General features: G+C 46.7%; 1 protein-coding gene across 2 annotated transcripts; it reads left to right on the forward strand.

Annotated features, from left to right (window-relative positions):
* The first annotated feature begins 27,824 nt into the window (after positions 1-27,824).
* IGF2 (insulin like growth factor 2) lies at positions 27,825-58,335 on the forward strand. 2 transcript variants are annotated; one of them, XM_086957709.1, is made up of 4 exons: positions 27,825-28,149; positions 48,478-48,643; positions 52,966-53,132; positions 53,977-58,335. In XM_086957709.1, exons 1-4 carry the CDS (start codon positions 28,051-28,053, stop codon positions 54,214-54,216), a joined length of 672 nt encoding a protein of 223 aa, XP_086813835.1. In that variant the 5' UTR covers positions 27,825-28,050; the 3' UTR covers positions 54,217-58,335. The 2 variants fall into 2 exon arrangements, with proteins under 2 accessions (XP_086813835.1, XP_086813836.1); XM_086957710.1 differs by lacking the exon at positions 27,825-28,149 and adding an exon at positions 30,602-30,721 and having other exon boundaries at positions 53,977-58,122.
* The last annotated feature ends 13,754 nt before the right edge of the window (positions 58,336-72,089 follow it).

The raw sequence follows: 72,089 nt of genomic DNA on the forward strand, positions 1-72,089 counted from the left end.
ACCTTAGTAACTGCATTTTGTGAACCGTGTATCAGGTGTATGTGGGTGTGTAGGTCGTGCAACCCAGAAAAATGGGACTACTCCCTGGCATCTGGATGTAGCCCCCTCTAGGCATTCCATATCTGCAAATTAATGGACCATTGCTGTAGGCACTTCACTAGCACCACCGATTGCGCAACGGGGAGTGAGGGAAGTGAGCAATCCTTGTCGAGGTCGTGAGCGCAGTTAAAATCTCCTCCCCAGTAAGCAGGGGCCAATGTATCTTGTAGTAATCTGGGTGTTAGAGAGTGTAAAAAGGAAGTCTGGTTAGTATTGGGAGCATAGAGTGATACCAACGATATCGGGAGACCATCTAGTCATCCCCCCACCACCACATGGCGGCATCTGTGTCAATACGTGTGTACTGAATCTCCAGTGGAGTCCCAGGGGTAAACCAAATCAATACTCCCCTAGTACAGCTAGAGTATGTGGTTCCTATAGGATTACCCCTCCTATGCATATGCATGGTTTCCAGTGTGTGTGCTGTGAGATGAGTTTCCTATAAGAGAGCTATATGTATTTTGCATTTCCAGAGGTATTGGTATACTCTGTAACATTTAGTGCAGCCTGCCAGCCCACGGACATTTCAAGTTAACAATAATATTTTGGGTTTCGAATGAAATGTCTGCAGTTGCATATCGTCATAGACAGGCATTTTCTCCCCAGTTGGGGCCCCTCTACTACTGACACATTGTACAGTCCCTGCCAAGCAAATGCCACATATTGTCTCCCCCTCAGTACATTTAAAGACATCCTCTGCAAATTTATAAAACAACTTGACAATAAGATCCAACTCCCACTCCTGAGCCAGAACATCAACAGGTGACCAGCCATTAGCACTGAAATGCAATAGTAACGAAAAAAATAATGTTACCTCAGTTATAAAGTGTCTGTGTAGATGCGAGCGGGCCCTGAGAAGTGGCTGTTATAGGCCCAAGTAACAGGCAGTGCTTCCCAAAGCTTAACCTAAAAGTATAGTGTTGAGGCAATGTCATGTCCCAGACAGATCCTGTCCGCCCAGCCACCCACCCCGTCTCCAAACCTGCTCAATGCTGGTTCAAATCAATTCGTCAGTTGTTTGAGGTGTCACCACTCCGCCATCACCCAATGCTGTGGCTAGCTGGGTGGCAGACTTTGTTTGAGTGTCATCATATTGTCCTACAATCCGAAAACCCACCTCTCTAGGCCCGCTGCTCCATGTGCTAGCCTTCGAAAACACCCACATCCCAAGCTTTGGTTAACAACGACCCCTTCGAACCTCGAGTATTTACTCCGCCCTGACCTCTCTGCCCTCTGCAACTCCTACCTTAACAAACCCCCATTCAAAGATCTTTCCTCCCCTCTCTCCAACATTTCTGTTATCTTGGGGGCTAGCAGAACCCACTGTTCTTCTAGCTTCCCCAGACCTCCCCTCAACTCACTGCCATTCAACTATGCCCCGCCTCTTACACCAACCCAAACCCCTTACCTGCATGCTCGTGAACTGTGCTCAGCTGTCCGGCATGCCGCCGAAATTTCAGAAACCATCCTTAACGAAGGTACTGACATCGCCTTCCTCACAGAAACCTGGCTCAAAGATCAGTCTACACCCATCCTCGACCTTCTTTCCACCCTGGTTACTCTGTACTCGGAAAAGACAGACCTGAAAAAATAAGGGGTGGACTAACAATCATTTTTAAAAAAGAACTACAACTCTCCCTAATCAGTAACACTGACTACACAACCTTTGAGTACTTAGAAGCGGAACTTAAAATACAGCTCTCCCCCAATACGACTTCATAACATCTACCACCCTCCTGGCGAACCCCTTCCCTTTGCCGAAGAACTATCGGACCTTCTATCTAAATCGTTACTCTCCAACTCCAAAAATCTCTTCCTAGAAGATCCTAACCGTCACTGGAATGAACCTGATGATCCTACAATTAACCTTCTCAATAATCTTCTTGAGATTAGCGACCTCAAACAACTTTGCCACTCCCCTACTCACTCTAAAGGAGCTATTCTTGACGCCAACATCTCTAACTCTGATCTGGGATCCCTATCCAACATCATCCCTATCAACTAGTCTGACCACCATCTCATACTGTTCAAGAACTTCCCTCCAGCCCCACCCGCCCCAGTGAAAAACAACAAAACCACAATTATGACCAGAAATCTTAAGCAAATCCCTCCAGGCGCACTGGAACACAAACTCCAAACCCAACTTCGTCTCACCCCCCTCTTCAAATGCTAATGAACTCACTGAGCACTTTAACAAAACTTTTTCTGAGGTTTTAGATCAATTGCCCCTCTGAAACTTAAAACGCTAAAAGATGTCCCCTCTAAATCAGGGTTTACCTTAGACCTTAACAAAGAAAGACGCTCACTTAGACTGGCTGAAAGAACATGGAGACAACATCCTTCCCCCTCCCATCTCGCTTTCTTTAGAACCGCAAGATCCTCCTACAAAAAACAGACCCAGAGAACTGTTCAACATTATTAGAAATCAAACCTCCCTTGTACCCCTCAACCCGGTGGCCTCCGCTAACAAATGTGAAGAAATTGCTAACTTTTTCACCGAAAAAAATCGCCAAAATTGATCGTGCTTTCCTTGGACCTCAACTCTCGTTCACCCCTCAATATCCCCTAGATACTACACAATTATCACACCTGACCCCCTCACCTCTCCTTCCATCACCCAATGCCTCATGGCAGAATTTCCACTCCTTTTCTGAAATGGAAGTCTTCAACATCCTATCCAAACTTAAACCATCCTCTCACACTAAAGACCCTCTCCTACCTGTACCTGTCCAAGACCTAAAGCACGTCATTGTCCCCTATTGGACCAATATCATTAACGCCTCCCTCTCAACAGGGAGTAAAACAGATCGAAGAAGGAACAAGAACAGGTGTGGAGGAAGATGGAGACAGTGGGGAGATTGGAAAGGGTGTAAAAGGGGAGGTATCGGGAAACACGAGCTACAGGCATCAAAGGGACGTGCCTAATGAGATGCACGGCTGAGACAATAAACCGGCACGGCAAGATGAGCCTCGAGCGGGGCCATCTGCCTTACAGTATCATCCCCCTCGTCATAAAGACACTTTCAAAGGACATGTGTCTTCCGCAGATATCTTGGGAATCCCAGGGTCGCGAAGCGGACAACGTCCGTTCGCTGGCTACTTGAGGGCAAGAAACAAAATAGATGCCGTATCTAAGATGGAACCCGTGGGTACAGATAAAAAACCACGTAACAAACGAACGGTTTAAGTTAGCACAGCGAAACTGCGCACACTTACTAAACTCGTCATTTGCGGTTCGTAGATACCAGACTCGACCATATTCGTGCGAGTCGAAAACACCACTTACAATTGTCACGGAACCTCAGACGCTCCTTTTGCCCTCATGTAGGCAAGCACTAGTCGGAATCATACTCGATATTCATCAGACCATCTAGATGTTGCTGTAACATAGCTCTGTCCAACTGAGCTCCTCTGGTAACAGGTGGCTGTCTTATACACGTTGTAGCACAGAGGCCACATAAGGCAGGACCACACTGCACACAAAGGCAACACGTGAACAGAAACGCCACAACAACTCCGATGATCATCAGAATCTTCCAACCCCAAGTCGACATCAGGCCCCAAAACCACCCAAGTAGCGTCCAATCCCCTACATCCACGTGTATGGATTCAGAGATTTTATGCAACTTTGAGATGGCTTGATAGACAGTCGGAGCGTTATCCGGGATAAAAATACAGCAGCTCGAATGGATCACCTTACATACCCCACCTCGATCTGCTAAGATCACGTCTAAAACCATACGGTTTTGTAACGTCATAAGTCTATCCGCCTGAAGTTCTGTGGTGATATTACCAAGGGCACTGGCGGTAATGTTAGCTGTCGATTCTACCACTCGAGTCAACTGTCTCAGGTTCCTACTATTAACCATAGGCCCCCAAAACGGGAGGAAACTCTTGAAAAAGTCTCCTGCCTCTTGACCGGCAGTATCCTCATCGCTAATTACGCCTCTCACAACTCTAGTTTTGTGATAGTCTGCGTCTACAGTGAACGTCGGAGGCAACAGATTTGCGATAAAACATGAGCCCACAAAGTCGGAGGGCAACCATGCATACGCACGATCATGGCAGACAAAGTACGTACCCTTGGCAGCCAGAAACACAGGGGACGAGACCATCGGCAGAATGTAATTTTCAGTGCAAGCACTCTCTCCAAGTCGGGCTTTCGATCTTCGGCCACGACCCATTAAACAAAAATTACCAATGTGGGGTACGACCCATATCGGAGGCGAGCTTTTAAGCTGTTTATCACTCGTGAGCGCACTATACTCGACCTTACTCAAGACCCTATAGGCTTGTACCTCTTCCTCTGGGATGAGCGACGGCTCATAGATATCTTTATCTAAGTCTTCTATTGCTATGGACAAAGGCTTATAATACGAGCCAAGGCCAAAGTAGGGAGAACGTGGCTCTCGACTGGGGTGAGAATCTAGTGCGCTTCGAAACATTGTTTGGAATGCTCGAGCTGAACCCTGGGAACTATACGGTAAGACCAAATATGGAATTCCCTTATCCGTGGTATGTGGCATTAATCCACACACCCAACAATTAGTAGTATTAACCACTAACTGGTGCTGGTGAAGGAGCTGAATAAAGGAATTATTGCGGAATTCTGCACGTCTAGCCTGCTCGTGTTCGGGTAAGATATGAAAAGAATGAGGAGATGCAGTGGAGGTAAGGGTAGGGTCAGAAGTAGGAGTAGGTATGGCAGAAGGTAAGAAGTACGACATCATGTAATACACCCCACCCGCCAATAGTGCGGAAACAATCAGAAGCAGTACGAATATTTGAAACATAAAACATTTGGTACGAGTAAGTTGTTGTAACTTGAACCTTTGCGCCCGAGCTTCTTCCAAGTCCATCAGCTTTGAAAACGCCATCCCCTATGACCGTCCGCAACGTTTCTTGACGCAATTCGTTCTGTGTAGCAGTAGTCAATCCCCAGGAGTTCCCAGGAACCGACGGTCTTTAACCTAGCGTCAAGACCTGCTAACCAGAAGGAAGTACACGCGCGGCCCTACGGCCTTTATTCACAATGTATACGTAAAATGTCTCTCAGCTGTGGAAGCAAAAATACATGTGGAACGAAACTCAATATATATATATACAACAATAATTACAATGATACGGGTGTTTAGACTGATCGTGGAAAACGGGATAATGCAATTGTCAAGGGGCAGAACAGGATCTTTTATTTGTCCTTAGTGCTGGAACGCAAAAAGTATCGAGTTTTCCCAGGACGTGTATGTTCATCAAACAAGGGATCCGATGAGAGAACAAAGTCCTGTTGATCAGCCGAATGTTCTGGTCTCGAGTCTTTTGATGACAAATGTTCAACAGTGTCTTTCTGCTGCACTGAGGATTCTCCGACAGGTTGTGCGTCGCTAAAAGGTACAAACGCCGGCAATCCTTCTGATTCAGATGAAGCAATGCCCCTCCTCACCCACGAGTCTGCCGGTAAAGGAATAGGAACTTTCTTCGTATGGGTGGCATGCACCCAATTTTTCCGGCCCTCTAGACGAACGGCAGTTCTCATGGCAAGGAGGACCTGGTAGGGTCCAGTAAACCGGGGTTCCAAGTTCTTCTTGCGGGCAAAATTTCTTGTTACCACCCAGTCTCCAGGCTGGAGCTGGTGGCCTGGACCCTCCGTCTGCGTCGGCAATGCTTCGTAAACCTGTTGGTGAATTAACCTCAGTTTAGCAGTCAGATCATGAAGATAGTCAATCAACATTGGGTATTCAAGACTGGAGAACACACCCGGTCTAGGGACCCCCCACACATTCGCAGGACGACCGAACACTATTTCATAGGGGCTAAGCCCTACTCGGGAGTGTACGGTTGCCCTAGTTGATAACAAAGCTAAGGGTAAAGCATCAGGCCACGAAAGACCAGTCGTAGCCTGAATCTTCGCTAGCTTCAGTTTAAGGGTGCCATTATACCCTTCAACCAAACCAGCTGACTGGGGATGATTGGCGCTATGGAATTTTTGATTAATTCCAAGGCCCTTACACACACTCTTCATCACACTCCCCACAAACTCACTTCCGTTATCCGACCATACAATCCGAGGCATTCCATACCGAGGAAAATATTCCTTCAGTAGGATTTTCGCAGTAGACAAAGCAGTGTTGTCTTTGAGGGGATAGGCTTCAATCCATCGGGAGAACGTGCAAACCACAACAAAAACATATTTCAGGTTATTGCATCGCTCCATATGGATGAAGTCTAATTGGATCACCTCAAAGGGACATGAAGGGGGAGCAAAACTACCAGGAGGAGTTGGGGTTCCCTTACCAGGATTGTACAACATACATACCATACAGTTCTTAACCAATCGTTCAGCACATTTCGTGATACCATCATTCTTCCACACAGGGGACAGCAACTTACAAATACCTTTCACGCTAATATGTGCTAACCCATGTGCCATTGTCACAACAGCTAGCACATACGCATCCGGTAACATCCATCTCTTTTGTTCCGACAAATCAACCCAACAACCATTCGCATCCAACTTTCCCGTACTTTCTTTCCACTTCGTCTTTTCAGTCTCGGTGGCCTCATTCTGAATTGCTTTCACACTCTCGATAGTGTCCTCACACATACTCGATTCTGTAGGCCACCTAACCGAACCCATCACATACATTCTAGTGCTAAGATTCCGTGCAGTCTCCTTAGCAATCTCATCAGCAAAGGCATTACCATGACCAACATCATCCGTCACCTTACGATGCGCACTACATTTAACAATCGCTACCTGTTTAGGCAACGTAAGTGCATCTAACAGATCATTCACAAGCTGTCCATGCTGAATCTTCGTACCATGCGATGTCATAAAACCTCTCTCTCTCCACAACCGTCCAAAGCTATGGGCGACGCCAAAAGCGTATTGGCTGTCGGTAAACACATTCACACGTTTCCCTTTCGCTAACACACACGCTCTAGTTAGAGCGATCAGCTCTGCAGCCTGGGCAGAGTTCTGATTCAATCTCGCAGTTTCCACTACAGTATTCAATGTTACAACAGCATATGCAGTAGTCACATCACCATTCGGCAATTTAAAACATGAACCATCCACATACAAAGTTCCGTCTGGATTTTCCAAAAGAGTGTTTTTAAGGTCCACTCGACCTTTTGTTTCCTCTTCAGTTCTCAGATAGCAGTCATGGGCTGCTATTTCATCTGACTCTGTGCTAATGGGTAACAAAGTTGCCGGGTTCAGAACATTACAACGTTTTATCTGAATATGACTTGCCAACAGCGTCAATTCGTACCCAGACAACCTCGCACTCGTCAAGTGCTGAGTTTTCGTACGATTCAAAAGAGTATCGACTGCATGCGGAACCATCACCGTAAGCATATTATCCATGACCAATCCTGCTGATTGTCGGATGGACACCGCAGCTGCCGCTGTTGCTCTCAAACAACTCGGCAATGCTCTAGCTACCGGGTCCAAGGTCGAGGAAAAATATGCACATGGACGTTGTTTACCACCAAAAGGTTGCGTTAAGACACTCAAAGCACAACCTTCCCTCTCGTGAACATATAGTGTAAACGGCTTGCTGTAGTCAGGGGTACCTAACACAGGAGCCGAACACAATGAGTCACGCAATTCAGAAAAACTTTTCTGACATTCTTCCGTCCATGGTAAAGGAGTTGAAACATCCTTGCACGTAAGAGCTACCAATGGTTTCGCTAGCAATGAAAAATTTGGAATCCATTGCCTGCAATACGACGTGATACCTAGAAAGGCACGCACATCTCGTTGGGTTGTTGGCACAGTCATTCGCGCAATCGCTGCAATTCTCTCTGGGGTCAACCGTCTTCCCTCCTTTGACAATAAGTGACCTAGATAGGTTACTTCTTGACAACAATATTGGAGTTTAGAAGGTGACACCTTGTGATGTAAGTCACAGAGATGTTGCAGCAACGACACCGTAGCAATTTTGCAAATGTCCTGAGTATCTGCGGCTACCAACAAGTCATCGACATATTGGATTAAGGCCGCACCAGCCGGCAACGAAAACGCATCCAGTTGACCCTTCAAGGCTTGACTGTAAATCGATGGACTCTCACAGTAGCCCTGAGGAGCGCGTTTAAACCGGAAGCTGCGTCCACCAAGAGAGAAACCGAAAAGGTCTCTGCTCTCTTCTGCAATTGGAATGCTGAAAAACGCATTCTTCAAATCGATCACCGAAAACCACGATGCAGAAGCTGGAATCAGAGTCAGTAGCGCCGTGATGTCAGGCACAACAGGAAACTGAGGAATCACAATTTTATTTACCTCCCGTAAATCGATAACAAAACGATAAACAGGTGGTTTTGAGGGATCAGTACGTTTTAGAATGGGCAGTACAGGGCTGTTGCACACGTTTCCCCGTGTTTCTTCAATAACGTCTTTCTCGATCAAATCATAAATGATCGCTAACAATGCTCGTTCACCATCAAGAGAGATTCGATACTGGGGAATACGTGGCAACCGTACATTAGATTTCAACTGAACAACATAAGGGGAGATGTCAAGCAGGCCCACGTCGTTGGGACCTGTTGCCCACAAAGATGCAGAAAGAGAACTCAATTCCGGTGGAAGCTTATCGAGAGACAAGTACATAGGAGAGACAACCCTCTCTCCTAAAGTAAGCTTTACACCCGCAGGAGAACAATACAGAGTTGCATACAAACGTTTTAGCAAATCCAGGCCCAAAAGATTTTCACCACAACCCGTGGTCAAAATCAACGGAGCTTGAAGCTCACGAGGCCCAATTGTAAGGGGCAAAGGGCGCGAAACTGGATTACTAACAGGGGCGCCAGAGAATCCAACGGAAACATTTGTTAAGCCAGACAAAGGTGCGCCAAGGAGTTTCGAATGCATTATGGAACTTTTCGCTGCACCAGTGTCCAACAGAAAAGGCTCAACGACGCCCGATGTAGCAACTGCGACGTAAGACCCTCTCTGATCAACCGGAACTGATACCACTCCCTCTCCTTGTCTATGGCTGTCCTAGTAATTACTGTCGTCAGCATCCTGATCGACGTAATAATCGTCTACATTGTACTGCGCAGATCGTCCTTGCGATGATCCACGTTGATCAAAACAGTTATTGGAATTGGATGAGTTATCTGAACGATCATTTTGAGCACCACGACCTCTACCACGTGATGTCTGCTGAGAACCACCACGACCTCCTCTAGATGAGTTACCGCTGTTACGATTGTTTAGAACGGGACAATTGAATTTTAAATGACCCTCCTGTCTACAATAGGCACACTGATTGTACCCTAACGAAGATCTTTGGGAAGAGGAGTCATTTCGAGGTTGGGACCTATTTGATTGCGACTGCGGCCTATTTTGCTGAGAAGCATTCTGATTCGAGCGCGGGGGATACGCCTGCTGTAACAACACTTTAGTTTTGAGTTCTTTCGTCTTTTTATCGGCGCGGTCGTTCTCCTCTTTTTCTCTGTTCTCATAATACTGTGCCGTAGCCAATATTTGAGCCGAGGTAGAAACGGCCCACGCACTCTCAGAATTTTTTAATTTATTGCTCAAATCGGGCAATAAGTTGGAAACAAATTTGTCCACGAACAACCGTTGACCACCCTCAGTGCCCATATCCTGACCACTATGATCGATGAATGCCTCCTCAAATCTCGTGAAGAAATCAGAGACACTCTCGTCCTTTTTCTGTTTACAAGCTGACAATTTGTCCCAGTTCACCCTCATCGCTGGCATAAGTGTTTTCATTAAGGTAATTATTCTTTGAGGGAGTGCAGCAATCAACTGCTCGGGTTTAGCACCACCAGTTTGCAACCCATCCGCCGCTACAATGGCAGCCCAATCACCACCTAATTCATTTGCGTGATTTTCCTGACGAATCTTAGCCCATACCGGTTGAGGTACGACATTGCCGAACAGCATGTCGATATCGGCAAGATTCATTATCGTAGCATCTACAAGCTGCGACAATTCTTTATAATACCCTGCAGGATTTTTGCGAGGGTCAGGCAAAGATTGCTTCACCTGTAATACTTCAGAGCGTTTCCATGGGAGATGTATCCATACTCTCTGGAAATGTGGCGGAATAATAGGAACAGCGGCATTATCACCGGGCATCCACACTGGTGGAACTTCGCGCATAGGAAACTGACCGGACGCATCTAACTGCCTCTCAACGTCCTCAACAAACAAAGCTTGAGGTATAGGAGCGGGACGGAAAGATAACAACCGTTCAACAGCACGTCGAACGTTAGTATCCACTATCAGTCCATTCGAGAACTGAAGCTGTAGATCAGACAAAGCGGTCAACACCTCGTCAGGTGCGTCGGCTGATATCTGATCACGCAGTACCTTGCACATTTCTTCAAACACGTATCTTTGTGTCGGTACATTGAATTGGCAGAACGTATCAAGTACAACACGTGGAGGATTTCTAAGAGGGTGCGTCATCCAACCCATCGCCATATTGTATAGCGAAGCACGCTCCCTGTTACCGGGAAGCTGACTACTTCTCTGAGGACCGTCTGAACCAGCGGACCCAAAAACGGGTTCGAGAGAATGGAAAAAACTAGCCGCAACAGGAGAAGTACGACTACGAGTAGACGGAGAAGTATAGCACAAAGGACTAACAAGAGAAGGAGTAGAGACAGAAGAAGAAACAGGAGTAAGTAAAGCAGGAGCAGTAGCGGGAGCAGGAGTATGTGGAAGCGGAGGAGCAGTAGGAATAGCAATAGGCAAAGGAGCGGGAACAGTCGGAAGAACGGGTGCAGGTTGAGGAACAGGTACAGGGGGAGCCACAAGAGCTGCGGTACCCTGTACATACGGAGGTGGTGACTTCATAAGATAAGACATTAGGGGATCCTCAACTGACTCTTCCTTCTTATCCGACTCCGTAGGCAAAACAGGATAGCATTTATCTATGGACATACACTGTAGCCTATCAAACACTTCCTTTTCCTTAACCTCCTTATCACGCTGAAACTGCTCTGCTTTCTTTACAATGGTGGCAACACCATCTCTCTGATTACGTTTAGTCTGTCTGATCTCTTTCTGTCGGGCTTCTTTACGCCACAACCGAAAGGCATCAAACATGGCCGGCCTTGACTTTCTCTCAAACAATTTAGTCTCAAGATTATCTAAGATCGTTGTCTCAAAACTACCATGAGGTGGCCAACTAAGGGCACCATCTTTTTTGGTATAACGAATCCAGTAATCATTAAAAGTAATCGGGCCTAGCCCGTGTTTGCTGTAGAGCTCATAAGTGGGAGTTCCAACCGGAGGTATCGGACACGAGTCCTCCAGTCGGGAATCCGTACCACAACGTCTGAAACAACTAAACAAAGTACTACGACCAGGCATCTTGCACACTAGCCGAGTTTCACAAACGTCAAGGGTTACGGGATTTACCAAGTCCCTGCAAAGAGCAAAAACCCTCGGTTTTTGGCGGCTGCAGTCGTCAAATATCACAACAAAGTACCAAGAACCACAAATGCAATGGAACCATGCAACAACTAAGCAACCACAACCAAGAACTCTGGGAGCGACCCACAAATACTTAACTCAAAGATCGATGGCGTCACCAGGAAGGCCCGTCAGTCGTCTCGCTATACCAAGGTCTACGCCAGGTGCCAAAACAGGTCTACAGTCAGGGCAGCAGTCCGTCGCAGCCGTCAGGAGGCGGGAATCTTCGCGGGAAAAGTCTTCGGGCCACTTGTTTCGACAACAGGATCGATGAAGCGGAGTGCACCTTCCCTCGGAGATTTCACACGAAGTTCCTCACGATCGTCGGGCTTGGGCGCCAACTGAAGGACTGGGTTATTTAAGACCCAGCGGTGCCAGGGGACAACACCTGAAACCTTCGTGGGTAACCTGCTCCGGCGTACGAATGACAGAGACACGGGACACTTCCTTCGGCGTCAAAGATTCAAGGTTTATTTACTGCAGGGAAACACAGAAGTCACAGGAAGTACAACGAGTGTAGTTCGGGGAGACTGCTTCAAATTGGTTCTGTGGATCGCTCCTTTTATACATAATTCTCCCATAGGTTTACATGGTACACAAAGGTTTAAGACTTGGTTCCCACAATTATCCCCGAGAGGGGTCGCTTTGGTCACTTTGATACATTCAAGGTCCGGAACATAAGTGCGGAAACATTTGGCGGTTCCCAACTGTACAAACCCATCTTCCCACCATTAGTACATTCCAATCCGCAGTAAAACAGATCGAAGAAGGAACAAGAACAGGTGTGGAGGAAGATGGAGACAGTGGGGAGATTGGAAAGGGTGTAAAAGGGGAGGTATCGGGAAACACGAGCTACAGGCATCAAAGGGATGTGCCTAATGAGATGCACGGCTGAGACAATAAACCGGCACGGCAAGATGAGCCTCGAGCGGGGCCATCTGCCTTACAGTATCATCCCCCTCGTCATAAAGACACTTTCAAAGGACATGTGTCTTCCGCAGATATCTTGGGAATCCCAGGGTCGCGAAGCAGACAACGTCCGTTCGCTGGCTACTTGAGGGCAAGAAACAAAATGGATGCCGTATCTAAGATGGAACCCGTGGGTACAGATAAAAAACCACGTAACAAACGAACGGTTTAAGTTAGCACAGCGAAACTGCGCACACTTACTAAACTCGTCATTTGCGGTTCGTAGATACCAGACTCGACCATATTCGTGCGAGTCGAAAACACCACTTACAATTGTCACGGAACCTCAAGTGTTACTATCTCCCTTCAACTCGGACAACTCACTCCCATCCTGAAAAACCCTAAGGCTGACCCTAATGACCCTAACATTCTCCATCCTATCTCCAACCTCTCCCTCCTCTCCAAAGCCCTTGGAAAATGCGCCCTACTTCAATTGGACAAACACATTGATACGTACAACCTTCTACACCCCTTCAATCCAGCTTCCGCAAAGGTTGCAGCACTGAAACTGCACTGCTCAACATAGTCGATGACATCCACCTTGCCCTGGACAAGGGCGAGACCTGCCTACTCATCCTTCCCGACCTCACAGCTTTATTTGACACAGTTAACCACCCAACCTTACTCAATGCACTCAAGGATCGCTTCTGCCTTAATGGCACTGTCCTAAACTGCTTCACCTCCTACTTCCAACATAGAACCCACCAAATCAAACTTCAAAACTGCCTCTCTAGCCCAAGATCAGTCTCCCTAGATGTCCCACAAGGATCTATCCTCTCTCCTGCTCTTTTCAACCTTTTTATGGAACCCTTCACCCTCATACTCAAACAAGCCGGAATCAACTTTCACCTGTATGCTGACGACACCCAACTGTTCTATAAAATAAAATCCCATTCTGATATCCTACACCTTAACACTGCACTAACCAAGATCCAAACCTGGTTCCACAACAACCACCTCAAACTCAACCCTAACAAAACTGAGATCATCCTCTTCTCTCCCAAAAACAACAGTCTCCCCATTCAAACTTGGATCGCTGACCTTAATGCCCTAAACTCTTCTCTCTCCCTTGCCGAATCTGTCAAATCACTCGGCATCACCATTAACAATAAGCTCATGCTGAATTCCCATATACAGAACTCAGCAAAAGGTGCACTCTTCACACTCCGGCATCTCAAAAAAATCAAACCTTTTATCCCAGCTGAAGACTTCAAATTAGTTATCCAATCTCTTGTCCTAACAAAAATTGACTACGCAAATGCTCTTCTCTCTGGAACCCCCAAAATCCACCTTGCCCCCATCAAATGGGTCCTCAACCTTGCGGCCAGACTAACAACTTAACTGTACATGTTTTAACCATATCTCACCTGCCCTCAAGGACCTCCAATGGCTCCCCATTGAGGACAGATCCTCCTATAAAATTGCCTGCATTACACATAAACCCCTATATCAAAAGACTCCACTCTACCTCTCAAACAAACTCAATAAAGCCGGCTGCGGCCGAACGTTGAGAAGCACCAACTCTCTTGTCATACCCCCACTACTAAAAAAAACGCCTCCCAATCCCGCTCCTTCTCTGGCAAGAACCCCAACATCTAGAACGCCCTCCCCAAAGACCTTTGATGTAACCCCTCTTATGTCAGCTTCAAAAGAGACCTTAAATACACCTTCTCACTAAATACTGGGGGACTTAATTAATTCCTTGCTCTCCGGACCGACTACTTTCCTTCCTTTATGCAACTCCTCCCTCTCGCACCTTCACACCCCCATCCTGTCACCCTCCTTACCCCTCTCCCTTCCCCTACCAGCCCCTTTTCCCATCCCCCCTTCTTCTCCTACCCAATCCCACCCACCCTACTATGTCCGCCAAGCCCACTTTGGTATACTGTAATATTGTTATTATGTAAAGACATATTTGTTCTTTTAATTGGTTTTGTCTATCCTCTCCTTCCCTATCTCACTACGTACTCTAAATTATTATTTTTACTCTTTTAGATCACCTTGTATAATTTGTTTCTCTCATAACAATTGTTGCTTTTTCTTCTTTATAACCATGCAAATGAAAAGCGCTCTGATACTTTTGGGTGAAGCTAGCGCTGTATAAAACCTTCAAAATAAATAAATAAATCGATCCTCAGATTTTGAGTCAGAGGGGGCGGACACGTGTTGTTCCCCCTCTTTCACCGCCTTAGCCCTCTCCTCCGCTGACTGTTTCTTGGTGGGGCCCTGAAGTTTTTTCTTGGGGCGCACTCTGCGTCGTCGTCGTGTTTGCCATGGAGGAGTAGAACTGGTTTCACCCCTACTCCTGTTCGGGGTCCAGACCTACCCACTTGAGCCAAGACCATGCTGCATCCGGAGTCGTCCAGAAAGGTGTAGTGCCATCATATTGGACTCAAAGAGTGGCGGGGAATTGCATTGAGTATGTTATGCCATTTTCCTGTAGAGATTTCTTTACTACCAGGAAGGAGGACCTGCGTTTCTGGACCTCCAGGGTATAATAAGAGTAAATATGCACTGGTGTATTTTCTACAAACCATGGGGCTTTTGACCTCGTCACTTGAAGGATATGGTCCCTGTCCCTATAATTGAATAGGCGTGCCTCTACAGTACGTGGTGCGACACCAGGACGAGGTGGCCGTCCCCGGATTCTGTGTGCTCTCTCCACAGAAAAAAAAAGTTGATTGACTGCCCTGTAGTACTGTTACAACAAACCATTCCTCCAAGAACAGTTCCATATTAGGGCCCTCTGACCTCTCCACAGAAAAAAAAAGTTGATTGACTGCCCTGTAGTACTGTTACAACAAACCATTCCTCCAAGAGCAGTTCCATATTAGGGCCCTCTGACAGCTCCGGAAAGCCCACTATGCCCACATTATTGCGTCTGGCCGTGCTTCCTGATCCTCAAGTCTGTCCATCAAATGTTTCACTTCTGTCTGCAGGGCTAGTAGACGTTGGTCTGATTCCTTCATAGTGGGTCGTAGATTAGCTAGAGTTCACTCAGTTTCTATGACTCACTCTTTCAGTTTCTTATGTTCCTCTCTAAGAATGCCCATGTCCACACTGATTGCATCAAGTTTTTGTTTCAGGGTGGATTTGATCACCATAACTGCAGCCAGCAGCTCCTTGAATTTTCGAAAATGGTCGGTTAGTGTAGCTGCCAAAGTTTTATCTTCAGTATCGTCATCTTCAGGCCATATATTTTATTTGTTGTGCACCTCCCTGTGGCGCTGTAGTCTTATTTAATTTAGGCCTCATCATGGCGATGAGGGCATTTCAAACAAGGGCTGTAAGCATGCCCCTTTGACAATTTATGGTAGAAGGGGGGAGTGGCGGCAAAGATAGGGGAGTTATAGAATTAGATTTTTTGTTTACCACGTTCAGCGGCGTTTATGTCCTAGGTCTACATTATGGTGGGCCAGTCACAGGCAGGATCCTCCTCTAGGCCTTGGTATAAAGGCATCCACTTTCTTGTAGTCTGTATCTCTCATTGAGTACACGGGTTAGGTCCAGGCCTGAATGTCCCAGTTAAGAGAGGGAGGGAGAGATAGTGTTTGGCAATCTTGAAAAATGTGCTAGTCCCTGTCGGGCAAGGCATGCACCCAGCAGTTTGCTGGTATAAGTGCTATGAGGATTGTCTGATTTGTACACTCACCGCCTCTCCCACGGTCCTCAGATCAGTTTCTCCCTTGCGTGGGGTGATAGGTATACTGGGCGCGTCCGTACGTTGCCCACCTGTGGCCTCTGACCAGTACCCTGTACTGGGCCCTCCGAGATGGTGCAGTTGGCCATCTCACGGCACCTCTGTAGGGTCGCCCGATCACTGGGAGGGGAGGGACTTCCTTGGCTCCTCCATGCTGCATGCCCAGTCGGTAGGTCCAATACCTTAGCGCCCCCTAGGTCCAGTCCCCGGTTCAGGTGCCAACATCACTCCGGCTAGGATATTCAAGGAGCGAGGAGAGGAGGGAAGGAGAGAGGAGACCCCGACCAAACTCCATCTGGCCCACAGCCCGGATGGCAAGGCCCCACCAGCACCTTCAGGTCATCTCCCTCAATGTCTGCTCAATCTCCACTCCTCCGTGGCACTGCCAGGACACAGGATGTGAGGCGTGGGATATCAGTTCAGTCCTTCAGATTCAGCTGCCACTGTATCTTCGTCCCCCACTCCAACGGGTCTCACCTGCATTGTGGCCGCCAAACCTGTCTCACAGACCCAAGGGGTGGCCCCCAGAGATTCAGGCTCTTCTTTGTCACCCCAGATGTCAGAGGTCCTCCGGAGGGTGTCCACCCGGTAGTCGTGCAGCACAGTAACACCCATGGCTGAGTCTCCCCCCTCTCTCCAGCGTCACTCTGGCGTGGAGTGTGATCCAAGGTCCTGCCTTCTACAGTCGAGAAGCCTTAGTTCCCCGAGCTCCCAGTTCATCGATACTTCCTCACTGTCGCTGGATGCCTTCAGACGCTGAGGGATATTCTACGTAGTGCGAGGACCTCTCTGAATTAAAAGCTTGGGAAGCAGGATAAGTTTAGGATTTTTATGGGCCTGGTACAGAGCTCATCAAGTGTTATCCATCCTGGTCGCCATCTTGGCTACGCCCCCCAAACACTGATCAGACTTAACTCCAAGCTTGTAGTGGAAAGACAGTTTTTCTCATTTCTGTCAATACCACATTGTCTTCTGTTGGTGGTAGTGCTATCTTCTACCAGCTGCCAATGGTTATCAAAGCATAACACACTATAACGTATAACATGGCATACCATTGACATGAACCGTTCCCTGGAACAGTGACCATGGGGCATTAACCCTGTTAAACACTGATTATGTCCCTGGCAGTAGGTCATGGAAACTGTGACAATGATCCAGACACACTGACCCAGAACCATAGTCACTGATCCTAGGCCGCAAACACTAGGACAATGGCACCAAGACACAGACCTGTGAAACAACAGGACACCCTGATAGGTACCCTCGACTGTGAAACCAGAAAACTGGTACTGAAACACAGACGCGAGCACTACACACCCCAACAAAGACAATACACACAACGTTCAGTGATCAGCAGCATAAATTCATGCAAACGATAGCAGCTGCACTTTACACATACCGCCTACCAATAATATCCCATAAAATACATACAATGCTTCATGATACACCAGAGCATTTCGCAACATAGCCAAACATACCACACATGACATGTCGCATCACATCATTTTATAATATATCATAACATGCCACATCAAACAAACTCATGTTTACAGCTTAACAACATTTCATACATAACATACAATATCAAGTCTTAGCATACCATAGAACTTATCATGAAACTGTAATACCCTATCACATCATGACAAAGCACCTTATAACAAGCCATAGGACACAATATGGTAACAGAGCCCACCAAATTATAAAATATTGCGTCCCTTGATACCACACCGTACAAGATAAAATATCACATTCTACAAACCCTCATAACATAAATTTCATGCCACGTCATATCAAGTTATACAATGGAATACACTAAAACAGCATAGTATGTAATTTAAAATATCAAAATACACCACACCTTGTAATAATACCTCATAAACATAAAATATAGATTACCACCACATCATAACATAATTAATCAATCAATCATATTATTTGTAAAGCGCGCTACTTACCTGTGAGGGTTTCAAGGCGCTGAGGGGAGGGGGGAGCTGCTACTGTTCGAATAGCTAGGTTTTGAGGAGTCTCCTGATGGTCAGTAGGTCCTGTGTCTGCCGTAGGTGGAGGGAGAGGGTGTTCCATGTCTTGGGGGCGAGGTGGGAGAAGGATCTACCGCCGGTGGTTGCTCTTCGGATGCGGGGGACGGTGGCGAGGCCGTGGTCAGCGGAGCAGAGCTGGCGGGTGGAGGTGTAGAAGTTTATTTATTTATTTAAATTATAAAGCGCACTATCACCAGAAAGGCATTCTGGCGCTGTTGTCTCAAGATAAGAAAGGACAAGAAGATGCACCGTAGCCGACATCCGTCTAGGTTTTAGGAAACAACCAGGTTTAGGTTGAGGCGGCAGTTGAGGTACGCTTGTCCGGTGTTGTGGAGTGCTTTGTGTGCGTGGGTGAGGAGCTTGAAGGTTATCCTCTTGTTGACGGGGAGCCAGTGCAGGTCTTTCAAGCGTGGTGTGATGTGGCTGCGGCGCGGGATGTCGAGGATGAGACGTGCTGAAGCGTTCTGGATGCTTTGGAGCTGTTTGAGGAACTTCGTCGAGGCTCCGGCGTAGAGGGTGTTTCCGTAATCCAGTCTACTGCTGATGAGAGCTTGGGTGACCGTCCTTCTGGTTTCAGTGGGGATCCACTTGTAGATCCTGCAAAGCATACGGAGGGTGTTGAAGCAGGAGGAGGAGACGGCGTTGACCTGCTTTGTCATGGAGAGGGTGGAATCGAGGATGACCCCTAGGGTGCGTGCGTGGTCGGTGGATGTGGGGGCCGTTCTTAGCGAGGATGGCCACCATGAGTCGTCCCAAGCCGAGGGGGTGGACCCGAGGATGAGGAGCTCCGTTTTGTCTGAGTTCAGTTTCAGCCGGCTGTTTCTCATCCAGTCGGCGACGGCCGTCATTCCCTCATGGAGGTTGGTTTTGGCAGTGTGAGGGTCTTTGGTGAGGGAGAGGATCAGTTGGGTGTCGTCAGCGTAGGAGATGATGTTGAGGTTGTGCAGTCGGGTGATGCGAGCGAGCGGGCCATGTAGACGTTAAACAGCGTGGGGCTGAGGGAACAGCACTGGGGTACGCCCCAGATGATCTCCGTGGCCTCGGAGCGGAAGGCAGACGCTCTGTGTTCTACCAGAGAAGGAGGTGGTCCAGTCCAGGGCCTTCTCTTGAATCCCTGCGTCGTGGAGGCGTGCGCGTAGGGTGTGGTGGCAGACCGTGTCGAAGGCAGCCGACAGGTCCAGGAGGATGAGGGCCGCGGTTTCACCTTTGTCTAGCAGGGTTCTGATGTCGTCGGTGGCGGCTCGGAGGGCTGTCTCGGTGCTGTGGTTGCAGCGAAATCCGGACTGGGACGAGTCCAGGATGCTGTTTTCCTCGAGGAACCTGGTTAGTTGCATGTTGACGGCCTTCTCGATGACCTTCGCCGGGAAGGGGGGCAGGGAGATGGGTCGGAAGTTTTTGAGGTCCTTGGGGTCAGCCGTGGGTTTCTTCAGTAGGGCGTTGATCTTGGCGTGCTTCCAGTCCTCAGGGAAGATCGCTGTCGGATGTATAACGTTACAACGCATACTTTTACAACGCCTCCCTTTACAACACATTTTTTACACCGCAACATCCATTACAACGCATGCCATTACAACAAATTCTTTGAAACTACCTTTACAACGCATTCCACTACAACGCATACTACATTTACAACGCATACCATTACAACGCATAACATTACATTGCATGTAAGGTAAGTATTGGATGGTGTAGGGGTAAAAATTACTATTCTAACTCCAGGGGGTGCAACAGTAGGGTAAGTGTTGGATAGTGTAGGGTTTAAAATTACTATTCTAACTCCAGGGGGTGCAACAGTAGGGTAAGTGTTGGATAGTGTTGGGGTTAAAATTACTATTCTAACTCCAGGGGGTGCAACAGTAGGGTAAGTGTTGGATAGTGTAAGAGTACTATGTGTTGTAATGCTATGCGTTGTAATGGTATGCGTTGTAATGACTGCGTTGTAATGGCATGCGTTGTAGTGGTGTGCGTTGTAGTGTCATGCGTTGTAATGGTTGCGTTGTAAATGCATGCATTGTAATGGATGTTGCGTTGTAAAAGTTTCGTTGTAATGGTAGTGCGTTGTAAAAATTGCGTTGTAAAGGTTGTTTCCCGTCGCTGTCACAAGGGAGCTGTTGATGGCCTTCCAGAGGTGGGGTGCTGGTCCTGTTGAAGATGTGGTGAGGGCATGGATCTGTCGGGGATCCGGAGTGTACGGAGTTCTTGATCTTGATGGTCTCGTTGTTGTCTATGTTGGTCCAGGAGGTTAGGCGGTTGGCGCGAGTGGTGGTCGTGGGTGTCTCGGTGGTTGCCTGGGCGGTTGCGGTGTTGAAGCTGTTGAGGATGTCCATGATCTTGCGGTGGAAGAAGGTGGCCAGTGAGTCGCACAGTTCTTGCGAGGGTGGGATGTTGTTGGCGCTGGAGTTGGGGTTGGAGAGTTCTTTCACGATGTTGAAGAGCTCTTTTATGTTGTGTGCGTTGTTGTCTAGGCGGTCTTTGAAGGAGGCTTTCTTGGCGGATCTGATGAGGTGGTGGTGGTTGCGGGTGGCGCCCTTGTGAGCTGCGTAGCTTTCCGGGGTTCGTTCGCGGGTCCAGTTCTTCTCTAACTTACGACAGGTTTTCTTGGATGCCTAGAGGTCTTGGGAGAACCAGCTCGCTTTCTTCCTGGTGTGGCTGGTAGAGGGTTTCTTGATTGGGGCAAGGGCGTTGGCGAAGTCTTCGATCCATTGTCTGAGGTTGTGGGCTGCAGTGTCCGGGTCGGTCAGGTCTGCGGGTGGGCTTTGGGCGAGGGTGGTGGTTAGCTGGTCATCAGTGACTTTGCTCCAGGAGCGGCGTGGCATCTGTTGGGTGCGGTGGGGTGTGACGGGTTTCCGAAAGGTGAAGAGGATGCAGCGGTGGTCGGTCCAGTGGAATTCGGTGGTGTGGTTGAAGCAGACTTGGGTGCTTGCTGAGAAGATGGGGTCCAGCGTGTGGCCGGCGGAGTGGGTGGGCTTTGTGACGAGTTGTCTGAGTCCGAGGTTGGCGAGGTCATCGATCAGGGTGGAAGAGTTGGGGTCGTTGTTGTTCTCGAGGTGGAAGTTCAGGTCTCCAAGGATGATGTAGTCCGTGGAGGCGAGTGCGTGCCGACGAGGTCGGCGATGGAGTCCCAGAACTGTGCACGGGGTCCCGGGGGACTGTAGACGAGTGAATGAATGAATGAATATTTATTGTTGGTTACTAAAAACCATTACATAAAACCAGCAATACAAAAGTCATCACGTTACAAAAAGAAATTAAAATCAAGGACATTTCAAAAGTCAAGTTGTAAATGCGAAGAAGCCGGAAAAAAGGTTCATGGGCCGGCTGAGGGCTCTGTGGTCTGGCCAGTAGCAGTCATCAGCATTGCCCGTGCTTTAAAGATAAACTTCCCAAAGGCCGCCATATGCATTACTCTGGACAGGGTATAAAGATGAAAAATCTCATCCTTTGCAGAGCTTGACCCAGAATGTCTGAGTAGTGGCCTAAGATAAAGGCTGCGGGGCAACCGCAAGGCGGGGCAACAGAAAAGAAGATGTGCCCATGACTCCCGTTTATAGCTGCAGAGCCTGCATACGTGTGCATCTGGGCTCGCCTTGCCACATGGATAAAGTTCTTTTAGGGGCAATGGGTGTAGTCTGTAGGCCAGGATCTTGTGAAGGGCTGCACTTCCCACTGCCTGCGTGAGATGCTGTTTGGGGGAGTTCAGGATGTGCGGGAAACACAGGGTCTCATGCAGGTCTTTTCTTCGCCACAGGGACTCCAGATCCAGTTCCCGTGACCGCGCGTGCACTTGTTTTTTAATCGCGTTTTTGATTGTGGAGTATGTAACATATTCCGGATTCCAGGAATCCATGGCAAGGTTAAGATGGGCCTTAGCCACTTCAAGGGAGGCCGACCAAGGATTCCCTGGCTCTCTGAAAATGCATTTCAGGGCTGCCTTCAGAGTATTCTCTTGTGCCGCCGTCGTTAAAAAGTAGTATTTGCTTAAGGCGGCCAGCTCTTCCAGATTTTGCTGGTTGAGGGAGAACTCCAAGTGAACAAGGGTGTTTCTGGTGCATTTTGGAAGGTGGAAAAGTTTCTTGTATGCCCTGCAATGAATTTTTTCCAGTTCATGGCTCAATTTACCCGGGAATGCCTGGAGGGCATAGTTGAGTGCTGGCATGAGCTTGGCTTTAAGCACTCTGTTAATGGCCGTAGTAGACGGGCTGTGAAGGGAGGCTTGCAGCTTACAGATGGCATAGGTGATGGATTTACCTTTGGTCTTGATAGACTTGAGATGGGCACTTGGGAGCCCCGACTCCTAAAAACAAATGCCCAGGTAATTGTATCGCGGTGTGCTTTCCAGCGAAAGGTCCCCTAGCCTCCATTTCAAAGATTTTTTCCTTGAATGATGCCCAAATATAATTACCTTTGATTTAGATCGATTGGCTACAAGCCTATTTTTGTCATTGTATGCGGCCAGTGCCGTCAACGCCTTTTGCAGCCCCATTCTCGTATGATCCAAAAGGACCAGGTCATCGGCATATTGCATGAACTGTATTTTGTGTCTGTCGATCTTTGGAGTGGCCAGGGCTGCACCAGTCAAGGCCCTCTCCATGTCCGCCGTGTATAAGTTGAATAGTAAAGGGGCTAGCACACACCCTTGCTTTAGGCCTCTGTCAGTGTAGATCTTAGCAGAAGCACGGTCCCTTGAGAGTTTGATACGCACCCAAGTTTTTTGATAAAGGGACTGTATCGCTCTTAGCAGTCCCGGATTGATGTTCCATTGGACCAGCTTATGCCACAGGATTGAGCGGTCGACCCCATCAAATGCCGCCGAGTAATCGATAAAGCAGGCGAAGAGTGGAAGGCTTTTGCCTGTCCGAGCGCGATGCGCCAGATAGGAGAGAGCGATGATGTTATCTACTGTGGCTGACCCAGGTCTAAATCCGGTTTGGCAGAATGGAAGGATGCCAGCTGCACTTGACCAGTCTGCGAGGTCCCTCAAGATGGCGCTAGCGTAAGCTTTACCCTCAATATCCAACAAGGCAATCATGCGGTAATTGGCAGGTTCCGATTTTGGGCCTTTTTTGTGGATAGGCTGTAAAAGCGAGCCTCTCCACGAATCTGGAACTTCCCCCCGGAGCCAACATTCGGAGTACAGATCAGTCAGGTTTTTGGTCCAAAAGTCGATATTTGCCTTGAATAAATGCCGGGAAGCCCATTGGGACCTGGAGCAGCATTTTGTCTAATATTTTTTAAGATTTTAAAAACCAACGATTTTTCCGGTGGGACCGTCGTCTCAATGGTAGAATCAAGGTAGTCTTCCAGAATAGATGTTACATTTTGCATGTGTCCTGAACCATCATTGGTATATAATGCCTTAACATGGGCGACCCAGGTGGAGGCTTCAAGGGCATTTTCTCTATGATTTGGGCCTCGTCCCATGTTGCATATGTAGTTCCAAAACTCCTGTGATTTTCCCGGCCTCAGCAACTCAAATATAATTAGCCATTGTGAATCGCAGTGGGCTCTCCTTGCAGCCCACACCTTTTTTGCGTGACTTTTTGTGGTTTCTTGTAATTCCTTCTTATTTTGTTCAGACCTGTTTTTGTGGAACCGTTTGCGTTCCTTATTTAATGCTTTGGCACGTTTTTTAATTTCTATGTTATATCCGTATTTAGGGGGAGGACACCAGTGCAACACACTATTCTGATTCCCGCGAAGAAGCACCGCCACGGTATCTGATATGGCATTCCAGCTTTCTATTACGCCATTTTTCTGTACACTAGATGGCCAGCCTGACCATTGATTTGCCCAACTAGTAAATCTGGTTATGGTGGTTTGTTCCCATTTGATCCTTCTGCGCAGCTTAATCAGTTCTTCACCATCAGCCGCTCCGATGTATACAAGCTTGTGGCGTTGGTCCGCGGTGAGATTCAAGGTGACAGTTAAGGCAGCGTGATCGCTATCACTACGCGGCTGAACTGAAAAGCTTAACATCAATGATTGGAGTTTGCCACTTAATATTGTGGAGAAGTGTGGCTCCGGGGTTAGAGCCGGCAGACCCGGAGGCTGAGATCGGCCCTAGACCAGGGTTCAATTCCCCGCCCCGACGGGGGTTGGGTTCAATAATTCCACGGACTCGATAATTCTCACACCGGTGCCTACTTGACTCACGGGTTCACACTCGGCGACTCTGGGCAATAGCTTGCTTAATCTCCACAACGGCCCCTCGCGGCGGGATGCCTGGCTTTCACCTTGTGTATACCCTGCAGGGGTATCTCACAGGGGAATACCAGGACGGGTTCCCTAAGCAAGCGCATAGATTCCTGCGATGTGGGCGATTTGCGCTATATAAATACATGTACATTTACATTTACATGTACATTTACATTTACATAATCGACCGTGGTTTGGTTGTTAAATGTGGGGCCGACCATCTGCCCCGGGCTGTTCTTTAAGAGGACTGAGTGGGCAGTCGCCAGGTTGTAGGATTTTAATAGATCATTTAGGGCGTCAGTAGCCCCTGCCTGATGGCTGCATTTGGTCAGAACCCCTATATTATGGGTGTTAAAATCGCCAAGAATTATACATTCAAGTGCCGCGAATTGGAGCAGTAAACACTCTATGTGATGTACCAACAGGCCCGGGTTTGATGATGGCCCATGCGGATTGTGGTAAAGATTGATTAACAATATTGAAAGGTTACTGTTTGCCAAGCGACAGCCTTTCAAAATGCCTGCCTGGAGGAAATCCGGAAGATTAGAGATTTCTGCAAATTCCAAGTTTAGTGCGTGTTTAATATAGAAGCATATCCCACCTGAGGGTCTACGAAAGATGTTAGTCTTTTTTGCTGGTTTTCCGTACTCAGCGTAACCTCTCAAGGAGAGCGGATGGGTTTGCCAAGACTCTTGTATGCAGATTATATCTGCTTCCTCCATAAATGACAGCGCGTTTTGGTTGAGAAGCAACCGCCTAAGTCCTGCAACATTCCAAGACATGACTTTCAGTCTCACCGGGGACCATGCCTTCTCAGCGGGTTTTAAGTCTGTGTTTTTCATGCGTCGTGGAGAGTGGCCCCAGGCGTTAAGGCGCGAACCGTTAGGTCCTGGAGTTTAACGCAAGCGAGAGCCAGGACCAGTCTTTATTCGTGGGACCCAGTGTTGTGCATTTACGTGTCCCCTGGATTAAATCCCTAGTTATCTTGATTGGTGTTCTGATAGGGTGACCAGAGATTGTGCCACCTTTGTGCCCCTGGAGTGTAGTCGCCAGTTCTGGGGCGTCCTTGTAGAGCGCATACAGGCGTGGGGGCTCTTCAGCTGGTTGAACCATATTTCCCATCGAAATATATGCAGAGTGTGTTTTTAAGAACAGAGGATATTTTTGTGTTTTCTTGGGTTTTATCCTTATACCCCAGCTTTCCAGTAGCTTGTGCTGGCTTTTTAAGGCCTCAGCCATGGCCGAGCTCGTGAAAGTTACCTCCGTGGTTTCATTTAACTCATCTTCATCTGGCGGTAGGAAGGAAATGGTTTCGATGTCTGAAGTTTTTATTCCCTCCAACCCTCGAATGTTCGCACAAAGGAACAGGAGATTGCTACGATTAAGAATGTCCCATCTCCCCTGCAAGACATATTCTGGGTATAGCCTTATTTCCCCGATCATGCGATTGGGGGTGATTTAAATCAGCAACGGCGTCCGTGGCCTGAGTGCCAGCTTCTATTGGCTGTGAGAGGCCAGCTAGGGAGGCATCTGTATGCCTTATTGCCCCGGTAGCTCGTTCAGGGGTCGTCGTGAATGGAACGCTGGTAAGCCCATTGTTAGTCCAAGTGTTTTTAATGCCCTTTGTATCTAGGACTGCCCGTGACACTTGAGGCGTAACCTGCGTAGACGTTGATGAAACAGGGGCTAAAGAGTGATTTGATCGTGCTTCGTATTCGGTGCTGCGAGGTTGGATCGCTTCCACGGCGTTTGTATTTTGTGGGACGTTTGCAGGGTTTGTGGATAATACTAATGTGGCTGGTGGGGGCGCCACAAGGGGGACAGCCAGCCCTTGGTTTGTTATTTGGTTAGATACATGGAGGACATCATGCTTCGGGAGCGTGCAATCTGTTATTATGGGGAATGCTTCAAGCTCTGTTGTTTCCGGTGGCTCTGTTTGACCATGCGACTGTAGACGAGTGTTCCTCTGAGGGTGGGGTTGGGGTCGGTGTGGATATGGAAGTACAGGTGTTCGACGGTGCAGTGGGTGTCAGCGTCGTTAATCGAGATGTTGAGGGTGTTCTTGTGGATGACGGCGATTCCTCCTCCTACTCCGTTGGTGCGGTCCTTGCACATGACCTTGCAGCCTTCTGGGATAGCTATGGCGATGTTGGGTGCAGAGGAGGAGTTCAGCTAGGTCTCGGTCAGGAATGTGACGTCAGGGGTGTGGGTGTCGAGTAGGTCCCAGTGTTCAACGGCGTGTTTCCTGGCAGAGCGGGTGTTTAAGAGGATGCAGCGAAGGTGGTTGGATTGACTGGCGGTTGGGTTGGCGGGATGGATGCTGGTGTAGCTGCAGTTTCGGCAGGTGAAGGGTCCGTGGGTGCGTTTCGGGGCGGCAAGGTAGCAGGTGCTTGATCGTCCGGTGTTGAGTGCGTGGAGGGTTCTGGTGGCGTAGTGGAGATGGGTGTTGTGGCGGTCACGGGGGCCAGGGGCTCGGGCTCTGGCACTGGGCGCGGTCCAGGTGCGGACGGGCGCAGATGGGCTTCGCTGTCTGCATAAGAGCGTTGATGGGAGGGAGGAGCAGCGCGGCAGCAAATGGGCTGTCAGGGGGGCGGGTCGCAGGGAGGCAGCGGCGGGAAGAGTGCAGCGAAGGTGACCGGCTCAACAACGGTTGGGACCGGGGGCAGACAGAGGCAGCAAGTGGGCAGGCCAAGTCAGCAGGCAGCAGGAGACAGCAGCAAGAGACCAGGGTGAGCAGGCGGCAGCGGCGAGGCGGCGACCTAACGTGTAGGCAGGGTCAGAGGTCATAGGACATAGGACATTATACCATACTGTAAAAGCCTGCTATATCATACCACATTATGTCGTGCGCTACCATAACGTAACACAACAAAACATAGAAGTAGAACACAACATAAGGTTGCAATGCCTATGTTGTTATGTTCTAAATCCACAGCACGGTATGAATTGACTTGTCTTGAACTGAAAATGACATAACATAGCCTCTCCAATCACAGGCATGCCCACGGAGATCTAAATCCAGGTGAAACTAATCTTTTCTGCCAAGCATGGAGAATGGGCTACTTTTATGAGTCGCAGCACTCAGTTAAAAGACATTTTTGTTTGAAAAAGAGTCACTGCCGATGTAGATCCAATCCCTTTTTTTAAATCTTGATAAGGCGGTAAATACATGTAGGTCCCGAGAAGAAAAAACGAATCCTAGAAAAAAACATGCCCCAGCAACGTCAGGCACTGTACATCGTAGCGCAAGTCTTTTTTTTTATTATTGGAAAGTCATTCCTTTTTTGGAAAGGGGAGGTGCCGGGGAGGGTGAGACAGGCAGGACTCTCACTTGGTGAGTATAAAAGCGGAACCGAGCAGCCGCTCCAGTCTGTCTCCCTCACGCCTGGAGCAGCCCAATGAGAGAGCGCCGCTGCTGCCTGCTGGGACTCACTTTTCTTTCATAAAAACGAAAGTCATCACGGGAGCCAGCAAAGAACAGCAACAAACACCAACTGGGGAGGAATAAAAGCACTTTCAAAGAAAAAACTAAAACCGGCAGACAGCTCTCTCTCTTTCAAGAACCTCAAACTGCAATAAAAAAACAACCCGGTGAGATGCACGCTACGGGACCAGTGCGCTGTCGTGAAGTCAGCTGCAGCCGACCAAAGCACACCGCACAACCCTGCCGGCAGCCTGGGGTTACAGCTCTCAAGGTAAGGAGGAAGCAGCGACGCCGGGCAGCACTGTGGGCGGACAGGACCTGTGGGTTACGATCTGGGAAAGGGAAAGTGGTAAGAAAGGCTAAAGGCGCAATGGCTTACCCCTCTGGGGTATTGAGCGTGGCTTGCAGACAGCTCCGTGAGTTCAGCGCCTGCTGCAGAGATATGCCGACTGCACGAGGTTTCAGACGTGCAAGCTTGTGACTCGCGTGTGGATATTACTAGTTGGTGATATTGGAACAATTACGAGACAGGCTACTGTGGGGTATGTGCATCGGTGGTCAGAGTGACACTTAACACTTGTATACGGCGTCACCTTATTGCATAACTTACATACTTTTTTATATTTTTATACTCGGTGCCTTTTTTATGCTATTGCTTTTGTAAACGATGTTAGGTAATCATACAGTAAAAATGTACTTAGTGGTCGGCATATGTATGAGTGGGTGCCTTGCGGAGTCAGTAGTCCAAAGTTGTTGAGTGACTTCTTCGCTTGTGTGATGACAGAGGCCTTCAATCATGAGTCACCTGGGGACTTGCGCTGCCTGGCCTCTTCGGTGCTCAAATGGTGAATACATGGAGCGGTGTGTGCAGTGCAGCTCCTTGACTGGAGGTGCCAATGCGCTACATGGGATATGCTGGGTTTTTTTGCTCCTGAAGGCAGTATGCTACTTGTTTTAAAGAGAGATTCGGCACTCATCGAAGTCGTTTGTGGGTTGGGAACGGCAATTTAATGGAATAAAACACAGCAGGGAAATACTCAGCAGTGGGGAGGGGAAACGTTTTTAGGGAGATCGCAGGTGAACGTACAGGACGGCATGCGTGTAAGAACAACTTGAGTTTAAAACTTATATCCAGAATTTCAGATGTCGTTTCTTCAAAGTGCTACAAATGCGGGGAGATCAGCGACCCAATGGGTCTGCCATGGTTGACACAATTTGGTGAAGTGTGGAAGTTTTGCTTTAATTAATATTTCGCATCTGAACCTACTCACCCCATCCTTTCGTGAGCCTCCCCAAATCTATTTCCATGCCTGCCAAACCCATTTTTTTTAGGGTACATTAGGATGAGAACGCTACTTAACTGTATGCAAACGGAATTGGTTGCAAAAGCTATTCCCGTCCTCCGTGTCCTCAGAAGGCTGCTTGCCCGGGCAGTTCTTCCTCGGTACATTATATCGTAATAAGGGAAAACCGGTTGCAGTTATCTAATTTCACGGCTAGGGGGCCCCCACGCTACAAGCTAGTGCTAATACAGTAATCTGCCTGAGAGAGAATCATAGTAGGGGGGAAAGTGAAAAACAAAAAGACAAAAAAAAGGAAAATAACGGCAGAGAAACGCCTGCTCCAGAAACTGCTGACAAGTTAGTCTACTTTTTAAGTGAAACGAGAACTTCGTTTGATTGACCCTGTGTGCTTTTAGGTCACACTCTGGTATATAATATTTCGCTTTATTATGGAATTCCGACTTTGGAACTGGGGGGTCGCTTCAAATCCCAGCCTCGGCTCAACATCCTGCGAGTCTGAGCAAATCATTTAATCTCCCCGACCCTAAAAAAATCTGTAACAAGTCTGGCTCACTTGTAAAGCGCTCTAATGCCTTCGGGTCAAGGTCACGCTATATCACCATGAAAAAAACCTGCCACCATTCCCATATCCACATGAGCCCAATAAAGTGTACATAACTGATGCCTGGGGGGGAGGGGGCAGTCTAGTTGTGTGTGAGCAAGGAGAATAGTGCGACTAGCAGCGCTCCTCCAATGGTTTCGCTGAGGCCACCCATACTTCCTGTTGTTGAGAAGCGTTGGGGGAAGGGCTCTACTAGTTATGTTTCATGGACACCAGATGGGCATAGACCCTTAAACTTACTTTCAGACTACAGGGGTTGGTAAGCGCGCGGGAGGGGGGGGTGGGCGAGGGCAACTATGGGAATGTAGAGCTTGTTTATGTCCAGCTACTTATCTCACTGCTCCAATGAATTAGCTTTGCAGGGCCCGCGAAAGCTTATGAAATACGGGTTGTCAGTGTGTGTGTTTTCAAGGCTTCAACCTTGACTAATGTCCTAATCCCACTGTCCAATGTGACTAAAATGCGTGGCCTTAGGAAGTCCTCCTGCCTCCAGATCTGCAGGAGTGTGGATACATTAGAGGTAGGCCAAGCACCAACGGCACAGTCATGTGTGCAAAAACATAAGCAGCAAAACAAGACAGGGCGACAGTCGGCATATTGCCCAGCTCGGTGTAAAACTGTAGCGCACAGAAACACGGCACTGACCCCCCTTCGCTGCGCTGCCTCTACCTGCCCCCTGCTTCGTTCGCTGCAGAGCTCTTGTTTACTGTCCTCCGCTTCTTTCGTAAGGGGGATGCCGCTTGCACCCCTCGCATCTTGTAAACAATGCAGGGAGGAGCCTAGAAGGGGCAGTGGGGCTGATTTTCTGCTGACTCGGCAGATCTGGTGGGACAGCGGCGGTGATGTGATGTCCTGACGTTTGCGTAACTCTTCGCTTTCGTAACAGATGTCGTAGGATGAATTGAGGGGACTGAGACCAGCACGTCACCTCATAGCTGGTAAGACAAATTGTTAAAATACCCGGCGCTGGCTTCTTTTGCAAGTTGCCGAATTCAGTCGTTTGAGGGGAGACTCAATTTGTGTACACTCGAGGTCGGCAAAGCGAGCAAACGTCCCAGTCTCGACTCTCGGACAGAGCCAGCGTTTCACTTTGTCTTTCGGTGGCCCCCTCCTGCCGGCACGCGATTTTGGATGCCAAAAGTGCAGTCCAAACCCTGGGCCAGTCTCACTGCAGGACTGGGCAGACGGTCGAAGGTCTTCTATGCCGGCGTCTGTGCGGGAATATAACCCGAAGGCATGCGGGGCCCTGCCACTCAGCTCTTTTTTCGTAGTTTTACATGGCACAAACTCTCTCACTTTTTTTTCACAAGTACCACTACCATCGGGCAAACCCTATGCCATGTACTGTGCCCGTTGTCTAGCTTTCTGTAGACTCCACTTGCAGCCAGTTTACAGTGCAGCTTGGAGGCCTAGTCTTTCCCGATGAAATGGGAAATTGCCCCTTTCACTAAGCGGCCGTGGAGTCGCCCACCTTGTAAAATGTTCTCACTGCATGCTCTTTAAACAGTGTTTGTGCAAGTACTAACGAGCGACCCTTTATCTGTTGTGGTGTTGAAGAAACGGGCGAGTTGTTTTCTAGAGATTAGGTGAGAAGTGTATCCCTAGGCGCACCTTCTCTGCACTCGACCTCTGGGGCCTGGCTCGACCAAAGCCCTCAGGGGCCTGACACCCTCTGCCTGGCGTAGAGTTCGTTTCAGAATGGTGGCATGCGTCCGTGATCAAACTATCTTTTAGAGAAAAAAAGAGTTGAAAAATTCAGTTCGCTGTTATTGTGTTTCACTTTCAACCTGATTCCGCTTTCTGCATAAGTGGGATGGAATCCACTGGTCCTGTCGCTTCTGCGAGCGATGGGGGAGGTGAACGGGGGTTGAGAAAAAGGAGAGGGGGATTGAGGGAACCAATGAGAGGCGGCCTGGAGAACACTGCATCACACCCCTGTCCCGGAGGAATGGACTTTTCCTCAGAAAAACAAGTCTGCCCAGCGTGAACGAACGCGCGAGTCGGATGTCTGCACCAGGCCTTTATATTTGTTTTTCTTGTGTCTATTCTTTTGAATAAGTCTGTTTGCCGTTTCCCAGCCTCTTCAGCTTTACAGTAAATTGTTCTGGGTGAATGAGTTACAGTGTCTGGCTTGGAAATATTTTTCTGCCAAAGCACCCAGAGTGTAGAATGGTTGGGCCGAATGCGAGCTGACGTTTGTGCCCACGGCCGAGATAAACACTTGGGGACCGAGGGCAGTGGCGAGAACCAGACGCTGCAGAGGTCACAATAAGGAAGCTAGTCCATTACCGATAACAGAACCTATATCAACGGCCTAACCTGCCGTTCCAAGGGCACCCACTGTTTCTAGAACATTCTGCTTTTTGGACCACCGCTCCAGCCTTCTGAATGCAAATCTTTCCACAGCCCCTTCCCTGGAAGCAGGGTTCTATGTGGGATGAAAATACTGGGGGTCTCTCAAAGGGGTGAGGCCACTGTAATTAGGGAAGTGGCTTAAAACACATAAACTAAAAATTTGTACTTAGCATAGTGAGCCGCCCGACTTGTATTTTGCTGTTTCAGTCATTGCATCCAGATATATGATACACCAAGAAACATCATACCTACAACACGTCAGGACTATTCGCTTTGTCAATGGTAGTTAGTTTCATAAGATAAATACTCAGCAACTATGGCCTGTATATAATATTGAAAACGCTTCCACTAAAGCCTTGGTCACACCACGATGCTGTTGCTGCTCCTGAGTTTCAAAGTTTCAAAAAGAAGGGAAATCCAGAGAGAAAATGACTCTCTTTAAAGGATTTCCCTTCCCTACAACGCTCACCTGGCATGAAGTTATGCAGTAACTTCTCCACTAGTGAGAAGCGAGCACTGTGAGCACGCGCACATCCATGTGTCTGCTGCTACTGCAGTCCGGGAAAAAAACGGACCGCCTCTGCCAGGGCACAAAACATAGCCCGATAGAGACCCGTTTCGAGGCCTCCTTTAAAAAACTGCCAGTGCTCAGCACCGGTGCGACCCGGCCCACTTAAAGCCCTGCCTGGAAGCATGTTCTGTCTTCTGCGGACATCTCTACCTAAGCCCAGCCAGTTCAAGCAGCAGGTCTCATCAGTCCTTGTCACATGAAGTTTTCTCAGTTCTGCTTTACCCCAAAAGACTAGTCTCTCCCCTTTAACCCCTTTGCCGTCGGGGTAATTCCCCCACGGCGCAGGGGGCAAGGGGGGAAGGCGCGGCCCCGCGGTGCTCCTGGCGAGCCCATGAGTCGCAGTAGAGCTAAGCTCATGACGAGCTGGGCTCGTCACAGCCCCACCCACTGATTAGGTCTCCCGCACAGGCGGGGAATCAATCACGCGTGGGCGCGCCACAGCAGTTATGATGAGCCCAGCTCGTCATGAGCACAGCTCCACTGTGCCTCATGGCGAGCTGGGCTCGTCATGAGCATGGAAGGGGTTCACATTTCCCACAAACACCTCTTCTAAGTCTCTGCATACTCTGAACTTGTCTCAGAAAGTTCAGCTTCTCCCATTTACATCTTTAAAAAGCCTCCACCTCTCCCATGAGCATCTCTCCACAAGCTTAGCTTGTCCATTGAACATCTCTCCACAAGCTTAGCCTGTCCATTGAACATCCCTCTGCAGCCCATAGAGTGCTTGGACATCTCTTCCGAGCCTTCTGTACTATGACCATCTCTCCAGGAGCTAAACTTGTCCTGTTATTATCCCACGACCACTTGCATTGCCCCTAACTTCCCTACACAGCCCTACACCTAACGCCCCATGGATACATCTTCAAAGGTCGTGTTCCGCCTGAGCATCTCTCTAAAGCCCATCCTGAAACACATCCATAGTATATCCCTCAAACATCTTTCCCCAGTGAGCTCCCTCACAGCATCTGTCTGCTCCATGGGCATCTCTTCACCGCTCAAGTATGTGTTATCAACATATCTCCACTGACCCACACCGCCATGGAAGAAACCAGTGTTGCAAGAACCTCAGTTTCTAACATGCATCTCTCTCTCCACAGCCCGACCTGTCCCTCCAATGAGTGTCGTTCACTCCCTCTAGCGGGACCATCCCAATGGAATGATTACGTTTGAAGCACACAGTTGCAACATTTTCCTCGTATTCTATCACCAGAGTTTGTTTGCATTTGGCCAGGCTCCAATTACGAGATGAGGGGTTGATGTCAGCATTCATGAACATTAGTGTTCTCGGAATAATCAGAAACGGGTGATCACTACCTATGTTTGACTTAGGCCGCAGCCCTCTAACAATGCGACAAAGGACTGGGGCCTGTTTTCAATTTACAAGATGGGTTTTAAGTTAGAACACAATGCACAGAAATAATAAAGAGAAAAGAGGCATCCGGGAATCTACTTATTACCTGGCTCCAAGGTACTTTGTTACGTAGGATCCAAATACTTATGTTGTAAGGTGCTTTTGGATTCAGGATCCATTTCTTTATGTACTTGGGCGAAGCAGTCAACACCCAACCAAGTATGTGGAGATCGTCCAATCACTCCACTCAAGATATGCTGACCGCTTTATTGACAAGTTTCTCCTTTGACACCCCAGAATCTTTCTACACTACCCAGGCAAGCTGAACAGTAAACAATCCTAGGAACATTACATAAACATCCTCCTTCGCCATGATGATAAACTACTTTGAAACACACACAGGTCTTACACTCTGTATTTTGTAATTCTGAAGTAAATGCCCCTATGAAATGACTGTCTTTTGAACGTCTCAATCAATATGCCTATGATGTAGAATACAATGTTAAATCAATATGCCTATGATGTAGAATACAATCAGGCTTTGCCTGGGTCCTTACAATACAACAACAAACTGCGCTGTGGTTGGGAATACTTTTTATTATTTACTATATATAGTGAATGGACCACAGACATAGGTGGCAGCAGTATGCGAGCACAGCAAAAAGTAAGAAAAACCGTGACTGCTCAAGGGTGAGAAGGTCCCCTTCTGACTGTTGAACCATGCCCACCATAAAGTGAATACAAGTACAGAAGGAGTTGAAATGTGAACCAGGAAAAACACCACTGACCGTTAGACGGTAACAATAAAAAGTTCTATCCTTCTGTATCCGTAATCACACCCGATCAATGCGCAAGGGCTCTCACTCCAGAACTATATCACATTCTCACCTTATACCAAAGTATATACAGCAATAAACTCAATGCTGGTCTCAAACACCATTACCAGAACAAAATTTGTAATTTATCCAATCCTGAACTATTTGCAACAGCAGTTCTATTCAAACGCAGTGCACTGGAAGAAAAAACACATCCACTGGACGATCTCTCACACATGTACTCTAATTGGCCCCACCCATGACTGATAGTACATCTACTAAAACACCCACGCTAAATACATAGATGTAAACCAACCCTTTCTTAAGGACCTCTGCCCAAATAAGTACGCCTCAGCACTACTACTCTAATACATGCTAATTCACAACTACTCAACTGTGTTCTCTATTGTGACATTTTCTCATAGTACACACACCCACAAGTACAATGTTGACTTAAAACACCACTACTGAAACCTGTCCTCTAAAGCGTTTATCCATAAATACATACTCTAACCTTTGCTTATATTCCCCAATCTTTCAACAATACACAGAGTGGGCTAATGTACTTCTTTAATCAAATTATGCTTTTAGTCAACACTTTTCACGTAATCCAAGACTACTTTGTGAAAATGTGTTGATGGGGCTGTAGACGGGTAGTCTAGACTCTAGAGGAAGAGACCCTGAGCCATCGCTGCTGTACTTTTGAAGTTCTTCTTTAAAGGGAGTAGTGAGCAGGTAATATTAGCGCTCGCTAGCCTGCTCTGGCTGACATCACAGTTGGGAGATACACAAGTTGCCTTCTTTCTGAAGTGATAAATGATCACACATGTTTAAAGGCCCCATCATTGGCGACTTTAATGCAGATATATGTGGTGTGCCTGAGGTACAGGGGGTCTTGTGGAGTAAGCTCTGGCAAATGTGTTACATCCGGAAAAAAATGAAGCTAAGCCACAAATGTTAATTTCCACAAATTTGAACTAAAACACATTACCACCCCAAAGAGCATGGCTGTGAAAGCCCAGGGTGTAATTTATTTCTGAAATTCATATCCTTGATGATAATGAGCAGTTAGTCAAATCCATTGTGAGGTCCATATGCCTGGGACTCTGGCTGCAAGGGATGTTGTTACATTTTAAAGGGACCACCCCACCCCCTCCCATGGCGTGGGACAGAGGGAACACTAGGGCATATATGTACTGAGATTGCCCTAAACGGGGGAAACTATGGGGTACCCATGTGGGAACAGCAGCCGCAGCTGGTCAGAGGGAGATGAGGGGGAAAGCAGAATAAAAGCCATCCACCAGGAGCAGGTCAGCCCAAGCCTCTGGAGAAATAAGGTAGGGAAGTGCCCTCTCACTGGTACAGAACTCATATGGGGGTTACACGGAGGAGGATTTGAAGTAGATTGTTTTTTTTCTTTATTTTGAATTTAAAACTCCTAATGACGCAACAGTTGAAGATTGAAACACTCAAGAATAGTTGTTAAGAATTTTTCAGTGTTTGACCTACTGGACATGTTGGGGAGAGTCCATCTAGAAACCCTGAACTATCGAGCTTAGGCACAGAACCTGTCGTAATAATAAAAAAAAGCAGTGTTTGACACTCTGTCACTGTTATGGGGTCTTGGAACACCCAAACTCTCCAAGTGACAGGCAGAAGGGTGTGGGGAGGGAGAGGGATTTCCAAGAGACAGGGTATGGAGACTTCGGAGTGTTTCAGTAGGGCTTCCGTGGGACTGGATATAGTAAGGTTTCTTAAGCAATGGCTCGATGAATTGTCATTAACCTCCCTGAGAGTCAAAGAGTGACTAAGGGATATGTAGACTGCTCTCTGTCAGTACAATTAAGGTTTGTGGAAAGAGCATGACTATTGATCTACTGGGATTTACTGACTACAGTCAAATGATACATGCTGTACAGGGTGAAAGTAGTAGTAAGCTTCATGTATTTGGAGTAGAAAGAGCCATGGGTCAGATGGGTAAAATCTCGCCCCCTCCCAAAGCAGTCGAGGATTTGTTTTTTTGAACAGCCTGTTGCACTAATAAGTAGTGCAGGATGTAACTGATAAAAACAGTGGTGAGCTTGTCAAAGAAGTCTATGACCCTCTTCTTCCCTGTTCCCTTTTTTGCTGGCAGTCTCGATACTTTCCAAACAGAGAAGAAAGAGTTAAAATAAAATGCGTGTACATTTGCAAGTAACAAGTTGATTCCATTAACCCCTCTGGCAGGTTGGGCAAAGGCTAAAGTTCCCCAAGCAAACAATTTTGATCAAACACAGATCTCCAGTGAAGTCAGCCTCAGTCGCCCCGGCCTCCCTCCCTCCCCCGCCCCCTGCCTGATCACATCCATGCGAAATGGTTCTCTGTGCGGGACACTCACCTCTTGAGAGCAGAAACACAAGAGCTGGAAGCTGACACGGGAGGCCGGGCCAGGCCAGGCAACAACCAGTCATTGACATCAGCCCTGCAGCTCTCAAATTATAGCTCAACAACAGTGATGTCACAATTGGCCTGACAGACACACTTAACGTGTTTTTTTCTTAATTGCCATAATCTGTAAACTAAGGAAAATATTCTTTGTTCAAGACCTGTTATTGTGGTCTTGGGCCCAGGCCCTCCACCCCTCTCCTCTGCGGCACTGAAATCTTTTTTCTTCACAAGAGCAAGTAATGTTTCCAAAAGAGAAGCAGCCAGACACATTCCACTGTTGCAATAACACCTCTGTTCTTTTACAGTTTGGGAAATTGTAAAGATTTTTTGTCCAGCTGAACGTGACCTCAGTGCACGTTATTGTGCACGAGGCACCTCAGTTAAGGAGTTCTACAAATGAGAGAACTCAACCAAGGCATTGTTTCCAGGCAACTGCTAGGGCTGATTTCTCGGGAAGAGTTCTCTCAAACACAGGTCTATGATCGAACGGGCATGGAGCTATATCTTTTATCCTCCTTGTCTCAGATATTCTCCCAAAAATGCAACAGCTCTATGGAGACATGTAAATACACCAAATTTACGGCTACCATCAAACCAAGGCCTGCACAAAGGGCCCGAGAGCATGCTTGGCAGCACCCAGCAGGCCTCCTAAATGCAATGGGGGAGCTTGGTATTGCTGATGCTGTGCAATGAAAGGCCCAGTTTCCTTAACATGTTCTTGCGGTGTTCAAATCTGTCCTGCTTCCATTGGGGGCTTTGTTCTAAAGCCGGTTAGGTATCATTTCCTTTGGAGGTACCCACATATTAAAGAAATGTCTTCATTTACAGACAGGGACACATGGGAAATGACCCATAGTGGCGATTTCATGAGACCTTTTCCATGTTGGTCTCCTTGTTAACAGGGCTGTTGAACACCCTAATATCATCAGTTTTAGGAACGTACAAAATGAGCTTCTGCTCAGCTTTGGCGCTTCTCCTAGGTAACCCTCGATCCGATGAGCTCTGAAGATTCGGTCCTAGAATGATTGCAGAGATCTGGTAATGACTTCTGAAAGTGCCAGGAAAGATATAATGAGACAGCAAAAGAGTGAGGAATAGGAAGACATCTAAAAATTGCACGAATCCATCAATATCACAAATCTGTCAATATTTGTCAGGGGCCATGATAAAGTCTGCATGTGGAAAATATGGATCCCAAATGCCCTGGAGCTTAGTCATTTGAACGCATTACTGCAGCTTGTCTCCCTATATAAATGGATTAAAGAAGACGCCCCTATACGCTGCTACATGAGATCTGTTGTGTGTCTGAGAGTAAGGCTGCAATATGGTCTAGAGTAGGCAAAATAATTAAAAACCTGTGCAGATGGTAATCACTGTCATCCTGTTGAAAACCATGCACCCACTCGCTCTCTCTCTGTTTCTCTTTTCCTAAGGGGTGCTGGTGAAGCCTTTGTGTGTTAAAAGAAGGTGTGGAGCAATGCATAGGAGCTGACAGGTACAGGTGCAGCCCCTTGGTGCCTGAAGAGTGATACCAAACTGTAGAAGACCTCCATACTGCAGTAAAAGGGACACTGATAGTCCGGCTCCTCTATGTCATAGAACAAGCTGAAGCCAAGCAGCTTTGTTTTTTATGCTGGCAATGAAAGCACAGAAGAGTTCTCTGCATACGGCGTTTGTTTTATTGACTAGTCCTTGGTTTTCAGAACTCGTTTACAGGACTTGGCCAGCACTTGTGGCCCCCCACACATCTAGGATTAGAGAAATAGGCCAGAAATCTGTCCTGGCATAGAGAGGCTGTGAAAGCACAAGCTGTATATAACATGTCTCCAAGAATGAGTCTCTGCAGGATTTGGCACAGAATAATGAGGCGTCTCTACACAATGAGAGCTGTGTTACAGCAGTCTGAACAATCTGGAACAGGGGGCAAAGAGAAGGACCTGTTCGCCCCCTGGAAGGAAATTTGAGAAAGGGAAGAATAGAGGTAGCCTGGTATCCATGGATCGAAGCCTGGGAAGAGGAAAGCAAAGAGAAGGGCTTGGTGGTCCATTAGGCAGAACATAGAAAGCTGGAGTATATGGAGCAGCACCTCTGAAAGGGCAGTATATGGAAGGGACTGTTGGCCTTATGGAATGGATCCTGAGAAAGGGAAGCATAGTGCAGGAACTGATGGCGGCATCAGACAGGATCATAAAAGTGTCCCCATTACTGAATCAGCTAGCTAAAAAACGTTCCCACATTAACAAATCAGGGCAGTTTTGAACTTCAGAAGACATGCCGAAATGGTGTTTTGCAAGGTGTGGGAGACTACTAGCGTTTGTGCTTGCTGCAGGCAATGTTTTTGGTAATCTCAGGGAAATCAAAAGTAAAAACTGGCCCACCAGACCATAAAAAAAGGCCCACCAACAGCCAAAAAAACGACATACACACTGACTTGACAGACCATGCACTCTGGGAAGATATAGACAGAATGAGGTTAGATGCTTGATGGTCCAGGAAGCTTATAGGACAATCCACGATAAAGAAGATTAGAAAGGGGGACTGAGACCCTGCAGCCGTCCATGGCACTTGCTGCTAATGAGGGCTGGTACCAGGAACTACTTATATCCTTCCTATACATTATTTACCGTCATCGCACAGCACTGCTGGGCGCGAGAGCTCCCGCATCTGCTTCCTAATTTTCACCTTTGCTTTCTATTAATTCTTCCCTCGAAGACGTGATTGGCAGATGGCCGGCGTGGCGTTCTCCCTTTCGTAGCACGCAAGTGTGTACGTATCCCAAGCACGTCACTTCTTAGCACCGCCTTAAACTGATTATGGTGCTTAAACGAGGCTAAGTGGCTTGCAGTTTGCAACAACCATCGGAAGGGCCTGTGGAAACGGCTCGGGCAGGGGTGTTTTTTCCGCTGCACTTTCGGTCCCAGAGGAATGCTAACATCTCAATTACGAGGTGTGTGGTTGTCTACAAAGAGCAGACAGAAGCTTGTAAAAGATGCAATCTCTCTCTGAACCCGTGATAATGAAGCTCTCGTAAAGAGGGCTTCTCTCTCTTTCTTCCGTGGAACCTGTGTGGGCTCCAGCAGATAAATTGACGTTCGCCAGCCCCCTGTGCGCGGGGCTAAGGCTCTTGGGGGAAGACCTGCCATGAAGCAATCAATATCCGCAGCGCCACTGTAATGTGTAGGGGGTGTGATCTCAAAGCCCGGCGAGTCAAAGGTTAATTGGGAAGGATTAGAGCCATCTAACAAGCCGCCACCGAGGCTGGGCATGGGCTGGTTTTCTGCTTTCTGCTGTGACACAAGAGGCGCTGCAGTTACTAAGCAAAGTTTTCTTTGCTGCAGGTTAGCATTCCAGCATGTACACACAATATTCCTATACTACACGTAGAATGGCAATTCGATGATTGTTCCTCCATAGGAAAAAAACATCTGAAATCCATGCCCCTTCTACCCCCTTGTCTGTAAATTTGTCAAATTACACAGATGACTTGCTACTTTTAATAGCCTGGCCTCCTTGTCTACTCCTCAAGACACTATAAGGGTGTAAGGCACATCGGCCCATGTTTGTCTGCTAGAGGGACGTTTCTCGTGCACCCCCAGAGCCGTTACAAGTACTTTTCCACTGCTAAGTAAGGTCATATTGGGTCACACCCTTTCCTTCACTATAAGGCAGTGTTTACTACTCAATGTTATGCCCTCCTAACGCAGATGACTTATCTTACAGACAAGCTCACCATCTCTGGTGGTTCTCAGTACACCCACAGCCAGGTACTATCAGATTGCATAGCGAGAAGAGTCAAATAGAAAAAACAAGGCAGCAGGCGGTCTCCATCTATGTACACAGGAGCTGGAATAACATCTGGTATCCTTCAGATTTGCACCAGCACTGCTTCAAATTAGGAGAGTGTTGAAGACTCACTTCTTTAAGGAACACTTCATCACAATGCATTAACCGTCTGCAACCCGGCTTCCACTTCTATTACACGTTGACTTAAAGCTTGATGTTGACTATGGACAGCACTCTGCTGCCATTTGACTAGAATTGCGCTATAGAAATACCATATACATATTTTATAGATGTATACATAATAGACCAGCACTGCCTTGTTACAGGGTCTCCTCACTAAATAGCACAAATGCAATATACACATTCAAGTCAAATCTATTTTTTCAGATCTCTATGATAGCTAAGTAGTGGAAAAGATAACCTGCCGCCTTCAAAGGGCTTCCTCGCTGCCTACAGCCAGCTGCCAAGCAGCAGGGGCTGCAATGCAGGGTAGGCATTTGTAATGGAGAGGAGGATCGGTGACGGAGTGGGGGGGGAGGGGGGGGGGTGGGGGCGGGGACTGGAGAGTGGACCGGCATCCAGTCATACACAAGGTTTAATGTGATTTCATTTTAAGAACAGGCCGGGTGTGGCCACCGCAAAGGTAATACGTCTCTCTGGGCTGAGGTGCTTAATCAGGCCACTGTAGTGGGATTGCGGTGCTGCAAGGCACGCAGCAGCGGACGTCAATTTGTTCAACAATGCTGAGCTCCCAGACTCCGAAGTAGTGTAATGTGGTACAGTCAAAATCTGCTTTTACCTCACTATTATAGCTCTTGTAGCTTTATTTATTTTCCCTTACTTTGATCCTGCTTTTGGTGGCTAGTTTCAAATGGCCAACTATTATTCCTAAAGTGCAGTTTAACAAAAGATTCTAGGGTTTACCATGGGTGCTAGCTGAAAAAGCTCACACACTTCATCATCCATTTACACTGTACCCGAAGTAAAAGCCCCAATGTCTAGTCAAATGTGACTACCTGCAGTATGGATGGCTGGGAACTTTGCTATCTAGGCATGAGCCTTTCTGCTGTGTATTTGTTTTAATAAAAACCTTTTAAAGAGTTTTATATAGCGCAAACCAGACCCGAGGATATCAGGTATCAGAGCACTTTACATGAGCACCAGTTTCATTACAGATGGACACATCCATTTTTTGTTGGGCACGGGCAGATTAAGTGATTAGCCCAGAATGACAGGATGTTGTGCATCATTGCAGAGACTCGAACCCTATTCCCCAGCTTCGAGGTCGACCGCTCTAGACGTAAGGCTACATCCTCTCCCCTATGCCTTAACCTTTCTGTTGTTTAAGTGTAGGGACTACTGTGTAGGCCTGAACCCACCTACAGCTGATGTCAGATACTACGGTATCATGTTTATTCCTCTATTGAGGTCCAAGTTCTCCTGCTGCCAAGAACCAAGCTACTTCAGTCAAGGCCTGAAAAACCCGGCTGTTAAGTTATGAGCCTTCGGGTTACTACAATCCCTCATCCTGCTAGGCCGCTGCCAGGGGCCATATCCAATATTGCAATCTAGTGAGCCTAGAGTAGACACTTTCACAGTCTGCAGAAAGAACCAGAGGTAGTCTCTCTAGTTTGGACTCATTTTGAAAGCCTGGTTGGTGGTGGTTTGGGATTTTAACCCATTCTCCTCACCAGAACAAGTTAGTCCTGTACCAGTAATGGGTGTCATAAATTTATTTCCCTGGCCCATTCCATAAAAATCTTATGGTTGTCTCTTATGGCATAAAACTTCATGAAAAAAGGACCTAGAAAATGGCCAGATAGAATGAGCCTAGCAACTTCTGTCTGCCCTTAATATTAATGTATATATTTTGACCAGCATATCGCCATCGAGGGACTCAAGCTGTGATTTCTATGTAGATTGTCAATATATGTTTTTCCCTCAGGCCAACCCTGTTAACTCCTAATTGACTGAAACAACCACTCTAGTTAGCTTGTGCGACAAATGAGGATTATGGCAAAAAAGAGTGCCTCAAAAGCTCTGTTTTACTTGAGTTTGCTGTAGGGTTTTGCTGACTTACCGGAGGGGATTTGATAACACTATCCATAGCTAACAAAAGTGTCCTTTTGGATTATTACTCTTGTTTTTTCCACTTCTTTTTAATGTAATTTGTTTTAAGTATATTCCATCAGCTGCGCACTTACCACGTTTGGCTGCTCAACTCTTCAAGCTAGTGTGATTCTCTACTATATTAAAATAGATTACCACTAATAACTGCGCAGGGCTATTAGAAGAAAATATTTCACTGGAGGCATTTTATCAAATATGTTCTATAATGGAGTCTATTTCAAAATGTTAAAATTAACATTTAACGCTGTGTAATACTGTCCTGGTTGAACATTGAGAGCAGTGCCCTTCTGTTAGCAAGAATTATGCTCCTCATATACTGTAATGGATTAAAAAATGGCCTGATTGCATGGTTACCAGTGTTACTGTATCTGTTACATTAAATGAACATGAAATAACTTGATAAGACAATTTAAATTACAAATACTAAAATGTTGAAAGCTGCAGTTTTGTAAAAGGCTCTTCTGCCTCCAATGTGTCCCAGGCTATTTGAAGAACCATGTTCAAAATAAAAATGAAACTGCAGCACTAAGTAAAAGGAACAGCTATACAAATGAAAATGCGTTCTTTTCAAGTAAGGTTTGTATAGAAATAACTTCTCAAACCTGGCTTCTTATCTGCGTTAACGTTTGTACCAAATATTAATACTTGTATATACTTTTAAGGATTTCATAGGCTCTCATGCTCATATTCCTTTCAGAAATAAATCTTCACTTTCAAATAAATGTCTGGCTTACATTACATTAATTTACTTTTTGGATTCCATGTGGTAAAAAGAGACTGTTTTACTTTCCCCATAAAAATCAAAAGAACAATCAAAGAGGGCACTCACATTCAGGAACGCTTTGTGCTCTCCTGAATGTGATGGTGGCACGCCAGTGAGGTCTGAAAGCGGTGTCCCCTGGCAGCCACTGAGAACGACTGTGCATTCGGTCTTGTGCAAAGTCAACTTGTCCGGACTAAAGTAAGGTTGTGTTTTAGCGCCCCTTCCTTTTAATCTATATATTGCAGTTCTCTCCTGGGCATTAGATGGACAGGTCTCACAGGCGCGAGCCTCAGGGGCCAGCCATTGTAAAACATCTTATATGCGGATGGCGTGCTATTGCTTAGAAACACCAAAATTGGCTTGTAGAGATTACTGGATTGCTTAGGATCATACGCAGAGGACAATGGGCTGGAAATAAATAGCAAAAAACAAAAGTTATCTTGCCACACTATTTTAAATGAATGTAAATGCCATCTCAAAGGAGATACATTTGCTGAAACCTCTACACATGGATATCTTGCTGTAAAGATAGACTCAAGGGTTATGTTTGCGGTGATCAAAGCAAAAATGCAAGCCTTGAACTGTCTTTACAATGCTAGCAAAATCCAATCAGGGGCACAATCTTCAGCTAATGGCCGATGTAACGAAGGCTAAATTGATACCTGCACTCTCATATAATGATGGGTGCAGAGGCCAATCTCATGGACAAAATTGTGATAAGATCCTATAAATACATTTTCCATCTCTCAAGATTAGCATCGCCTACCCAAATTAAGCTGAAGTTTTTGCTGATAAAGCCGTCCCTCACTAGGCAATGTTAAATGCTGCCACCAACTGCTTTTAGCTGCTGAGGACTCATTGGCTAACTTAGTATGGTCTGAAATAAACCTTCAAAGGGGGAATTGTCAATATAAAAAAATAACTTGAAAGAAGCATTGAAAAGCTTGAATTGGGTGAGCAATGGAAATAAATACATCCAATTAAATTTTTAGAAGAGCAGTAAATACATCTAACAAGTTGCAGTTAGTTGGATGATAAAAATAAAGTGGCTAAGCAGTCCCATTGGTGGCTAGTGATGAAATGCGATGATGTCCAAAAGAGCCCCCCCCTTTGGAAGCCAATTACTCCCTGAAGATCAAACAGAAATTACTGTCTCTGAGACTTGGTGACATTCCTACTCTAGATTTTTTTACCAGAGTGGGGGGTAGAGGTTTATCAGGCAGATGAAACCCTGCAGCACGTCATCTGCATTTGCCCTGCTCTAGGCCATCAGAGAAGAAGTTTGTTGAAGGAGGAATTTAACGCATTAGGGATAAGGTCTCGTACATCAGAACTAATTGAATCCTTAGATCCAAGAAACGCAATTCTCAATATTTGATTGGTACAATTCTTGGACATCTTGAAATCCCTTGCTAACGTGAACACTTTGACCTAGGCATCGGCATAAGCAGATGGCTAAGAAAGGCTTTATCAAGAATCCCACTAACCCCTTCACCGGACGACTGCAGCTAGGAATAACCTGTGTTTGCCAGTTCCCTATCCTGTCAGGTTGGATATTTGCCCAAGCTCATCTGTACATCTTGTCTGACCAACTGCTGGCACTGTTGCACTTTACGCGTAATTTTGCACACTACATAGGCCTTTGTCAAACTTACACTAATGCACTAGCACTATAGGCCGCTAGGTAGAATTAGGGCTCATTGGCTTTTACTTTATACTGGCTTTTGGCAAACAAAACAGAAGTCACACACTGTTGGACTACATTCGCTATTTTGCGCGCACTGGTATCATCATTCAGCAGCTGAAATTGCTCCTGCTCACAGGGATTCAATATGACTGCTTGTTTTCCTTCATTTTATCTTTTTATTCGTGATTTCAATGGACATTTTATAATGTTTACAGTTTTTATTGACTAATAAGTGACTTTATACTTGTGCACGGTCAACTTCAGGTTTGATGGTGCTGTCACCAAGTGAAGACCCATGACCGGTTTTGAGCTGTGTTTAGTGGTTGTACTGTGGGAATGCTTCTCAATTTAGTGATTTGTGTTTTTTTGGGGGGAACGTTGTTTAGTGCTAGCCACTGCCTTTAGAGAAGCATGTATCATTTTGGACTTAGTAGTTCTATGGCTGAACTTCAGTCCTTCATCTGCGGTGGGCTGCCTGGTGTGGAAAACGGGCAATTTTATATCTGTCTGGTGCCCACCAAAATGACTGGTAGAACTAGGGCGAACTCAGTATATCAGGTCTGATTGCAGCCTTTCTCTAAACTCATCCTGAAAATAGAGACTATCAACTAAAGAAAGGAGTGTGAGTGAGAGGGTCAGTGAGTGGCAAGAGAATTTGATAATTTACCAATGAATTGACACTCATCTCTTGCACGTTTATCTAAACAAACCCAATTCCAGCTAGAACTTGTTTCTAGACTGGTCCCTGTTCACTGGGTAGAAACTTTACTTTCTCCACAATGAAAGAAAGAACTCCAGGACACCTAGATAAAATTCCTTTGGGATCCAGCGAGGTGTGGTGAAATCCTCTTACTTGGACAAATTGCAGCGCAAGGGAAAATAAACGTGTGCAAGGTATACTATTTTGAACAGATTAACTGATATTACTGCAGGCAAGGACGTTTTAAATTGGATAGCTGTAGGACAAACTACCAGTACGGCCTGGTCACAGAGATTACAACCATTGGCGCTTCTCAGGGGATGCAAATCTGGGGTTCCGGAGACACAAGTACTGGGTGTTAGTGTTATCGAGAGGTGACAACTTTTACCATCTATATTATTGATTTGTCTGGTTGCCGTACACATTGCGGCAGAATAGCTTCAAATGAAAATGACATGGTTACATAAATGCTTGGCTGAGCCTCTAATGGCATTCATATGTCTAAAATAAAACCCCAAATTGCCTTTCCAGTGGGACCCATAAGCTTATACAGGGGGAGGGTCCCAGCCCAGGTTCTGCAGTGCTCCACTGTATAGGGACTAACCAACAAAGGGAAATGGCAGGGTAAGTACAGACTTTAGCATAACAACCCATCAATATGAGTTTGGCCTTTGCACCCCTGTTATACTGAAATCTCTTAATTAGTACAACAATTCATTCTTTGTGGCACCATGGCGTTGTCCTTTTGAGTGAGGCATTGCAGAACCCACTTAATCACAGGCCTCTGGAAATAGTCACCGAAGGTCTTCTTAAATCCCTGTGCATCTCACCTTGTGCTACAGAGTTTACACCAACAAGGATCAGTGTCTACCTGTGCCCAAGTTGCAAGTGCAGACTTAGATGGCTGGGCTATAGTCGGTGGGGTAGCATAGGCCCCTGTGGTGCGAGGGCCCCCAAGCTCGAGGGGAGTCCCTCAGTCCAGTACCTTGGTCGGAAAGCTCCTGATTGAGTCTGGAGGGATTCCTCCACATACATTGCAAGGGGAAGAAAACCTCAAGTTTTGTTATGTCACTGTTTAATTGTACGGACAGGACGCAGACCTACTGCCCATAAAAGATTAATAAAGCAATATATTAGAGGTATGAAATGCAAAGTAGTACGTAGATTTAGGGAGCACTGATGAAGCATCTCCTAGGTGGGGGAAGATTGTAGTACCAGACAATGTAGGGATGACAGGAAATTTGTAAGACTCCACTTTTCTGCTGAGGTTTACATATTTTTTTCCTACCCCATCATTTGTACATTAGGTAAATGGTATGTAAGGTTTATACTAGACTCTAGTGTCAAGGGCTGAATTCGGATATGCACCAGTTATAATACAAAAAATAGGTGCAATGAACTGAAAGTTTTATCATGGCCCTACCTTGCTGCCGGAGACAGGCAAACAATATGGGTAGCGGGGTCGAATCCCTGATTCACAAGTGTCCCATATCCTGACAAATCAGACCAACTGCTTTTGTCCCAGATCTTCTCCCTGTGCCAGAAAGTGAGGAGATATATAGCTGAATACTGGATGAGTGGAATGTTCTGTGCCCATGTGTTGTCCGATACCGTAAGCATCGACTGTTGCCAGGCAACCAGCAGGTTCCACGGGAGATTTCAGTTACGTTCGTATGGAGGTTCACTCTGTCTCAAATCGGCCCGGTTTAGTGGGAGAGGTGACATGCTAAAATGCTGCTAGAAGCTTGGGACGCAGCGTTTAATTTGTAAAGAAATAAGAAGCTCACAGCTGAGACAGTCAGATGGTGGGGATTTCAAATACTATGGCTGTTTAGTTTTGATTCAACCATTACCTCCTTCTTTCCCCACCCTACACTTCCTGTCTCTTAATCCTTCCTTTTCCCTTTTTTGTCTTTCTCTCTCTTGAAGTGGGTCAAAGTCTGATGTTAAAAAATAAGTCCAGACCTCCATAAAGAGTGCCAGTGCCCACAACCTGCAATCACCAACAGAAAGCGAGCACTGCTGCAATGGGGCTTGGGCAAGCACAATGTATAAACATGCGGTGGGAGTCGCAATCGACAGGCTGTGACTATGTATTATCGTTTTCCTCAGGTGCCCAAGATGACTGTGACATGCCAGCTGCTCCTGTTATTTTTCTCTTTCATGGTGTATGCATTGGACTGTGTAATCGCACAAGGGCCTGTAACCGAGACCTTGTGCGGGGGAGAACTTGTGGACACACTGCAATTCGTCTGTGGGGACCGAGGCTTCTATTTCAGTAAGTAGACCCCTACCCCTGATACAATTTGTCTGTTTTGCTGCATCCAGTGCTATGTGCTTGAATGAGTTAATGCACTAAACACTCTTGTGAGGTATTATAACCAAAGACAGGCACTGCAGTAAATTGGGTGGCATGGCAAAAACATCTATGCATGAGCACACTAAAGTATGCATATTCTGTCATTGGGAAATTTCGACGTTTGCTCCATTCTCTTTGAACAGGGATGGGAAAAATGGACATGCAGACAGACAGGAAGGAAGATAGATAGATAGATTGATTGATTGATTGATTGATTGATTGATTGATTGATTGATTCACTCTACATGCCCTCATCAGCAAAGTTCAGGAATGCAAAATATTATGTCGCAGTTGGTGGCTAAGTGACCAATCTGTAGTGTTTCAATTAAGATGTGCATATTGCCAAACCAACATCACCATGGTGGCAGTGTGCATTTCCTTTTACTATTATGAGTGGAGGTTTAGGGTACTTCTCCATTTTTCCTGTAGAATGCTTAAAATTGGAATCTAGATGAACTAGTGAATAACAAGCTTTTATTTCTGAACTTGGTGGGACTTTTGCCTGTTTCCATAGTTTGTACACACCTGCAAACAATGTATACCAGACAGATATTCTTTCTCCCTTCATCACAATCACAGAGAGGAAAACACGCATTAACAGTTGAGGACAGGGCCACTGTGGTAGCCCACGTAGGCACATACTACAAATTCTACAATAATTGTGCATTTAGTGAACATCTACTAGATGCAGAGAGAGCTGCTGCTAATCATTGCAAGCCCTAATTGACGTCAGTGTAAGTCAGCTTCCCAAACTACCTTCCAGCTGACTGAATTAGAACTTGGTGGATGGGTTAATCTGTCACAGCGGTGACCGATATCCTGCCTACCGAAATATAAATACCATTTTATCATATGGAATTTAGATTTCAGGAGACAGCATATCCGTCCCCTTTGTGACGGAGTAACCCGTCCACCATGATCAAATTAGGCCCTACGAATCTAACCCAAAGCAAATGCTACAATATTCCTGACTGCTTTCTTATTAGGTATAGCCAACCATGGTCAATATTCCTGTGGGAACAAAGCATATTTTTCAAGGTATGTCACAGACCCTAAAACAATGTGATACTCCAGTATTAAGCTACCTTTGAGGCTCTGCTTAAAAAAAGAATTGAAAGGAAGGGTTTTGTAGACATGAGCACACAGTTACAAAGGAATGTTTTTTATATACATTTTATATTTCACTATGCTGCCATCCGGCGTACCATTGACCCAATGTGGCAACAAAGTGACCCTGTTCTCCTAATAGAGAGGAAAACCTAATTCCTGCAGGAATGGTCTTGTTTGGAATCCAGGGAGATCAATTGAAGACCATTAAGAGCTCCCTTTTCGGATGCCCCTGTGAGCTGGGGAGGAACAGCTAAAACATTTGCTGTTTACCCTAATTGTATACTTTTAGTTTCACAAGTGTTTTGTTCCTTACAAGAAAACTGGAGACATCTGTATTTTACACTATTTGACAGCACGAAGTCCACTTTAACTTGGTATCTGAATAACAGCGCTAGGAGATGCTGTGTACAGTGGCTTCTCGGCACTTTGCACATTCTTGTGTCCCTCTGCACAGCTGATGCAGCTAGCTTCTCCTCTCCTTTCATCCCTTAATGCTGACGGGGCACATTTTCTCCTGTATCTTTCTGAATAAAACTGGCAGCGAGTGACAAGACACCCTACTGGGGAGGAGTGAGCGAGGGACAGTGGCAGAGCTGGCACGCCAGGCATGACAAAGGCTCTTTGTGCCTTCTCACATTCCTCACTGAAGAGCTGGGGGAATTCTTTAGACTGGTCCTTCCACTTGGTTTGCTACAAGATTCCTGGAATTTCTGCTGTCTACTTTCTCAGAGTTGACTGTTGGGCAGGAAAGCATATTTGAGAATGGGTACAAATGCACACATTGACGGGCACAAGATAAAAGTCGTTTAAATAGGCCCTAGCAGATGGAGATAGGAAAATAAGCAACATGTCGATGCCCACTGAACTCATCCATAAGTAAGGCCGTTTTTTGATTGGTCAAGGTGGTACTTTATATGCAAATTCCTTGACTCCTATTTGCACATCCACATATCCTTAGACCTATGTGGTTTTTATGGGTACCAAAAGTTAATAAAAATAATTGGGAACGGCTTCAATTGTCCACCAAGCTATTATCATCGACTGCAAAACTAATAATCGATAAACACATCATATATTGTTCCTTGCACACAACGCCATGGAGGGAGCCACTTTTAAAATAAAGAAGTAGCATCCTTTGTCTTACCTGCCTTTACTTAGCACCACAAGGCTGGGCTACCTTAATTTTTGTACTACACAATGCCGCTAATATAGCACTCTGCAGCTGATGTAAATCCACTGCGATACCTTTTTGTTCCCCTTTACTGAGATGATGTTTGCCTATGATTACTATGAGTTAGATACAGATTCACTAAAAGAAGATCATTCAATCAGAGAATGGCACCTCACAAACTCTTACTAGCACACGCTCAATTTAAGCAGATACGTCACAGTTGAGCACACCAGATTCTGATGCTTACACCTCTGACATTCGGCCTCATTTAGTTCATATTGTAGTTATATTACAACAGCACTAGAGAGATATTTATGAGGGAGGTTAAATAATTCAAATATTGGTAAATACACAATTTTCCCTTTTGACATGGCTCTAAATTGATTGTAATGGACAAACTAAAAGTAACCTCATAGTATGTCAAGTTACATCTCCACTGTCTGAAAAGTCATATTTTGGCCTAATCAATATGAAATAACTTGTCCGCAATTAAGTAGGTATGAATTACAAACAGAAGGATAAAGATAGCTGAGAATAACAGTGTGCTCCTGTCTTTCGAAAGGCAACAGGTTGATGGGCTGAAAGCAATGTTTTGTTTAAAATAAAACCACTAAACTTGCAAAGCATTCATTTGGGGGAAAAAGTATTGCAAATCGATAAACAAAGATAAGCCTTAGCTTCTGAACCCCATTCTACTCTGACTATTACCACCCTTACTCCAGCACCCCACATAAAAAGACTTTTGTCTATTAAGGCCCCAGTTCCTATCCTTTCCAGACAGTAGCAGGATGATCTCTTACTTGGCCTTCTCTTGGTGCCCTTACCCCGATTTCTCGTTTGGTCTTGCCTGCATCCCATTGTAGGTAGGCCTTCCATGTTTTCCTTTGCCCCCACCCCTCCCCTCAGACAGAGAGCTGAAATCTAATATGACCTTCATCTTCATCCTCTTTTGTACAGAGTTTTTTTCTTGTCAGCATTCAACCGTGTCCCAATAAACAAATATCTAAATTTGCCATCAACCATGTTCACCTCTCATAATTGTCATGTCTCATTTGGCCTTCGAAAACGTTCCTAAAAGATAGGTGATATCAATTTTGTCCTTTAGCTACGTTCCTCTCCAGGGCAGAAAAGGAAAGGAAACGTCTTCTTTAACCTTCAAACTTTGCTGACTGCAAGTTCCTCTTTGGCAAATGTTATTAGGAAATTCGTGTTGAATCTGTTCCACGAGATAGCCTGGATGTTTGAGTCAGCACAAGCCCCTATGAGAACTAAATAGTGTGATTCAAGGGAAGAGGGCTGCTCAGATCGAGCATGTCAGATTGTGACGATTTGGGGCCTGCTTTCTGGCACTTGTCCAGCTCTGCCTTCCTTACACTCTGCTCTCCCTTCTCTTTACTTTCCAGTTGTACCAAGACTACTGTCTTCCCTTCTTCTTGCTTTTCTCTAACTAGTGGGCAAAGTGTTCTTGGCAGCCAATGTGGGTACCCGCAATAGGTGAGTATGATGCCACAAAATGCATGGGGCAAGGGGCGCCATCTGTCAACAAGGTTATTTGAGGCAAGATATGAATTCCTTCCTTCATCCTTTTTCTCACCCCTTCCACACATTCTGCTGCTATTTTTTATTTCTTTGCCTTTGAACATTCATTTATGTCCCTGAAGTGTCATCTCACAAACCCGCTATGGTGTATGTAGGTAGTGGTGGGTGTAACAAGTAACACATTTAAAGATTCCTGACTAAACATTTAAATGTGAGCAGACTAGCGATTGAAGCACAGATCGGTCATCGAGGTATTTTGTAAGAGCCCTTGTTCAAGACAAAGGCAAAGCTTATGTTTGTTTCCATGTCTCAGAGGGCATTCCAGCAGCAGTCTATTGTGGGTGTGTTATTTCTATTTCTAAAGATAATCAATTACTCTCGACCACAAACATCTCCTGCTTTTTCTTCTTCATGTGTGTAGGTCGGCCCACAGGGAGGCTGCATCGCAGGTTCAGCCGTGGTATCGTGGAAGAGTGTTGCTTTCGTAGTTGCGACCTTGCACTTTTGGAAACATACTGTGCCAAGCCCGCCAAGAACGAGCGTGATATCTCTTCTACATCATTCACCGCCCTGCCACCACTAAGCAAGGTATGTTACTGAAGGCAAACCAACAACGGACTCATACATGTGTCAGGTGGAACAGAGTCAATCGCTTGTAAGAATGCAGCTGACTAAGGAGGGGCAAGGAACATCACTATTACACAATAGCCACACGACAGGAGCATGGGGTTAAGCGATGAGTGTGCCAGTGAGAGCAGTAGGGATTCTTTGCTAGGCATACGTTTTTTATTATGTACGCAATGCTTTGAGGCCACAGGTACGATGCAAGCTCTATCACCAGTTATCAAAAATTTACTTTAGTTTAATCTATCCCACAATCACAATAAAAAATGCCAAAGGAACAGATCAGTGTTTTCTTGGTATAAGGTAGTTTGATTTTATCAAAAACAGGCAGTCTTTGAATTGTGCATGCAAAAAGGTGGAACTCACAGGCTCTCCAACAATTCTCCACCCGTTGCAGGACTTCGCTTCCTTTCTTTGGCAGTGTTGGAAAATTGGTTATGCAAAACGTTAATTTCTCAGTTCTTGTGTTCCGGGTAGAATGATCCAACATTTGTCTTCAGACATACCATGGAGGAAGGATGGTATGGCTTAAGTGCCATTCACTCGCCTATAGACTTGATGCCCCTAAGGATCAGGTCTTGAAATGGAGAATGGTTTAAGCTCCTATATATTTCGAGACATTTTCAGACAGAAGCAGTGTATACAACGTTGGTGAGAACGAGCGGTAGAGGGCGCTTAGTTTTCTCATATTATTCTCGCAAGTGCTTTAGTAGATACTAGTCCTACGTCTATGTCTACGAGTAGTTCGGGTTTGTAGCTTCTCCTCTCCATTTAAAACTCCAACTCTAACACTTACTTCTCTCGACAGGACATCTTCCGGAAGCCATCCCATGCCAAGTATTCCAAGTATGACGTGTGGCAGAGAAAGACAACGCAGCGCCTGCGGAGGGGCGTGCCCGCCATCTTGCGTGCGCGGCACTACAGGTGGCAAGCTGAGGCCCTGGAGAATTCCAAAGAAGTCAGGCCTTCCCATCCCCTGACAGCCACGCGTACCCAGCATACCTTGCTCGTGCGGGCTCTGTCAGAGACATCGGACAGGCGGAAATGAACCAGCTGCCTGACTACAGGACGTTTAACTTCCTTTCTATTTTATCTCCTGGGGACTACCAAGAGAAGAGGAGACTGCGCTCACTCCTGCTCCTTTTATCACAGCAACAGAGTAAGGAGGGGTCTGACACCATGCTCCTCATTCACATCCTCACGGACAAGTGAGAGGAGACTTTACAAGCCCACCGAGAAACATGTGTAAGGAACAAAGAACTCAACATTTCCTGTTTATTTGCGGCAATATTTCTGTGGCATTGTGTCCTTTCATTTCACTTTTTGGTGGTGTTGTTGGATCTTTCAGTCTCCTTGTACTCCCCGCACACACTTTTTTTTTCTTCAAGCTGCACTATTTTGTACATGTGGATCTGTGTTCTCCCTGTCCTGGGACCAGTGTGCAATTATAGCACTGCACGGCGTGGGAGCCTTAGTGGTGCCGACCAAGTGCACACAACAATGAACCCCCCCCAAAACACAAAGGAACCCTGAAGGCCGAGGCAAGGCAGACAGCTTTTGTCACCAGCATTGCATTACAGTCTTCACCTTGAGGCTTTGCCAGAGGGAGGGATGAGTGAGTGGGGAGAAGGGGACTGTAAACAGGGGAGCTTTTGTTATTTTATGGTTCATGTTTTAACCGTTGCAATTGTTTTGTTGTTCTTTTAAAATCTGCACCTTTTTCCTTAACTTCAAGGAATTCTATAAAGGTTTTAAAAAGTTTTTATTTTCTTGTACCTAATGAGAGAAATCCAAATAAATTTGCACCTTTTAATTAGCAAAAGGAGATCGAGGAGAGAGAGGGGCGGAGAGCACCCGGAAGCATTCACGCTTCACGGTCTGCATTGCACACTTGTCATCGAATGTGTTTATTTTGAGGGATGTTTGTTTTTTTTGGGCAAAAAGCACTATTTTTATGGAACAAATTTTGTGTAGCAACAAAAGAAGGATTGTTTGAATTGTATAATGTGCTATGGTGCTAAAGCATTGTGGAGGGAGACCAGTCTCAAGATCAAGAGACCTGGGAGCATGGGATGATTTCTAACTTGAAAATGTCAGCTTTTCGTTTTAGGAAAAGTTTGAATAAATGTACTTTTTTCAATTGTGGCGGGCCTCACAAGATATTTGTGGAGCAAGGTCCCCCGACCCCACAAACATACACATATACTCCCTGTATCTCAATGGTAGTGACTACTTTTTAAAGAATCTGGCTACATTTTGAAAGATAATCAATAATTTGTGTCGTACATACACTAGCAGTGTACCTGTGTGGTTTGGTTGCTCACCTACCTACCTGACAAACTAAGAACCTTTTGACAATTTTACTTAAAATAAATCACACAGTTCACCTTCCTTCCTTCCCTTTGTGACATGTTGTATTTAGGTGAGAACTTATGAAATGCAGAGTTAAATCCTCCTAGCTGAAAAAAATGGAGTGAACTGTCATGGGTGTCAGCACATAGGGGAGAGTAAGGGGACCAGGAAGTAGAAGGTACTGCTTTATGATATCACCTGTTAAGTGAAGGCAGACGCTTTACCGTGGGACTGGGTTTGAAGACACTATATGTGTGAGGACAGGTTCTGCATTGTAGGACTGGGACTTGGGGTGCCATTTTTATGATATCTTCTAGTGTCAGACAGTCAGCTGTGGATTGTGGGTTTGAGGACCGAAGATACTTTTTTATGACGTAATCATCTTCCTGCAACAGGTTGAATATTGTGGAACCAGGGTTCACAGTTGAGTTTCATTTGAGGGCTGACAGGTTTCACAAGTGGAACTTCTGTTTGCAAGGCTCTTCTATGATGTCTTCCGCTCTGAGGTAGTGAGCCGTATTAATGGTGACTGGGATTGGGCTTGAAAATCAAGATCAAGTGTCACAAATAAGACAGTCCAGTTCTTAAGTGCATGGAAAGAAGCTTGTAATGTTGAGTCACTTGTGTTCCATTACTGGCTGCTCCTTTGAGACACAGTACCTGTTCTTCCAAATAATTCTGGGGGGCCTGTGACTTGGACCGCACAACTTCAGATTAATCATGGTGTCCAGTATGGCAAACTATGGTTTCAAGACCTGGCTTTCCAGGAAGCGAGAACACAAAGGCTTGTGCCAGGCAGGTCAAATCCTGAAGCTTTCCAGCAGCCAGAAGGCTGTTACTGTATTTTGACTGATAACCCCATATAACCCAGATTGGTTGCTCAATGTTACAACAAACACACAATCCAGAAGTGGTTAATTCTGTAGTCCATTATGAACTGGCCACATAGATAGGAGTATTTAGGGACGGGGAACTGGAGTTCACTGAGGAGCTGTTGTTGAGTTCTTCAACCTGGCTCTTTTCTGAGCATAACATGCCACTCTGAGATGTAGATTAGAACACTTCCTTCTCTCTTTCAGGGAGCTTGTCCATTAGAGTACGCCAGTTTTTAATGAGTGTTGGAATGTCAAAAGGATATTACTTTTACCAACAAATTTAGAGACACCTAGAATCTAAGATGTTGGCAAAATGGGGTGAACAGAAACAAGATAGTTGACCCAGCCACAAGATCCCACATAAGCCCTAGTGTCCAGTGTCATATATTTACACCAGAAAGTGATGGCAGAGGCAGCAAATCCACAGGCATTGGTCGAATTGTGACATCTTAGGTATTATTGTTTAGCTGAAAAGAGACGTCATGTATGGGAACAGTATTATATACTGCTTTCCACCGTTTTATTCACCCTTTTTTTGCCATCTATGTATCCTGTAAAGAGTGAATGCGTGAGATAGAGGTTGGCCTATGACACTGAAAAAAAACCCTGTCCAGTGGTGTTCTGCCACATTATCGAGCTTTCTGTACTGAAATACAAAAATATTGAATCCAGACTATGGACTTTCACTAGATCATCAAGATAAGTATATATTAAGTATACCTTTACTATTCTTAACTCCACATCTATGTACCATGCTTATATTACTTGTCAAGGTACATAGGTGTGCAGTTGAGAATAGTAAATCTATCTATCTATCTATCTATCTATCTATCTATCTATCTATCTATAGATTGGTTAGCCTTTACGATATAGTGGTAGTTGAGGTTCTAGATTAAATATTTTTGTAAGTCACTGTGGAAAACTCGATATTTTGACATACAGCCCATGCCACCAACCACTACTTTCATGAATTCTCACCAGCAAACAATCTGGGGACAATTTCAATTCTCAATGCACAGGCTTCATCCCAGCTCTTATTCAGAAGCAAATATCCTAGCAAAGAGGAGATCATTCTCTTAAAGAACTGTCTCTTTCACATCATGGCTTTGCCTACAGCAAAGCTGCACAGAACATCTGCAAAAGTCTATTGATATTTCAGCACCGTGTACAACGTGTCATTGTGGGAAGAGTCCGTGCTTCTAGGCACTGCGAGCCATTTGTTAGCCAAGCACGCAGGGCGCAATGCACATACCATCTGCGATCATGGAAACAGCAAACATTAAAGAATGCAGTTATACTCGATGGCAGTATTACCTTAAAAGTGGAAGTTTTTTTCTGGAGGAAAAGGCGAGAGGGGGCCCTCCGAGTGACTGATGAGGAGGGGAGACAGACCTGGTTAGAAATGCAAAGGGGGAAACCTGACTCCCCCTAATATTTGCTCTATAAACACTTTTCATTCCACATCTGGAGCCCTGTCGTTCTGTTACACAGCTGTTTCTGCTTACGCCACTATATCTTCATAACAATGGGGGAGGGGGAAACGACTACTTGAATTGTATAAATATTTGCTATTGTGAAGAAGATGGGGGGGATTTGGGAACTTTTTATTGTGTAATCCGTTTTTATATGTTATTATTAATGTTTTCATGCAATGTTGAGCCATAATGCCTTTTTTAAAAGAAACGGCACTGCAATATGAGAATAAAATAAAAAGAAAATCAGCCTTATTTATTGTGTGAGATAATCTGTGAGGGCATAAAGGGGAGGGGAAATGCTGGGCCCGAGCAGATGTCATTTTTTATATTTTGTTTTTTACTTTTTAAGAAGAAAGCAAAAAAAACTTTTCTCAAATGCTTTGTACCAAAAAAAACCATAAAGCAAAATAAACCTTATACAGCCTGTTACTTTTCAAATGAAGGAAATAAAAAAACATAAAACCATTTTTGTTTATGATAATTACTTGGGTACAAGTCTGCTTTTGTCTAGTAAAAGAATAATTTAAAACAATAAAAGTTCCACGTGAAAATATATCAAATTCTAGTTGTCCTAAGCGTCACTACGAGCTGCAATGTAATAAAAAAACTGTAAGAACGCTAACACCAGTTTCTCTTTACACTACCAGACTGGAGACATGCATTGATTGTGCCTCCTTTTTTTCCAACATTAACCTTAATTTTTCACTCCTTTTTTCAACATTCACTTTATCTTGTCCCTCCTTTTACAAACCTAATTGTAAACTTTGCCTATTTTTTTCCAACATTAACTCCAACTTTTACCAGTCTAACAGTAAATTGATGTTTCCTTTTTTCCAGCCTTAACCGTGGCTCTTTTCCACCTTTTTAGCCCGAAATCGCTTTTCTCCCACCCTCTCTCCGATCGTTCTCCCTCCTGCTTCCCTCCTTCTCGTGACCCCACCCAGTGCTCCTTCCCTCCCAGGAACCTACTTACGCAGGTCATAGCGCAGAAGCGCCACGCCAAAGGCAAACCGGTGTGCATCTGTCCACACCTGGCCGCGCCAAGCGTCAGGACCCTTGGATCTCCCTCTACCCACAGCTATACCTGCAGCGAGATAACTGCCCTGAACCCCAGGCCCTACAGTGACCTCTGCAGCCACAGTTCCCCATGATCAAGGGCAGGACCCATTTCCTGGCACCTTTGCCTGCAACGTCAGAGCATAGGCCCCCGCCTACGACCACTGAACCAGGAGAAATCCAATGCCGCCTGATCAACTCCTGCTCGGTCCACAAACACGCCACAGAGATCTGAGTGACCATCACCTATTCACCTTCTTCCGGACTGGGACCAGACTCAACCCCGTATCAGCACTGGACATCGCCTCCGCCACACCAAACTAATACAAAATCATAATCCCCAAACATGGGGGTGAAATTGCCATCATTCACAAAGAATCTCTCCAATGCTCAGCCTTTACAGATGACACCACGTCCTATCATGGAAAACCTGCATTTGCAGCTCAACACAGATGGCAAGACCACCACTAGAGCCACTCTGGCTTACAGACCGGCAGAACCACGGTCCACCTTCTGCGGGGCCATCTCTGACTTCATCACCCCACTGATGACCTCACAGCCAACCTAATCGAGAGCATTAATAGCCTAGGCATCACCCAATGAACCAACGACCTCACACACATTGCCGGGCACACACTGGACATCAACTTCACAGCCAGCAACAAGATCAGGTACAACCATGCCTCTGAAATCACATGGTCCGACCACTTGATCTGCCACTTCTCCATCACATCCACACTCGACACCCCCTCCAACCAGATCTGCACCTCTCATATCAGCTATAACCTGTAACCGAAAATCTTTGGCCCAACACCCTTACTGCCTCTGCTACTGACGCCCCCTCCACTCTCGAGGTGGCTGTCAAAAACATCAACCCCTGTATCAACAAATGCGTCAACAAAGTTGCCCTCTAAAACCCGGCAGACCTGACAGACCCATCAAACACACCAGCTTGTTCACCCCAGAACTTAAGTCTACCAAATGCACCAGCAAATGTCTGGAAAGGATCTGGCACACCAGCAAGGAGCCTAACAACCGAGACAACTTCATACAGGTTCTTAACAAATAATATCAACTCCTGGAGAAAGAGAAAAAGGCCTCCCTGACCACTGGCCTCGAAGCCAGCTCCAACCACATCAAGGAACCCTGCACAATAAAGGGCCACCCTATGTTAACCACAGGCTGAATTTACACCAGGGATGCGGACACCTGCGCTCTCATCCCTTACCCCCGTGCACATTCCTCGCTTCCTCCAAATCAGAAGCAGCAGCCAGTCCTCCCAACTGGTCTCCAAGACCTGGAACATCCTCCCCTCTCCACCTCCGGACCTCTCCATCCCTGTTGCTGTTCAGAAGCAGGCTAAAAACTAGACTGTTCGATTGACCTGGCCCAGCAGTAGCCACCCCCAGCGCCCGATACCCTCACAGGTAATAAGCAGCGCTTTACAAATCTGCATTTGATTGATTGAGGGCGTTACCTACCAACAAGTAGGAATATAGCTGTCAATAGTGCAGCAGGTGAAGTTGCACTAGGCCCTAAGGATCCGAGGTGGCAACTGCACCTCAATCACGCTGTGTTTTTCACTACAAACCAAATTATAGCATGTCTTTTTTTTCTTCCTTTCATTCAGTTCTGCAATGCCAGTGCTATTCTACTGCTACTAAGCATAACTTCCTGCAATTATTAACTTTGTACCAACCGCTTCCGTAGTAGCCTCCTCCAATAACACACAACAGTTTATACTGACATACGGTTCTGTTTTTTACAAGAACCCCTTGAAGTCAGTGCATCAACATTATGGGTGCCATGCCATAATACACGCAGGAAACTGCCGCTAAAGCGGCGATAATGGGCTTGATAATATGCCCTTGTGAATTCCCATAGTAGCCCAGGTTCTGGTGTTAACCTGGGCTTCTATGGGAATTCACAACGGCATATTATCGAGCCCATTATCGCCGCTTTAGCGGCAGTTTCCTGCCGATAAAAGCGGCGATAATGTATCGCCCATTCTTGATATTATGGCCCGAAATACCCTCTAATTGTCTTATTGTTTTTCCTCTAACGTTTCATTGATAATATTCTCTGTGTTTTTTCACATGCATAGCTTGACCCGTAGATATATATCCTTGGCCGACCTTACTCAGTAGGTGTTGTGCTGTCTACCTGTTTCCACCCTAGAGAATATGAAAGCATATCCACACAAGAAAAGTAACCATAGAAATCTTAGTGCACAGCACAGTTGCTCCAGCATTGACTATGCCAATAACTTGTGAATATATTATTTTCAGGCGGGCCAGACAACATACTCTTTTTAAGAGGGGATTTGTCATGTGCCTCTTCCCCTTTAAATGTAAATGTAATGTAAATGTATTGCGACTTATATAGCGCACGTATCACCCGAAGGCATCAAGGCGCTTGCCTTGGGAACCCGTCCTGGCTTTTCCCTGTGAGAACCCCTACTGGGCATCCCCAAGGTGAAAGCCAGGCATCCCGCAGCGGGTGGGCTGCTGTAGTGGAGATTAAGCAAGCTATTGCCCAGAGTTGCAGCGTGGGACCCCGTGATTAGAGTAGGTACCGAGGCGAAAATTATCGAGTCCGTGGACATTTTTGGGCTCAGGACCCTGCCGCGTCACGAATTGAACTCTGGTCCCGGGCCAGACCTCTGCATCAGGGTCTGCCGCTCTAATCAGTTAGCCACACTCCTCCACTCCCCTCCTGCTCTTGCTCAGATTCTCACATGAACGACTACCATTTCCCATTTGGACTACAGCCAACAAAGACAGTCCACAGACACATTTTACAATCTGTTCTTAACGAGGAGCAGGGGGCACAGGGAAGAACTGCATGTGCAATCAAATCCAACTGACCTCAGTAGACCCACCCAGAACCTCACAGCCTGCAAACTATGCAAGCCGCTCCATCCCCTCAAAACACTCCTCTTTATGTTTTCAACATCACTTCTGTTCCTAGATGTGGTATCCTGTGGGACACTTTCTAGTGTTTGTAAATATCGTGCTTCCATCAGCCACTCCTTGAGGGCTGGCGTCTACACTCACTCCACACCCATCTATCACAGGTGTCACCAATCAGGTGATCCTGCTAATAAAAGTTGCCAGGTGCACGTGCCCTGGGCTAGTTCCAGTATCATATATACTATTGTGTCTGTGCGCCTTATTTTCTAAGTATGTGGGCCTAGGGCCCACTACTTTACAATGGCGACGAGTGGGTTGGCCCCACGGGGGAGAGAGTATAACCTGATCATAAGACACCCCTGCCAGCACACTGCACCCTGCGGGTGAAAATTATGGTGCCCCTCCAGAGAATGACCCTGCAGCAGCCGTCTGCTGTGAGCCATCACCAGTACACTGACTAGTGGTGTCCCCTGAAGCCAGGTGGGGAGAGCTAGCATAATGTCCCGCTGACGGGACCTCAGTGAGGAATTCGCGGACCAGGAGAAATCCCCGCTGACCCATTAGGCATAAGAAGAGCCCCGGAGACAACAGCGTGAGGCCGCAAGGGAAGGCGAGAGGAAAGGGGGCAAGGTGTCTCAGCTGGTACAGAGAGTGAAGCTCAATAGTTTTGAAAGAGTAAAACCGCCCTGCTGCCCAGCATCAAGAGAATATCCAACAGTGCCGCCATGACCTCACCCAATGTAGCAGCACAAAAGTAATAATAAAACAAGCATTGGCATAGCCAATAAGTCTCGCATTTGGGACCTTATAAGTGTTTAGCCATGCAACAGTTGGTGTTGTTGCACCAAGGATATTCTGCTGCATAACTAAATACTTATAGGGTGCAAAAAGCGAGACCTATTGGCTTTGCCAATGCTTGCATGTTTTTTGCTGCTGTTTTGTTTAAGTTGCCAGATCTACAAAAAGTAGGACATGGTTTTTGTTAACAGTTCTTTGCATCAAATGAACTTGTTTTCATTGCTCTGAATGTTGTTTCCATTCTGGTTGTAGGAAGCAGACATTCCTGGGGGTGTGGGGGGCTACCTAGCTGTGCGCATGCGCCAAACTTTGTAAATGAGAAAAATTCTGGTGCAGGCGCAATTTACAAGTGTGGAGTGAGTGAGCCCCAGGCAGCATGACTTACTCACACAGGAGTTCATGCACTGCACCTGCATACTCAGCATGGTTTAAGGAAACTCGACCCACTCCCTCCCAGGCATCGAACACGTATTTACCAAGAAACTCTGAGAAGAGCCTGCCTGCTGCACTGACGGCTGGTGGTGTGTGTGCCTGTAGAAAGCGTGCACTGACGGCTGGTGGTGTGTGTGCCTGGTGGAAGCGTGCACTGACAGCTGGGGTGTGTGTGCCTGGTGGAAGCGTGCACTGACGGCTGGTGGTGTGTGTGCACCTGGTGAAAGCGGCCACTCACGGGTGGTGGCGTGTGTGCCCAGTGAAAGCGCGTACCAACGGCTGGTGGTGTGTGTGTGTGCCTGGTGAAAGCGTGCACTGACGGCTGGTGATGTGTGCCTGGTGAAAGCGTGCACTGACGGCTGGTGGTGTGTGCCTGGTGGAAGCATGCACCGACGGATGGTAGTGTGTGACAGCTGGTAGTGTGTGTGCCTGGTGAAAGTGTGCACTGACGGCTGGTGGTCTGTGTACCTGGTGGATGCGTGCACTGACGGCTGGTGGTGGGTGTGCCCGGTGAAAGTGTGCACTGACAGCTGGTGGTCCACATATTTACCAAGAAACTCTGAGAAGAGCCTGCCTGCTGCACTGACGGCTGGTGGTGTGTGTGCTTGGTGGAAGCATGCACTGACGGCTGGGGTGTGTGTGCCTGGTGGAAGCGTGCACTGACGACTGGTGGTGTGTGTGCCTGAGGGAAGCGTGCTCTGACGGCTGGTGGTGTGTGTGCCTTGTGGAAGCGTGCACTGGTGGCTGGTGGTGTGTGTGCCTGGTGAAAGTGTGCATTGACGACTGATGGTGTGTGTGCCTGGTGGAAGCAGGAGCATTCACAGTGATAGAAGACACAAATGAAGCTGACGAAAAAAGAGGGGGAGAAGAGAGGGGGAGTGCGAGCAGAGGAGCATGATTCACAGCTAGAAGACAAAAATTAAGCTGACTAGGAGGGAGGGGGAAAAAGGATAGGGGGTGCAAGCAGAGGACCCTGATTACAGCAATAAAACAAGCATTTGCAATGCAATATGTCTCGCATTAGGAAAGTTTGAGCTATTGGTCTTGTAAATGACAAATATTCTATTTATGTGTTGGTTTTGAAAAAAGCGAAATTAATAGCTTTGTCATTTACAATGCCAATACTTTTAACTTTTGCAAATGTGACACCTATAGCATTTGTAATGCAACATGTTTTGTATGTACGTGACTTAGATGTATTGATATTACAAATAACAATGGCTTTTAATTTTTTTAAAAATAATTCATACTTAAAGTTATTGTAATTTATAATGGCAATAGCTTAAACTTTAGTAAATAACTTTTGTGAAGATTATGTTCAGTGTATTTTATTGTGACGATAATCCAAGTGAAGTGAAATATTAACATCTTTTTGTGACATTTGCAATAAAGCTTGAAACATTGAGAGAACATATTTGAACCAGTTATTGTTGAATAGTTGCACAGATTGATGCTGTGGTGGCGACGAGTGATGTTGTGGTGGCGACGAGTGATGTTGTGGCTCTCAGTGATGCTGTAGTAGCGCATAGTGATGTTGTGGTGCCCCTGAGTGATGCTGTGGTGGTGCGATAGATAGATAGACTGAGGGCGATAGATATCTAGAGGGAGGGCGAAAGATAGATAGATAGAGTGAGGGCGATAGATAGATAAATAGAGTGAGGGCGATAGATAGATAAATAGAGTGAGGGCGATAGATAGATAAATAGAGTGAGGGCAATAGATAGATAGATAAATAGAGTGAGGGCGATAGATAGGGTGACCGCGATAGATAGATAGAATGATGGCGATAGATAGAGTGAGGGTGATAGATAGACAGATAGAGTGAGGGGCAATAGATAGATAGAGTGAGGGCAACAGATAGATAGATAGATAGATAGAGTGAGGGCGACTGATAGATAGAGTGAGGGCGACAGATAGATAGAGAGAGGGCGACAAATAGATAGAGTGAGGGCGACAGATAGATAGAGTGAGGGCAACAGATAGATCGATACAGTGAGGGCGACAGATAGATAGATAGAGTGAGGGCGACAGATAGAGTGAGGGCAATAGATAGATATGTGTGGTTTTGTGTGTGGGTGTGTGTGCGTGTGTGGTTGTGTGTGTGTGTGTGGTTGTGTGTCTGTGTGTCTGTGTGGTTGTGTGTGTGTGTGTGTGTGTGTGTGCGTGGTTGTGTGTGTGTGTGTGGTTGTGTGTGTGTGTGGTTGTGTCTGTGGTTGTGTGTGTGGTTGGGTGGGATTGTGTGATTGTGTGTGTGTGTGTGGTTGTGCGTGTATGTGGTTTTGTCTGTGGTTGTGTATGTGGTTGGGTGGGATTGTGTGGTTGTGTGTGCAATTGTGTGTGGTGTGGTTGTGTGTGTGTGGTTGTATGTGTGTGTGTGGTTGTATGTATGTGTGTGCGGTTAGAGACGGATGTATGTGGAAGAGAGCAGCAGATCAGCACGGGAGAAAAGAACAGGGAGTTAAATAAGGAGGCGATGGAAGAGAGCAGCAGATCAGCACAGGAGAAGAGAACAGGGAGTTAAAGAAGGAGGCGGGTGGAAGAAAACAGCAGATAGGCACAGGAGAAGAGAAGAGAACAGGGAACTAGAGAAGGAGGTGGGTGGAAGAGAGCATCAGATCAGCACAGGAGAAGAGACCAGGGAGTTAAAGACTGAGGCGGGTGGAAGAGAGCAGCAGGTCAGCACAGGAGAAGAGAAGAGAATTGGGACCTAGAGAAGAAGGCAGTTGGAAGAGAGCATCAGTTCAGCTCGGGAGAAGAGGAGAGACTAGGGAGTTGGAGAAGGAAGTGGGTGGCAGAGAGCAGCATAACATCACAGCAGAAGAGAACATGGAGTTAAAGAAGGAGGCAGGTGGAAGAGAGCAGCAGATTAGCACAGGAGAAGAGAACAGTGAGTTAGAGAAGGAGGCAGAGTGGAAGAGAGCAGCAGATCAGCATGGGAGAAAAGAAGAGAATAGGGAGTTAGAGAAGGAGGTGGGTGGAAGATAGGAGCAGATCAGCACAGCAGAAGAGAACAGGGAGTTAAAGAAGGAGGTGGGCTGGTAGAGATCAGATTAGCACAGGAGAAGAGAACAGTGAGTTAGAGAAGGATGTGATGTGGAAGAGAGCATCAGATCAGTGAGATTTGGAGGGTGGATTTGGAGTGTTGAGTTGGAGGGTGGAGTTGGAGGGTGGAGTCGGAGGGTGGATTTGGAGGGTACTTGGATTGTGGTTTTGGATGGTGGATTTGGTGGGTGGAGTTGGAGTGTGGAGTTGGAGGGTTGATTTGGATTTGGAGGGTGGTGTTGGAGTTGGAGGGTGGATTTGGAGTTGGAGGGTGGATTTGGATCGAGTGGTGGGCGGTTCGAGTGGTGGGCGGTTTGAGTGGTGGGCGGTTTGAGTGGTGGGCGGTTCGAGTGGTGGGCGGTTCGAGTGGTGGGCGGATCGAGTGGTGGGCGGATCGAGTGGTGGGCGGATCGAGTGGTGGGCGGATCGAGTGGTGGGCGGATCGAGTGGTGGCGCTAGAGTGGTGGCGCTAGAGTGGTGGCGCTAGAGTGGTGGCGCTAGAGTGGTGGCGCTAGAGTGGTGGCACTAGAGTGGTGGTGCATAGAGTGGTAGAGTGTTGGTGGTAGAAGGCTGTACTGTGTGTGAGAGAGAGAGTGTGTGTGAGAGAGAGTGTGTGTGTGAGAGAGAGTGTGTGTGTGAGAGAGAGTGTGTGTGTGAGAGAGAAAGAGTGTGTGTGTGTGTGAGAGAGTGTGTGAGTGTGAGAGTGTGTGTGTGTGCGAGAGAGAGTGTGTGCGTGTGTGTGAGAGAGAGAGAGAGAGTGTGTGTGTGAAAGAGAGAGTGAGAGTGTGAGAGAGAGAGTGTGTGAGAGAGAGAGTGTGGGAGAGAGTGTGAGAGAAAGAGTGTGACAGAGAGTGTGTGAGAGAGAGAGTGTGAGAGAGAGAGTGTGTGAGAGAGAGAGTGTGTGAGAGAGAGTGAGTGTGCGTGGAAGAGAGAGTGTGAGAGAGAGAGAGTGTGAGCGAGAGAGTGAGAGAGAGTGTGAGTGTGAGAGAGTGTGTGAGAGAGAGTGTGTGATAGAGAGTGTGTGAGAGAGAGTGTGTGAGGAGTAGAACTGGGGTACGATGTCGGTCACTGGTTTAAGTCAACGAGACCTAAAAAACTTTACATACTCTTTTAACATGAAGATAAACAAAATACTATTAGGTTTCATGAACACAACCCACTTTAAATATTTCTGCCGCACTCGAGGTCCTAGGACAAAATCAAAGTCATGTTATAATCCCTGTAAACTTGAAATTTGACATCATGAGGATTGCCATCATTACACTGGGAGGTAAAATAAATAGATTAATTGAATAACGTGATCGCCTGGAATGAGGACACTGAGAATATTTGACATATTTATTTCCTTATAGGAAATGATGCACTGATTGTTCATATTAGTCGTATTTGAACAAGAAATACTTTATTTAGGTGCTTGAAGCAAATGGAGGACAAAGAACTAACTATGACTCTCGAGATGCATTTCCTTAGTGCGCACTGTGATCTTTTTGAGAGAAATATTTTGTCAAAAGTCTGTGATATTTTTAGCTGGAGGACGGTGATCGTAAACACTGGAATGTCGAGACAAATAGGCTTTACTAATTGCGTCTTTGGAGCGTGTGACTTTAAAAGCATTCAAACGTACCATACCCTCTCAAAGTGAAAGTGGCATAAGATCTAACAGCCCGCTAGAACCTGCTACCACAAACCTGTTTTGCGCGATGCGAGCTATGTATATTAATAGTAAATGGGGCATGACATATTACATGTTTTCATTGCCTCCCTTCCGTATTTGTGTTTAAAGGGTCCTAGTGATGCATGCTTCCATGGTTAAGGATTCCAGTAGCATGTTGTTACCCACGAGTCCTTTATCAGTGGTACAGGTGGCTAGCAGCCTGTGCAGTATTCAGCAAATCCATCTCAATGTCGTGGGATCCCAGGTAGAGTCAGATTCTCGAAGCAGTACATTGCTATGCTGTAAAACCCCAGCAATGGACCCTTCCAGAGGCAATGTCTCCTCTGTGCTGTAGTCGCACGTACTCATAACAGCATGGAATTAATATTGTTGGGGATTAGGGGGTGGGGTGGGTTGGGTTCATTCTTTGGAGGAAAGCAGCGACCGAAACCGAATTGCCTACAAGCAGTATAATTATAGTTACAGGCCCCAATAAACGTTACAAGATAAGAACAACCGAACGGTTTGGAATGAAATCGTGAAGCAGGAAAACACAGCATAACTATCGATGGCTTGTAAACCCCTGCTGTATCACAGAGAAGGCAATGCTGAAACAAGCAATGTCCTGAGCAAATGGTGGGGGCCTGAAGCAGTGGAGTAGGAGAGGTGAGGGGGGAGTCACGGGGAGATTAAGGGACAGAAGGCAAGCAGATGAAGCGACAGGGGCACGGCCTAGCGGCCGTGAAGTGCAGGCGGGGGCGGGGAGCAGAGCCTTTGAAGAGCCAGAGTCATGGCGTGAATAAGTGAAGTGAATAATTAGGGGAGGAGAACTGGCAGGCTGATAGGCAGAAGGCTCAGGCAAGCTCGTGCACAAGGCGTGCACTTCCCAAAATCCGTTTTTGGGGAGGGCCCTTGGCCTTAAGTAGTGGTTTTGCTGCATTGGGGCTCTTTTTCCTATTCCTGCGGAATAGGAAAGGGGCGAGCCCTAAACAGATGGCAGCTGTGCACGTGCACAAGCTCGTGAACGCAAGCTGTACGCCAGCAAAAGCTTCTGGTGGCACTTTTAAAAACCACTTATTAAATGTTTCGACTCAGGTGAGGCCTAAAAACATGAGTAACCCCACAGGTGCCTATATATGCTGCCCGCAGAGCCTGCAGGGAATAAAAGAAAGGTCCGGCCAGGAGGCTCTCAAATAATGCCTCCATCCACAACATCTGATAAGGAAGACTGTGGCATGGTACACCACATTGCCCCTGCACAAACTCACCAGATATAAGTGACACAAACAGACCCCTGTCTCTGATGTGGTAGTGGAGACCGAGGCTGATCAGGAGAGCCAAGTCTGAGTGAGAAGAGAGCTGCGCACCCCTGGTGGAGTTTTGCTGCAACTGCATGCTGCAGGAAAGCCTGCCATTGGTGCAGCAACAAGGGAAAACGCATCTGAGATGGTCTTTGACGTGTATTGGCTGGAGCTCGTTGCTCGTGATGAGGACGCTAGAGAGACAAAGCAGTTTAACACTACAGGGAGCATGCTGGGGTGAAGCAAGCCCCCCCAGACATGATAGCTCAAGACAGCCGCGCACCTGGGCTGCAGGCATGAAAATTGGAAAGTAGAGGGCACCAGCTTAAAGTAAATATTTTCTGGAGAAACAGCTCACAGCACTAAGACCGCTGCCATGGTCCACAGTTGAAGTGGTGGCCGCACCCACTGACATGAACTGCCCGGAAAAGAGATAGTCCAAGACTGCTCCACACACCCTGGCTGGCTGACAAGTGTTTTGAAGGGGTGAGACTGTGAACCCCTGTAGAGTGAAGCTCAAAGCAGCCCCCGCCAAGAAAGCTACTAAGAATTCAGCGACAGCCAGGGGATTGAAACCAAAGGCTGCGCCCTGTAAGAGGAAAGGAAGCAAGGCAGCAGAGGAGGGTGTTAAACCCCTACACGTGCATCAAGGGAGCGGCTTCCCCAGAGTTAGTGATAGGTCAGAGGTGTGCAGAGGGCCACACCCAGAAACCTTGATAGCACAGGCAGGAGCCTAGGAGAGGGACAGCTCTCTGAAAGAAAGAAACATTGTTGCGTGGAAGAGGGTGGGCTAGCTGGCCACCCCAGCACTAACAAGCCACCATTGGTTTACCATTGAGCAATGTCACACAGAGTAACCGACCCTGCCAGCATGCCTGAATGAGGCAGGAGCAAGTACCACATCAGCGCAGGCTCGGGGTGCAAGCACTATACTCTAAAGTGAAGAAGATGGAAGAAAGGTGACCCTCCATCAAGGTAGTGGAGCACCGAGAAGATCCCTGAGGAAGGGAGAGGGCCTGCTAGAGGCCCATAAAGAAGAGATTCATGTCCTACCGAAAGGGCAAGAGCTAAGTCCTACAGACAGGATGCAACCAGGGACGTCCCAGTGAAGAGACCACCACCGAGAGGTCTGGTTGGAAGGGAGAAGAGAGTGGCCTGAAGCCACGTCATGAATGAGTGGAAGAGGTGAAGAGAGTGGCATGATGCCACAGCGTAAAGGAAAAGAGGAGAGAAAGGTGTCTGAAGAACCCATCATACAGCAGCTCCCAACAAACATAGGTGGGCAGGAGGAAGGAAGAGGAGCGACAAGCATTATCATGCCGAGCAAGACGTCACCACCTGCAGCACAGTTTGTCCAGTGGTAAAACTTGTCATCATTGCCATGTGCATCACATAAGTCTACTAAGGAGCATTGCACCACCAGAGTGGGGCAGTATACTTGCAAAACAACCAAGGGCTACAAGGCATTAGAGGCAATGTAGGAGGCTGGCCACCCAGGATCCTTCTGTGAGTCCCTGTGAACCTGAGAGCTGCCGAAGAGAGCATACTTGACCATTGGACCATTCACCCCTGGGGTTGCACAAGGCTTTAACGTTGCCCTGTTGGGAGTTCCGCATGACCCCTTTGCATGGCCCAAGAGAGACCCCACACAGCCCACGCAGTCCTGTGGTACTCCAGGGGCAATGGCCTTGAGGGAATTCCAGTGAGAGCAATTTCCAGCACGAGAGATGCGTCTGAGCAGCCTCACGACAGGCACCAGGAAGCAGTGAGGTTGCAGACTGAGACTGGTCACCCGAAGACTATCAAATGAAGGTCCATGCATCTGAATCCTGAGGGATGGAGCACACATACTCTGAGACAACCACCCTTTGTGGTTGAAAGAGCAACTTGGGTGTGGGTTTGTTGGCAGTTCCTCAGCGAAGCCTTCGCATGGCCTACGAAAGGTCTGCATAGCCAACACATTCCCGTGGCAGCCCGGCAGAAAGGGACTCAAGGAAATTCCTGTGAGAGGGGACTTCTGGCACAAGAGGGAAGTCTGAAGCTGCTCCACCAGTGGGTAGGAGCGGATTGTATTGGGGAAAAGAGGTGGAGCAGGGGAGGGAACCAGGAGGGGGAACACAACAGAGATTAAAATTCATTTTTACTAAAGACGCAGGGAGGGGGACGAGGGGACGAGAAAAATACAAAATGAAACTTACCTGCTGCCCTCCAGCATCGTGTTCCGCTCTTACGCTCCTCCACACCTCTCATCTGCTGCAGGCAAGCACAGGTCCCCAGCCTGCCCTGAGGCCAATCCTGAAGCTGCTCTCACATGAGTGCAAATTCAGGATTGGCCTCAGCGCCAATGATGTGTGCTCCAGGACAGACTGGGAGTCTGTGCCTGCCTTCTCCAGCGCCAGCAATGCAGCTGGGGTTGGAGAGGGGTCACTGCGCAGGTGGTTTTCAGCCGGCCTGAGACCGCCGGCCAAAAAACACATGGGCAGTGTAGGTAGAGCATACCACTCCCCCTCCTGCCTATCATAACCCTGGACCCGCCCCAAGCAAAATAAATTGATAATAAAACAGGTTTTAAACCCGTTTTATTATCGTTTTATTTTTACATTTTCTTAAAGTGCTGGTGGCGGGGGGCGATGCTCCTCTGCCATAGCGGAGGAGCTGCCACTGCCAGCGGGCACTGGGAAGCATCAAGCCTTACAGGAAGGCATCCATGTCATCCTTCGTCTCTGCAGGTTGGCCATCCATGGAGCCTGTTCACCTTCAAAGAGATTTCTGCAGTTGACTCCACCACTGCTCCGGATGGACCCTGCATTGAACTATGTAAATAGCCTCCAACACAGTGAGACCAGGCCTTTCTTAACGACATCGCCGAGGTGGACTAAAACATCATGAACAAGAGATCCAGTACTGCCTGGCAGATGGCCTGAAGAGATCAGTGGTGCTGTGGTTTGTTTGTTTGTTCTTCTTCCACAGGTTGGACCTGTTCATCTCTTTTTCAATAAAGTTAGGGAGGGATGTGATGTCCTG

The sequence above is a fragment of the Lissotriton vulgaris genome, chromosome 2_1 (assembly GCF_964263255.1).
Source record: "Lissotriton vulgaris chromosome 2_1, aLisVul1.2, whole genome shotgun sequence".
Classification (NCBI taxonomy): domain Eukaryota; kingdom Metazoa; phylum Chordata; class Amphibia; order Caudata; family Salamandridae; genus Lissotriton; species Lissotriton vulgaris.

What these genes read in the sequence shown, in the direction of transcription:
- IGF2 (XM_086957709.1), top strand. Translation starts at nt 28,051, where the DNA reads ATGCACGCTACGGGACCAGTGCGCTGTCGTGAAGTCAGCTGCAGCCGA. An exon ending in CTGGGGTTACAGCTCTCAAG is followed by an intron (nt 28,150 to 48,477) that starts GTAAGGAGGAAG and finishes CGTTTTCCTCAG; the next exon opens with GTGCCCAAGATGACTGTGAC. An exon ending in GGACCGAGGCTTCTATTTCA is followed by an intron (nt 48,644 to 52,965) that starts GTAAGTAGACCC and finishes TCATGTGTGTAG; the next exon opens with GTCGGCCCACAGGGAGGCTG.